Source organism: Chenopodium quinoa, unplaced genomic scaffold (genome assembly GCF_001683475.1).
Source record: "Chenopodium quinoa cultivar QQ74 unplaced genomic scaffold, ASM168347v1, whole genome shotgun sequence".
In the NCBI taxonomy this organism is placed as follows: Eukaryota; Viridiplantae; Streptophyta; class Magnoliopsida; order Caryophyllales; family Amaranthaceae; genus Chenopodium; species Chenopodium quinoa.
In genome coordinates, this window is record NW_018742969.1 from 1339280 (window position 1) to 1409813 (window position 70534).

General features: G+C 35.8%; 7 protein-coding genes and 1 long non-coding RNA gene across 9 annotated transcripts; 5 read left to right on the forward strand and 3 right to left on the reverse strand.

The window, feature by feature from the left end:
• The first annotated feature begins 11182 nt into the window (after positions 1 to 11182).
• LOC110729162 lies at positions 11183 to 17483 on the forward strand. Its single transcript, XM_021908887.1, has 4 exons — positions 11183 to 12219; positions 16412 to 16576; positions 16653 to 16704; positions 16810 to 17483. The coding sequence occupies exons 1-4, from the start codon at positions 11957 to 11959 to the stop codon at positions 16897 to 16899; spliced, it is 570 nt and encodes a 189-aa protein (XP_021764579.1). The 5' UTR covers positions 11183 to 11956; the 3' UTR covers positions 16900 to 17483.
• Positions 17484 to 22870: 5387 nt separating this feature from the next.
• Positions 22871 to 26774, forward strand: LOC110729160 (F-box/kelch-repeat protein At1g55270-like). Of its 2 annotated transcripts, XM_021908885.1 has the most exons (3): positions 22871 to 23695; positions 23859 to 23937; positions 25198 to 26774. In XM_021908885.1, the coding sequence occupies exons 2-3, from the start codon at positions 23908 to 23910 to the stop codon at positions 26458 to 26460; spliced, it is 1293 nt and encodes a 430-aa protein (XP_021764577.1). In that variant the 5' UTR covers positions 22871 to 23695; positions 23859 to 23907; the 3' UTR covers positions 26461 to 26774. The 2 variants fall into 2 exon arrangements, with proteins under 2 accessions (XP_021764577.1, XP_021764575.1); XM_021908883.1 differs by lacking the exons at positions 22871 to 23695; positions 23859 to 23937 and adding an exon at positions 23988 to 24871.
• Positions 26775 to 27446: 672 nt separating this feature from the next.
• LOC110729161 (probable ethanolamine kinase) lies at positions 27447 to 34965 on the reverse strand. The gene is made up of 11 exons (XM_021908886.1): positions 34532 to 34965; positions 34208 to 34299; positions 33674 to 33780; positions 32702 to 32807; positions 32002 to 32124; positions 31286 to 31377; positions 30060 to 30144; positions 29846 to 29951; positions 29671 to 29737; positions 28073 to 28165; positions 27447 to 27988 (listed from the first exon to the last, which is right to left on the reverse strand). The coding sequence occupies exons 1-11, from the start codon at positions 34663 to 34665 to the stop codon at positions 27863 to 27865; spliced, it is 1131 nt and encodes a 376-aa protein (XP_021764578.1). The 5' UTR covers positions 34666 to 34965; the 3' UTR covers positions 27447 to 27862.
• A 1461-nt stretch (positions 34966 to 36426) lies between these two features.
• On the forward strand, positions 36427 to 38876 carry LOC110729182. The gene has a single exon (XM_021908903.1). The coding sequence runs from the start codon at positions 37092 to 37094 to the stop codon at positions 38583 to 38585; it is 1494 nt and encodes a 497-aa protein (XP_021764595.1). The 5' UTR covers positions 36427 to 37091; the 3' UTR covers positions 38586 to 38876.
• A 1147-nt stretch (positions 38877 to 40023) lies between these two features.
• On the reverse strand, positions 40024 to 41145 carry LOC110729183 (F-box protein CPR30-like). Its single transcript, XM_021908904.1, has one exon. It carries the CDS (start codon positions 41143 to 41145, stop codon positions 40024 to 40026), a length of 1122 nt encoding a protein of 373 aa, XP_021764596.1.
• Positions 41146 to 43796: 2651 nt separating this feature from the next.
• Positions 43797 to 45521, forward strand: LOC110729184 (F-box protein At4g22390-like; the record flags this gene model as incomplete). The annotated part of the gene is made up of 1 exon (XM_021908905.1): positions 43797 to 45521. A coding segment is annotated over one exon (1494 nt), but the record flags the coding sequence as incomplete, so codon positions are not given.
• Positions 45522 to 46001: 480 nt separating this feature from the next.
• On the reverse strand, positions 46002 to 47505 carry LOC110729185 (F-box protein CPR30-like). Its single transcript, XM_021908906.1, has 2 exons — positions 46684 to 47505; positions 46002 to 46076 (listed from the first exon to the last, which is right to left on the reverse strand). The coding sequence occupies exons 1-2, from the start codon at positions 47503 to 47505 to the stop codon at positions 46002 to 46004; spliced, it is 897 nt and encodes a 298-aa protein (XP_021764598.1).
• A 5062-nt stretch (positions 47506 to 52567) lies between these two features.
• LOC110729165 lies at positions 52568 to 54832 on the forward strand. The gene is made up of 3 exons (XR_002512828.1): positions 52568 to 52729; positions 53192 to 54435; positions 54535 to 54832. It is a non-coding gene; the product is annotated as an uncharacterized LOC110729165 (long non-coding RNA).
• The last annotated feature ends 15702 nt before the right edge of the window (positions 54833 to 70534 follow it).

Sequence of the window (70534 nt, forward strand, 5' to 3'; positions counted from 1 at the left end):
GTTTGTTATTAATCTTGTTAGTATCATGCCTAGAATCTTGCTGTGCTTTAACATGATTATAATGATTATGATTATGATTAGTAATATTATTCTTATTAATGATGTTGATTATTTATTATGTTGCTTGATATGTATTATATTTTATATTATTGCTTGATCACCTTTATTGCATGCTTAAAGGGAATTTGTATTTGCAATCACGCTTAATAAGATAATTAATAATCTTGTTAGGGCTAATTTGATTATAATTCAAGTGATCACCAATAATAGTTTATTTGTGCATTAAATTCAACCAACATAGATTAAACAGGTTTAGGATTAATCCTATTGATTGTATGTTAGTCAGAAAGCGCACATGAATACGAGCAGAATAAAGTAGAGGCCTATTTTTAGGGCAGGTTCAATCTCTTTTAGGTTGGATTTGTACCTTCATCCCCGAACCCTTATTTGGTTCATGACCTTATGGAGTTGACGATCTCTTGGATCGTTAAGGGGTGTAACCTTCACCTCGTGAACGGTTTACAAGTTCCTTAAAAACTTGTTGGCGACTCTTTTGCTCTATCTTCTTCCCTTTTGGATGCCACCGTACTTTAGTGTATGATCACAGTGGGGTTCAAGCTAGTGGGATTTTAAAGGCTTGAAACTATTCCCTACACATTGTATTCTTGCTTAGCTTCCTGACCTGAGCAATGTTCATTGTTTCGCATAATGTGCTAAGAAACATTTATATATCAATGATTTTTAATCATACAAAGCATATCGTGCTTAGCTCCTTGACCTAAGCAACGTTCATTATGCAATAATCACTATACGTGCTTAGCTTCCAGACCTAAGTGACGTTCAAAATCGCTTCTTTACACCATATATGATGCTTAGCTCCATGACTTAAATTCATTCATCTATCATGTCACATGATGTAATTGTCCTTAGCCTCCTGGCCTAAGAACATGCATCATGCATACATTATTTTCAGGACAAACAATTCAATCCATACGAATCATTTCGTCTTGCTCAAGGAGGAAGTTCAAAACTTCTCTCCCTTTTCATTATTTTATTTTGGGGAAGTTCAAAAAACTTTTTCCAAGTTTTCACCGAAGGAAGTTCGAAAATAAAAGTTCAGTTTTCACATCTTTCTTTTTCGGGAGAAAGTCGGTACCCTCCACTCATGACAAAAATTGACGGAAAATTTTTGCTTTTGCATCTTCGTTTTCTTGTGTCTGCACACACACATATACACACACACTCACAAGTCATACACATGTCATGTCACATCAAGTCAAACTTGGTCAAGTTAGTGGTCAAGTCAATCACAGTATATACGAGTCCATTGGCAAATTTATTTTTGCAGGTTTTATCTACAGCCCACGTCCGGGGACAAGCGGACCATCTACAGCCCAGGTCCGGGGACAAGCGGACCATCTACAACCCACGTCCGGGGACAAGCGGACCACCATCATTTCATGACGCAAGGTTCTCGATACACAGAGACTTGCAATCTCATCATCTTTCAACTTTCCTCAAGCATGGAAAGTATTATCCGGTGGATTTTTCTTCAAGTATAGAAAACCGCCAAATCGGCTTTCCTCAAGCATGGAAGGCATTATCGGTGGAATTCTTCAAGCATAGAATGACACCATATTTATCAGTCGGCTTTCCTCAGGCTTGGAAAGCGTTATCGGTGGATTTTTCTTCAAGTATAGAAAACCGCCAAGTCGGATTTCCTCAGGCTTGGAAAGCGTTATCGGTGATTTTTCTTCAAGTATAGAAAACCGCCAAGTCGGATTTCCTCAGGCTTGGAAAGCGTTATCGGTGATTTTTCTTCAAGTATAGAAAACCGCCAAGTCGGCTTTCCTCAAGCTTGGAAAGCGTTATCGGTGGATTTCTTTAAGCATAGAATGACACCAAATTCGTTCGTCGACTTTCCTCAGGCATGGAAAGTATTATCCGGTAGCTTTCTTCAGGCTTAGAAATGTACCAAACTCTTCAGTCGGCTTTCCTCAAGCATGGAAAGCGTTTCAACAAATGTCACTCGGTGGATTCCTTCAAGCGTAGGAAGCTGCCAAATTCGTTTGTCACCAATACACTAGTGCCAGATACGTATTCTATCCCTTTACTCTTTTATCTGTGGAATTAACATTTTTCTGCAGGTATCGGCGTATACAGAGTGATTTAGGATCGCAGAACGTCTTAAATCATTCTCCGTCCCTATCGGCTACTTTGACTATCGTTTTCGAAATTGACGTTTCTACAAACTCAGTCAAAGTGGGGGCTTCTGTAGACACCTAAAAATGTCTCCCCAAAACCAAACTCGATGATGAACAACCTTTCACCGCCACTATTGGTCGGGTTTAATATTTAATCCCGAGAGTGCTTAAAAAATCGTATTTTATTAAATTCATATTTTTGAACAGTCCATGGATTAGTCTTGATGTTTGGTAAAAACATAGTTTTAATTTCAGCCCAAACTTATTAATTAATTCTAGCCCAAACCTTTTTTATTTTATTGTTTTATTATTTATTTTTGGCCCAAACCCTTTATTTATTTTTATTTAATTATTTTCTTATTTTAGCCCGAATAATAAAAAGTCAGAAAAGGCTCGAAATTGTCAATCGGCACTTAAAATGCCGAAGGAAATTAGGGTTAAAAATGTATTTAGACGGAAAAACAGGCAGGAATTTCCCGCGCCACGGCAGGTACCTACCGTGTCACGGGAATCCTTCCCGTCTGACGGTGGGATTTCCCGTGACACGGGAGGTCTGCCGTGACACGGGACATTCCGTGTCTTTTCCGCGTAAACCCTTGACGCGTTTTCTATCCCGTTTTCTGAAAATTTCCCGCGTCACGCCAAAAGTGTACCGTGTCACGGGAAAGTGTACCGTCTGACGGTGGGGATTCCCGTGTCACGGTACAGTTTGACCGTGTCACGGGATACTTTTTTAGGGTTTTTATCATTTTAGGGTTCTGTGTGCTCCCTCAGCACATTTTCCCTATAAATACCCCCCTCATTTATGATGAACGGGGCACCGAGTAATTTTATTATTTTATTTTCTCTCTTCTATGCTATTAGCCTAAAAACTAGCCTACCCTTTTCACTTCAAAATTCCTTCTTCAAGTACTCAAAGGAGTCCATATTTTACTCGAGGTTCTGTCCTTAAGCCAAGGCGTGAAAGGTAGAATTGTTTGAGGGTTTGGCCCCAAAATCAACTTTATTTTATTTAATTTAATTTAGTTATTGTTTTATTTATTTCCTTGAAGTTACTAACTCCTTTATTATTTTGTAGTTGCAAACAAACAGAATCAAAGTAAGAGTCATGCTCCTTTTATTTTTATTATTTTTCTAACGATTTTATGTTGTTGGAATTGTGATTAAATTGGTTTTAATATTAATGTTATTCTATTATTGATCACCATATTGCATGTTTAAAGGGAATATTTAATTGAAAATCACGCATAATAAGATAATTTGGACAACCGGTTTAGGATCCTTTTAATCTTATTATTAATTGAAGTGATCACCAATATTTTAGAATTATGTGTGCATTAATATTAAACCAATTTAGTTAAATAATAGTTTGGAGAAAATTGAATTATTGTTTGTATGCCTTTGAGATCACAGGAATGCTTTTCACTATAAGAATCGAGTAGAGGCCAATACGGGCGAATGTGACTCCATGACTCACTTCGTACCATCATCCCCGATCCTCCTTTCGTGGTTCCGAACCATATGGAGTTAGTAATCTCATTGATTATGAATGGGGTGTAACCTTCACGGGTCAATCGTTGTTGTCTATCGTTGTCCCTTATCGTGGTTACCTTTTTATGATCTGTGAACGGTTTACAAGTTCCTTAAAAACTTGTTGGCGGCTCCCTACTTTATTTGTCCCTAATCGTATTATGTCAATTCCCACTTCCTATGAGTGCCAAGCATATTCACCACATGCTTTTAACGTAGGCGCACTTCGAGCGACGCCTACAATACTTATTCAGCACCAAATAATATTTTTTTCCTCTTCCCTTCCAATACAATAACTTTGATAAATCAATCAAACGATAAAACCCCAAAGAACTAATAAACAATAAACAAAATCTCAATATTAGTTATTTAATTTCAAAACCAATTACTAGTAGATGCTAACTTTCATTATTATTTCATTTGTTTAATTATACCCACAACTTTGTAAATCAACAATATAATAAGAAAAAATATATATATGTATTAGGAAAAGATAATAGAGTATCTTAGTAATATCTTATTAATTGGCAAAGATAATTATTTGCTATATTGTTAGTATTATCTTAGGCAAGTATGATAAACTTCCTAAGTATGATAGACTTTTGATCCTTGTGCCCTAAGGAAAAAGCTTGTATAAATATCTTATGATGATGAATGAATGAACGAGGCTTTGATTCACAATTATCTTAACATGGTATCGGAGCAAGTTTTGCTTTAATAATTTTTTTTTCTCCCTTCCACCATGGCGGGTGATGATAGAACACCACCACCTTCAGCCACGGCCAACATGGCTGCTCCTTCCCTCACTGCCGAGCAATGGCAGTCCACAATGGCGTTTATGGGCAATACCCCCCCACCTTCTCACCGTGTGAATGGAAAATGGATCATTGATACCAGTTGCTCCCATCATGTAACCGGCGATCTATCTTATTTATTGGATGTGCGTGACATTCCCTCATGCAATGTAGGACTCCCGGATGGGCAAAGTGTTGTTGCCACGAAAGAAGGGGTCGTAAAACTAACGGACAAAATTACTCTTCATAATGTCCTTTTTGTTCCTAAATTAAATTGTAACTTGATTTCGGTTTCACAATTGTGATCTAATAATAATTGTGAAGTCATAACTAACTCTTCAATGTGTATTATACAGGACCAACGCACGAGGGAGGTGATTGGAATGGGTGATCTCAAGTATGGACTATACTATCTTCGGGAAAAGACATCAATTGCGCCTATATCAGTTGAAGACACCTTGAAGCTATGGCATAGGAGGTTGGGTCACCCTTCTAAGAAAGTCGTAAAACTTCTTCCTTTTCTTAGTAATTCTAGTGGTCATTTAAATAAAGCCTGTGAAGTATGTCATCGTTCAAAACACTCTAGAGACAAATTTCCTTTAAGTGAAAATAAAGCTTCCCGTATTTTTGAGATAGTACATTGTGATTTATGGGGGCCATATAACGAACCCTCATCTTGTGGTGCTCATTATTTTCTAACCTTGGTAGATGATTACTCTCGTGCAGTTTGGATTTATTTATTGAATGATAAACCAAAGTTTTTAAGATGTTCATGTCTTTTATTTCTATGATAGATAGGCAATTTTCTCAGAAAATAAAAATTGTGCGGAGTGATAATGGTACCGAGTTCTTTTGCTTGAAAAATTATTTCCTTGCCCAAGGTATATTATTTCAAACATCTTGTGTAGGGACCCCACAACAAAATGGGAGGGTAGAAAGAAAACATCAACACATTCTTAATGTTGCTCGTGCCCTTCGTTTTCAGGGGGGTTACCAATTTATTTTTGGGGGGAGTGTGCTCTAGCTGCGGCTCATATTATTAATCGTACACCTTCTATCCTCTTAGGAAATAAAACACCTTATGAGATGTTGTTTGGCTCCCCTCCTCTTTTTAGTGAACTACGTGTTTTTGGGTCTTTGTGCTTTGCTCATAATCAACGGGCAAAAGGCGATAAATTTGCAAGTCGTAGTCGTAAATGTATATTTGTTGGGTACCCCTTTGGGAAGAAGGGATGGTATTTATTTTATCTTGATAAAAAGGAATTTTTTGTGTCTCGTGATGTGCGTTTTTTTTGAGGATGTATTCCCTCATGTGGATGCCGAATGTACCAACATTGATGGTTTGAATGCCACTATTGATTTGGGAGTATATGGATTATCTTCCCACCTTTGAATATGGTGACGAGGGGTCACCACAACAGCAGCCACCTGTGGCCGAGCCACCTCCACAGGCAGCAGATGCGCAGCCCGAGCTCACTCAGCAGCCGCTCCCTGCCGTTCCCACTCCTCCTATCATGGCAACAAGCAGGGAGGAAACCGAGGATGCCACGACACCCAATTTAATGGGGCGTGGACATCGTACTAAAATCCCTTCGGTCAAATTAAAGGGGTTTGTTACTCATACTAATGTGGCTCGAAATAGTCCATCCAACGATCCACCTAATTCAATTGCTACTCCTCCCTCAAGTATGCCGTATCCTATAGCACATTATGTTAGTTGTGATAAGTTTTCTGCAAAACACCGAAATTTGGTTGCAGCTATTACAGGTGGGAAGGAACCAAGATCCTTCAAAGAAGCAATGCAAGATCATGGTTGGCAGATGGCCATGAAAGAAGAGATGCGTGCCTTAGAAACCAATGGCACGTGGACTTTGGAGAAGCTCCCCCCCTGGAAAAAGGCTCTTGGAAGTCAATGGTTGTACAAAATAAAATACAACTCTAATGGTAGCATTGAAAGATTGAAGGCGAGATTGGTTGTCTTTGGTAATCATCAAACCGAAGGCATAGATTATGATGAGACATTTGCCCCGGTTGTCAAGATGACCACGGTTCGTGCATTTCTTACCATTGCCGCTGCAAAGAACTGAGAATTACATCAAATGGATGTACATAATGCGTTTCTCCATGGTGACTTGAATGAGGAAGTATATATGAAACTTCCCCCGGGCTTTACTACTGATGAACCGGGTCTTGTTTGTCGTCTCCGAAAGTCTTTATATGGTCTCAAGCAAGTTCCTCGTTGTTGGTTTGCTAAGCTTACTACGGCTTTAAAACAGTATGGTTTTGTTCAATCTTACCCGGACTACTCTCTATTCACTTATACACAGGGATCAATTCAACTTAATGTCCTTGTTTATGTGGACGATCTAATTGTTGCAGGGAACAATTCTACAGCCTTGAAATTGTTCAAAAATTATTTGAGTTCGTGTTTTCATATGAAGGACTTGGGTGTTCTCAAGTACTTTCTTGGCATTGAGGTAGCACGGAGTAGTATCGGTTTATTTTTATGTCAACGTAAATATTCTCTTGATATAATTATTGAGACAGGGCTTCTAGGGTCAAAACCGGCTTCAACACCCATGGAGCAAAATCATCGCTTGGGTCGTGACAACAACCCCCTACTCGATGACCCAAAACCGTATAGAAGATTGGTTGGGCGCCTTGTTTACTTGGCTGTAACTCGGCCAGATTTGACATACTCCGTGCATGTGCTCTCTCAATTCATGAAGGCTCCACAACAAGCTCACTGGGAGGCTGCTATACGAGTGGTGCGTTACTTGAAAAGCACCCCGGGTCATGGAATATTGCTTAAAACGGACAGCGATCTTACTCTTAAGGGCTGGTGCGATGCGGATTGGGATGCTTGCCCACTCACGCATAGATCAGTGTCGGGTTGGCTAGTCTTCTTAGGCCACTCCCCGATAGCTTGGAAGTGCAAGAAGCAGCCAACGGTGGCTACTTCCTCTGGCGAGTCTGAGTACCGTTCCATGTGTGCAATCACAATGGAAATGAAGTGGTTAAAGGGCCTACTATTGAGCTTGGGAGTTCAACATCCTCGGGCTATACCAATTTATTGTGACAGTCAAGCGGCCATACATATTGCTCAAAACCCCGTATTTCATGAACGAACAAAACATATTGAAGTTGATTGTCATTTTGTTCGAGATGCAATTCAAGAAGGCCTAATTACTCCAAGGCATGTGCGTACGAATGAACAACTAGCGGATATTTTTTACAAAGGCCTTGGGAAAACAACAATTTGATTATCTTCTTAGCAAGTTGGGCATCTTTGATCCAAGTGCTCCAACTTGAGGGGGGGTATTAGGAAAAGATAATCTTAGTAATATCTTATTAATTGGCAAAGATAATTATTTGCTATATTGTTAGTATCATCTTAGGCAAGTATGATAAACTTCCTAAGTATGATAGATTTTTGATCCTTGTGCCCCAAGGCAATAGCTTGTATAAATATCTTATGATGATGAATGAATGAACGAGGCTTTGATTCACAATTATCTTAACAATATGAATCTACTATACCCTTGTGATGCGTCAATCACCAACGCCCTCAATACATTCAAGCTTATATCCCTTTGCTCAAGCTTTCCTATTCGTTTTCCCCTAGCTTCTTTCTCATCACTTTTGGGCTTTTTTTTTTTTTTTTTTGGATTTTTACTTCATAATTTTTTTAAATTAATATAAAAAGTAGAGAAAAGTACAAAAAAAAAAACAAAATGTCAAATAAAAGTTATTAGCACTAAAATTAAGAGCGTGTATCATACGCATATCCTCCGACGAGAAAATAGGGGTAAATGTCGCAATTTGTTGACTTATATACCAATATGTCGCCACATGTTAATTTTTATACCAATATGTCGCTGGCAATAACTTTTATACCAATCTGTCATAAGGGTGTTAACTTTTATACCAATCTGGTCAATTGGCCATATCTCTTTTGAAAATAAAAAAGGGAGTGTAATTTTAGCTAATAATCACTTAAATAGTTAAATGAAATTATCTTTGTTAAAATGGAATTAAATTTAAACCTTTAAATTATTTCTTTTCTAATTTAAAGTATTTCTAATGAGCTTAAATTATATTTAATGAAGTAATTGCACATTTCATATGGAGATGAACTATAGCAAATTCTTTTGAATAGATATGACAAAAGTTCAATTGTTCAAATACGATCATCAATTATACGAGTATACAGCCAAGGGGGATAATATAATAAAGGAATCATTTCATCTTTTTTCTTTTCCTTTCATTCATTTTTAATTTTTTTTTTCAATCAATAATTTAGAGTCCTACCTTTATAGTTCTCAAAAAGAGGAAAATCAAATGATTAATACTATCTCAATAATCTAAAAATAAAAATTGCTTTTTTCATATTTTATTGCAGTATGTTTATCCAAATGAGAAAAGAAAAAAAGCAACATAAAGAATTTTGTAACGTCATAAAGAAAAGAATAAAGATAACTAGATGAATGCGATGCACGGTTTGTTTCAATTTTTTAAAACATTTTTTTACAAATAAAATTTGTTACATATTTAGATAAAATTTCTAATATCAAAAGATAATATTTTATATTTAATTAATTTAAACTTAAAAATCTCAATCGCCAATTTTGCGTGGCATTTGAATTATATAATTCTAAAAGAAAATAATAATCTCTTATTTGATTGGCTACAATTAAGCTCGTGCGATGCACAATTTATTTGAACTTTTTAAATAACTTTTTTAACATTATATTTATGTGCTAAAATTTGTTATATATTTAGATAAAATTTCTGATACCAAATGATAATATTCAATTAATTTAAACCGGAAAATCTCATTCGCCAATTTTGCTTACGTGTCATTTAAAATATTTAAATCTAAAAGAAATTAATAATCTTGTATTTAATTGGCTACCACTAAAATTCAGCCTATGAGAGTCAAGCTAGGTGGTTTATTAACCGGAGTGATGAAAGTCCATTGTCCTACGTGGCGCGCTGAAAAAATTAAATCCTACGTGGCTCTCTAAAAACTCGGGAAAAAACTCCCCTTTATATATATATATATATATATATATATATATATATATATATATATATTAGATTTCTTTCTAAGCTACCAATCGAATTTGCCTCTACTGCTTCTATAACAGTCAATTAAACAAATTGTTAAAATACTTAACATACAATTAATCGAATTCACGCAAACATTATAGCATAGAGGATCTAATATTCTAATCCATAGTTAATTACTACACAAATTATTTCACACTTATGAGGTTGTAGCATAAAGCCTCGTTGTAGGGATTTTAGGGCGGGGATTTTCTTACCTCTCCCCTCCCTGTGCCTTCCAAAGGACTTAGCTCACTAACTCACACCATATATTGAATTATAAAATGGTTCGGTTCTTTCTTCCGTTATCTAACAAAAAATTTTAAAAAATATATTTTCTAATTCTTGTAAATTTAACGGTATAGGTAATAATTTTCTATGATTAAAAAGTATGATAGGTTGTGATTTTATTGCACAAAATATAACATATTGTCGAATTATTATTCCATTTACATTAATTTGGTGATTGCAAAATCTTTTCTAACCCAAATAAACAAGGTAATTTGTACAGCAGTACAAGTAATATTTTTTTTTGAACGGCAGTACAAGTAATATCATTGTGTAATGTACTAATGTGTTAGATTGATATTAACGTCAATGACTCAACTTCTCTGAAATTTTGTACCAAAAAAATTAGGGGTTGTTAAATATCGCCCTCAAATATCTAACTAACGCCCGCAAATTAAAATAAAATTACGTATTTATCCTTATAATAATTATAAAAAATAATTAATTTTACCTCAATTTCACACTTTTACTGTACACAAATTTTTTTACCGTTCTCTCTAGTGGTCAACGGCCACCAACGCTCATCGAACAACCACCCAAACCACCGTGAGTTTCAAAATCAAACAAATTTTTAAAATTTTGCAAAATCAATTTCGTTAGATCTTATGGACAACGACGAATACAAGAAACACAACCTTAGACGCTTGTAGAAGGCTCGTCAAACCGTATGAAATCGGTACGTCGCGATAAATTTTTTTTAAAAAATTCAAAACCCAGGAAACGCCTAGTTTTTTAGAATACCGTAGGCTGAAACGCCTAGTTTTTTCGAAACATCCTAGGCTATTCGAAAAAACTAGGCGTTTAAGCCTAGGGTATTCTAAAAAACTAGGCGTTTCACCTCAAACGCCCGGATTTTTCATACAACCACACGGTTGTTCACAAGAACTAGGCGTTTGAGCCTAGGACGTGCGAAAAATCTAGGCGTTTGCCGCAAATTAAAAAAACTAAAATAAAAAACATTTTCTCCGTTGGCGATTGACTTTCCTTTGTCCTTACTTGTCATTACCGCGGCTGTGTAGATCGTGAAACCGGAGGTAAGGAGTTGGTGGTTAAAAGAGGAGGAGGTGGTGGTGGTGGTGGTGGTGGTGGGTATAGTAGTATGATGTAGAGGGGGTAAATTGAGGGGGTAATTTTTTGATAAAAAGGGTAAATTTGTAATTTTAGTTTATTTTGCGGGCGTTAGTTAGAGATTCGAGGGCGACGTTTAGTTTTCCATAAAAAGGATATATATATATATATATATATAATAAAAAAAAAAATAAAAAAAAAAAAAAACTTCGAAAAGTTCGAATTTCTCTTACATTCTTTCGAAACTACACGAAACGAATCTCCCAACTTAGCCATCTTCTTTAGGCAAACGGCGCATCAAAGAATTCACCAATTTCGTCACATTCATTTACATTTTACTTTTCTCTCTTTCTCTCTCCTACTCCAAATTTAACAGTTGTCTGAGTGCTGTCAGTTGGCTTCCGTTAATGACTGATTTCGAAGACTCAGAGGAAACCACCAATTGGGTTTTCTTACTATTCAAATCTAAACCTGGGTTTCTGAAATTTTCCCCAATTTAAGCTATTTTCAATTGGTGGGTCATCAATTTAGGGTTCATTCAATTGTAATTTTTCTGGGGTTTTGTCAGTTATTGATTGTTTCTTCACATGGGTTTTGGTTGGAATTCAGTTTACAACATGGGATTTCAATTTTGGAGGTAATGAAGCTGAGTTGGTGTTTGATGATTTTGTTATTTGCTGAAATTTTTATACTGTTATTTCGTTAAAAGAAAGGGGGCAATTAACTTATTTTATGTGATTCCCCCCCTTTTTCTATTTGATTCAATTCATTGTTTTTGTTAGTCTTACCTAAAAACTTATAATTAGGTGGAGAATTGTTCTTGAAAGTAGTAGTTGAGCAGTAAGTAGGATTTATACAAAGTTGGTTCTATTGGAGAAAGATTGATTCTTGTATAATTCTTTAGAGGATTGAATTCTTGTTGGGTGAAGTTGAATTTGAGCTGTTAATTTAGCTGTGTGAATTATGTCTGGTGGGAGTGGTACCCCTGTTGGGGCTAATTTCATGAGGCAGAGGCATAGTTGGGGTTATAACTCCGGTGGGGAAGATCTAGAAGATGATGCATGTTCGAAACCAATGCCTTCGACGCCTTCGATTCCGAGAGCTAAGACATGGATTGAGATCATGGAGAATGTTCTCTGGATTGGTTCAGCAGTATTTATCATATATTTTGGTGATTGGCATTCAAATCTTGTATATCTCCTGTGGCACGATGATCGAATTAGGAGGTAAATTCATCTGCCTTAGATCTCATGCTACAATTCTTTGATTCTTGCTAGTGATTCTCGATTTTCGATGTTTTTGTACTTTGCTTTTGGCTTTTGATGTGCTTATACTCTTAATTGACTTTACTTTAGTTGCTTATATTTTGATTCACTTTACTTTTGAGCTTTTTGGGCTCACAAACATGATTATGGATTTGGCATTTATGCGTGGAACTGTGGATAGAAAAGCTCTAAATTTGATTTGTCTCTAGCTGTCATGTGATCAAGGTTCTTGGAGTTGCTTTAGTCGCTTCTAATACAAAAGATGCCTTGAGTGACTTTTTGAACATTGACTAGGATCTTTTGGTGTGCCAAAAATAAAATTTCATGGACAAATAGTATTTTTCCTGTGTAGATGTAAAAAAGGAGAATTAGAAAATATGACCAGGTTTACAGTTTCAGAGTTTCTTGCCCTGTTATTTCACTTAGTGTATACAATGCTTTGGCATTTTCTCTACACTTTGAACGTAGATTGAACTTGGTAATTTTATTAGATTTCAGTATATCTGTATTCTCTACCTGTATGCGTGGTCGGCAATGCAAACAGTCTTTCAGCGGTTTTACCTACCAGCCAGTTTTTGGGGTGAGCTTAATATAAGTCATTCTAGCAGACTTAATCAGGCCTGATTTCTCCCTACAGTGTTCATAAACTGTATATTATCACATTGTTTTGAAAAATATGGCCATAGTTGCAATATCGGGAGTTGAGCCTACCATCTTGCTAAAAGAGAAAGACCAATGGGGTACATGTGTCATGTGTGTTGTTGATGTAAGTTAGATGTGTGTGAAGGTGAATTATATGATGGTCAGAGATGCATACCTCTGCATGGGAATTGACTTTCTTTTTCTCTTTGCCCTTTTAAAGACTGTAATTGTGCCTGAGTTACTTCATACAGAAATAAAAACACTGTCTATGCTTGGTCTTTTGCTCTGAAACATATAACCTCTGTCTAGACGAACAATTTTTTAGCTTGTATTTCAAGTTTGAGGTGATATGCTGCGTATATCCAACTGAAAAATGGTGAAAAACTAATTTATGTAGAGAATTCAGGGATCATGGCCGTTCTCACTCTTGAATATATACTGTTGACAGTCTCTTTGTTTAGGAAAAAGTGAAAAAATGTTGAGGATGGATTTTTTTAGCAGTTTCAGTTACAGTTGTATTGCTAGAGTTTTGTCTTTTGTTACCCGGCAAAGAGTTGTGAACTTCAGATGCTTCTTCCAACAGAACTAATCTTCTTTCAGTTTGAGATTTGGGATGGACACATGGACTATCCAGCCCCTTTGTGGATGAACAATTAGTACATTTAGATATTCTGTGCAGGCAGTAGCCTTTATGTGGGAACTCAAGTTCGCAGATTGTCATCTTGAAATAACTTTATGCACTTCTATGTATAGTCTCTTTATTAATCACAGTGATCCAAAAGAATTCTTGTTGCCACTCTCAATTTGCATTTCTGTTTTACATTGAGGACACCTATCCAAAAGCCAACTTGCACCCAGTTTTTCCAGGGCATACAAACCTGATGCTGGAAGCAACTGTGCTTATTAGTGCCAAGTCCTAGATCAATTTCTTTCCTGCTTCTTCCTTTTCTTCCTTGATCCTTATTTAATTAATTTGCCTGCTGGTTGCATCCCTGCTCTCGTAACGATCCTCTAAGATTTCTTTTGAAAATTCTTTCATTCAACAAGTATATTACCATAAGCGATGATTTCCTTGTAGCTGTTCATACTGCTGATGAAGGATACCATTGTAATACAATTACTTGTTATCCTGAAGTGATCCATCCTTGGGTAGAGTTCCATGCATGCTGAATTTTAGACCCAAGTTTTCAGTTAAGGCTTCATTTGATTGAGTTGGCAAAGATGATAAAATAAAAGTGAACCTTCAATTATTGATCTTGACTTTGTTTGAAAAGAGGGGGGAGGGTTTCCATGCTCGTTGGAGTTTGGATGAATGTGAATATTCTAAGGAAGCTCATTTGACTGATTCTAAACATGTTTGGGCATATAAAATTTCTTTTCAAAATCTATTGATCTTTTCTTTTCCATACCTCCCAAATTTTTTGATACCTCGACAGGTAAAATTGATTTGTTTCTTATGCAGTGATTTGATTTGAACCAAAGATAGGGAGATGATAAAAAAAGAAATTGTCTGATAGAGGCACGAGTACTCATACTTCCTTAACCCTGGGGTGCTCCCTCACTGAAGTTTTTTTTAAAAAAAAAAATAAATAAATAAAATAAAATTAAAAAAAAAAAAAAATCATTGGGCAATCCTTAGATGATAGGGCCTTTTTCTTTCAAGAATGTCAGTAGTGGGTAATCTTCCTTGACTATCAAAACAAAGATGTGAAGATTTTGATTATAGGAAGGCAGTTCATCTCTTAGATACTATCGTGACTATCAAAGAACAAGGCATGTAGGCTTTCCCAGAATGGTTATTGGAATTACAGAGTCAAGAGATTAGGGGAAAGGAAATGGATTGATTATCAAAGAGCCATTTTCCTTGTTGAATGCAATGTCTCAATTTGAGACTCATTTGTGTCCTTTTCTGTTTACCTTTTCTTAAAAGCTTAGTAGAGTTTCATTCTTATTTATTTTAGTTACTCTTGGAGTTTCCCATATCCATGACCTCCATATCTAAGATAATCTTATCCCTGAATTAAGTAATTTTTTTCCATCTGTGATCATTTTCTTGCGTGTAAGAGTTAGTCGTTATTAGATACACCCTCCCTTCCTCTGCATTTTTCCCTGATTCAAGTGGAAATTATGTTGAGGAAGAATGTAGTGTTATCCAACTTTGTGCCTGCAGCCTACCACCGTAGCTTTGTTAATTACTTTTCTAATCAGATACTTATGTTCCCTTCTCTAACATTCTCCAGTGATGTCAAAAAGAAAAATCCACCTAAACACTTTAGATATGGAATTTTTGGCATGTTTGATTTTTTATATTTTGTATGGATGTCATTATTGAACAAATAGGAACTTGGAGTAGAAATTTCACCTCCTTTCAAAGCGTTAGTCATTTTTATTCTTTTTTTCTATGTTAATATTCACTTCGTCCTATTATTAACTCTTGAATATAACACAGATATTAGAAGTGGGATGAAGAGTTAGTGAGAGAAAGTGTTGGGCTCACTTGGGAGGGAGAGAGAGAGAGAGAAGGGGATATTGTTATTCAATTAAGGCTTAACTTGAAGAAAAAGTGTGAATTCTATTTTGGGATAACCTAATCTAATAAGTGTGAAGTTTGTTTGAATTGTGAGTTGTGACAAGTACATGAGTAATTGACTAATGATCATTGATGTAACTCTTCAACATTCCCATTATGGGGTACCATGGGGTACTTCATTAAATTGTGGCTTCTAGATTATATTAACCTTTTAGAGAGATGCAAAATTCTAGAAAGTACTTAGCTGAAGCAAATCTAATGACAATGTCATGACTAGAAAAATCGCATTTATCTTCCCCTTGCATCATGACTGGGACATACTTGGTGCATCTGCCCTTGCCATTGGTTATTATCTATGTTATTTCTCTCTCTGCGTTTATTTAATATCACCATGTCTATGCTCTAACTGTCTAACATGAGCACCTTCATGTTTTCTAATGCCAGCTTCACATGCATGTAGGGTTAAGTTGAGTCCTGCAAAGAGCTTTACCTTTGTGTTTAGTTACCTTATTTGCTCTAGGTTGATCCAGAGTTTCCAGTCTGTTGTTATGATTACTTCATCCAATGTCATGTCCTGTATTGACAACAATTTATAGCCAGTATTGATGTTCTGTAGAAGGTAGATATGTTTCAGCGATTCCTGTATTGCATTAGTTTCTCTAAGCAGTTAAATACTTCGTATAATATTTTGACAGTTTCTGAGACCTCTTTTATTATGTATTAAGTTGATTATATGAAACATTCTTTTTCAACTGTTTTGGCATATTAATTTTTGTTATGCATATGATTTTTTGTTTGATTGAGTCATCTTTTTCTGTATTCCAATGGCCTTAAATTATTCTGGATCTGAATACCAGTTTATTATTCTTATGTTGACTTTCAAAGGCAATACTGGCATGGTACTGTGGTAGTGCAATGCCTGTTGCACACAATGTCTATATCTTGTCCAACTTGACAATCTTTTTGCTTCGTAACCTGCAGGATACCATTATACCTAGGATTTGGAGGTGTTCTTTTGAGTGCTGCTTATTTCGTTTATACAAGCATGTCAATATCAGGTGTTAGAAAATCGAATGAGAACTGGGAGATACTTGGTGGTTCTGCCTTGCCATTGGTTACCCTTCTGGGCCTAACTTCCTTTTGCCTGTGAGTGCCAACCCTAATTCTGATACATTTGTGAAATCACTCTTGACTAAGTGTGCTTAAACTTGAAATTTTGCAGATTCACCTGGGCTTTGTGGCCGATTTGGAGCTTCTTGACCCTACCTCTTGTGGTATGTCTCCATTCCTTTTCTCATCTTAATGAATACCTCTTATTTGAACACCCCTCAGCCCCATGCCAACACATGAAAAACTCACTTCTCATGGTCATTCTGCAGTTCACGCTCTTCATGGCCTGTATGGTTATATCACCTTATTTGATTAGCGGGACAGTAAAATCACAACCCGAAGTGCTCCGTCTTGATTGATGGTCGATCTGAGTATTTCAAGGGATATGCACATGGTGAAATCGACTTTAAAAAACCATTCTAATCTCGGGGAAAAAGGATAGTAGCAAAATTGTGATTCATGTAAGTTTCTTTTTCTATGATGCAATCCTTCCCATGTTGGTGCTAACCACTACATGGAATCAGCTCTGATCTTCACACATGTTCGCGTTGTATTCTTTTTACTTGCCCAACCAATTGAATGAAGTAATTAGTTTAAAGTAGGCCTACATTGTGTCTTTGCCAGATCTCACAGTGAAGTATGTTTTTTTGTGTATGGTCTAGCACCATCTGTAAAGAATTATTAAATATAGTGTGGTTTTTGAGTTTCTCCATGTTTTGGGGAGGTTATAATTTGCAACATATTAAACTTGGGCCAAGCGTTGATGCGCCAATTACAGCAATTTGCGCTATGGATCCAACTGCTGCAGCATATTTTAATTCTCAATTTTTGTCCAAATGTACCTTGTCCAAGTTTACATACACTGCATTTCTTTCACAGATTTCCTTGTGCTTTTACTTGAAACATTGTTCTCTTTATACCAGCAATTCGGTTTTCTTTGTAACCCTGTTACTGCTACTCCGTACTGTCTTAGAATTTTCGTATATGGTTGCTTGTTTAGTAGATCAAAATGTCACAATGGTAATATGGTATTGAGTTTATATGTAAGTTTGCAAAAATTGCCGAAATACTTGTGATCTTGAGACTATCACGGAGTAAACCATGAGGATCTAGGAGATCTCTCCCCCCCCCCCCCCCGCCTAAGTGAATAAGTGATAGGGGTTTGATTCCTCATCCCCCCATTCCTGTGATGGATGGGGGGCCTTTCTCATATCTTACGGTCTTACCGTGTATTTTTTATTAAAAAAAATGGAGTACAGCATTCTTGAGATCATAAATGCAACTTCATTATGTTTACGTGAATTGTATTAAGAATACTTTCAAAAAATTTCATTATGATTACGTGGAATGAAAATGCATACTTTTCTTTACTTTTTTTTTTTTTTTTTTTTTGACAAAGAGGTGCCATAAACGAACTGCCAACTATATCTGAGTTTTTACTATTTTCATTCACAAAAGAAAATAGGTGTGGGGTGGTTTGCCCATCTCGTGTCACATCTACCCTAAAGTTGACCTCATATCTTGGAGACTTCTTCTAGTTTGTTTGTTTGTTTTTTTTTTTTTTTTTTTTTTAAACATGTTTGTTTGTTTTTTTTTTTCAAAATCATGTTTTATAATTTAGAAATATCTAAAATAATAGCTACACCTTACATTAAAAATTAATTAATTAATTAATTAAATTAAATATAAATTTTTTAGTGTGTTTTTTACCATCAATATATGTTTAGTTGATACGGAGTTCTTAAATTGATATATATGGAAAACTTAAGAATTTAAGATGCATAAATGAATTATAAATATCACATGATGACTTCAGGGAAAGTTATCTCAATCAATTAATACGAGATTAATAGAGAGTAAATTATACTCCGAAAGATAAACTTACTTTACCCTAATTTCCTCTTACTCCGTATACAATTATCATTTGTTTCCTTCTAAGGGATTTACTTGGTTAGGGCCTATTCAAAGGCACACCATAACATGCACACTCTTTCTTCTTTATTTATTTATTCATGCTAAATGTTACTCCATATTCTAAGCTTGTTTTTTCAATACGACAATAATCAACAAAATTACAGAGTAAAATTGCTCAACAGAAAATTCAAAATTACATTTAGTTAAACTAGCTCCTATAAAAACACAAATACAAACATAGGCCTTAAAAATTTTCAGCCTCGACAGAACTCGACTACTTGAAACACGCTCCTTTTGCCTTGAACCCTAATACCCTATCATGTTATATACTCTTTCACGTAATGAAATTTAATAAGAAATGGAGTATCAAATGCCTTAAACCCTAATATCCTATCGTGTTATATACACTTTTTACGTAACGAAATTTTATAAGAAATGGAGTAGCAAATAAATCTCATACGATACATACTCGTAGCTAGTATTCTAATCAGATAACGAAGGAGAATCTTGCACGTAAGGAGCGTTACGTAAGTACACTAGGATTACAATTTAAATTTGTTGTATTATTAATCCAGCAGACCACGCAACCTAGTAGTTATAATACATAATATATTTTTTAAAAAAATTATCTATTAATTTAATGTTGCTCAAGACAAAACGTCATAGAGTATTAAACTACTAATTACTACTCTTTTACAAATAATATCAACTTTATTAATATTTCTTTGTAGATCGGAATCCAATTGAACTCACATGTTTTGGATTATTCTACACTGTTTGTCTCGTTTGATTGGAAAAGAATTTAACAAAATAATGGACATGTAGGTAAATCAAAATTTTACTATTGGAGAAATAAAGGGCGAAAAATTAAAATATATAAATAAATAAATATAAATACAATTATCTAAATGTTGTATGGAAAATAAAAATTAATTTTGGGATTAGAGATGACTAACTTATGTAAATTGAGAGAATATAAAGTAACTTGTAATATCAAGCTTTTTACATAGTTTTTTGGCATTGAATGACGTGTTGTTTAAAAAGGTGTGATTTATTAACTTAATTAAGCAAAGTAGTGTTATCAAGAAATTTGCTAAGCTTTTTATAAAGTATTTTGCTACGTGTGCATAAGAATGTTTGCTGCTTTGTACTATTATTGATTAAATCAATTAAATTAGATGTTCAATCGTCTTAGTTACTTTATGATTAAGTTTGGGGTATTAGATAGGACATATGATTGAATTTTATTTACATTACATAATCAGAGTGTCCAACTTGATATGATGCGTTCAAAATTTTATAATTAATTTTTGGAGTGATAGATATAGGATATATAATTAAAATTACATTTACATTACATATTCAGAGTGCCGAACTTAATATGATGCTTTCAAAATTTTTGTTCAAAAACTAATATATATATATATATATATATTATGATCTATCAGTCTAATTATTATGAATAACACAACAATATTTCTAGCTAATATTTTTATCATCATAGGCCAAGGATTGCTTCCTTGGATTATTTTTCCTTTAATTTGTTTATAACCCTAAATTAGAAAGCCTCGTTGAGCTTCTATCAAGACTATTTAACCTCGGAAAAAATCTAGTAAAGTTGTAACGTAAACAATAAGAATTGACAATACATATATTAGGTTTACTTGGGGTGATTTTGAATTCAATAAAGTGGCTTATTAAGTTTATATTTCAAGTCGAGTTTTGACCAAATCGAGCTCCAATAATATCCGGGTTGTATCATATCTAAGCTAATCTTTGCCTCCTTGTTCCTCCCTTTGCCTCTGTATCAACAGGTTTTTTTCCCCCTTATCAACAAGTTTATCAAAAGTAAATTATTACAACAACAACAAAAGATCAAACTCCCTGAAATGTTGGCTTTTATTTTAAATTTGATTGTCAATTTTGTGTACTTCAAATATAATTTCTATCTTAAAAATAAAAAGTGAAAAATGTTGATGTGAAGCTTGTGAGCCCCACTAAAGATGAGCAGTCTATATCAAACTATAATCTCAACCATCTTTGGTTCCCCCCAACTTGCAAGTTGCTAGGAAACAATTAACCTCATCCAAATAAAGCAACATACTTTTTCTTGAAAATGTTAGCAATCACAAAACAAAACTAAGGGTTTGTTCTCATACGTTGAAATTCAGTTCAGTTCAGTTCAGCTCAGCTCTTAATTTCCTTCTCTTATAAAATATTCAGTTCAGCTGAATTCATTCAATGAAAACAGACCCTAAGTTTGATTTTTTAATGGAGAGTAACTCTAATGGTTGCTCTAAGAGATTTGATTGCAATTTTTATAAATAATTTATTAGCTTTGATTCTGATGAATTTGTGTTGGTCAAAGTAGTTGACTACAATCGATATATTGAAAAGGTAGGGTTTAGGATTGGACTCACATATTAATGATATTTGTAAAGTAGATCAGTAAAAATGTGAAGGAAGAAAGTTAGTAGAGAAGTCTACGTTATATGAGTTAGGTGTTTATAAAGATCCGTTTAAAGCTAAGTAATAATAATATGAAGATTTTTTTGTGAAAATTGTAAAAACATATAAGTACATGATCGAAGATTATATGTGATTAGATGGAATTTGTAAAGAAGCTAATTGTTGGAGCTAAAATTAGCTAGCAAATGTTTGTAGCTTGAGCATATGATGTGACAATACAGGCTACTATAAAGTTTTATCAATTACAAATACCCCAAACAAAATATCATATGAAACTAGGGGTAAGTTTTATCATAAGGTCGTAGCTTCAATCGTGAAACATCAAGCATGTAGGAAACAAGAACGAAAAAAAAATGGAGAATATTAAAGTGGTTTCTATATGTAATAAGAAAATAAGAATAATTAAGCACCAATTATAACAACATACAAGTATGAAAGTAAAATGAAACTTTAAAATTATTGGCCCCATTTAATTACATTTGATCATCATTAATTAGGGGACCCATTTGATCATTACAAGTTACAACCCATGATTATAGATTTATAGTGAAATTGGAGTTATTGGACTAGCTTTTTCAATGCAAATAGTGAAATAGAAATTACTTCATTCCTTTCAAATTAATTTCAAATTTTATCTATTTTAACCCGTCTCAACTAAATTATTAATTATCTTTTGTCGTAATGTAGAATAGTTCTCACTTGTTTTTACACTCTACTTTTTTTTTTCATGAATTTTTTGATAAATAATTTGTATCTTAAAATAAAATAGAGCATTTTTTTAGGACTAATGCACTAAGAATGATGAATGGTGGGCTCTTTCTTTCTCATGTGTTACTACTTACTATGTACTAAAACCTTAAATAGGAAAGATTCTTACCTCTTTTTAAAACAGGGGAAAAAAGGAAGAATAAAAGGCAAACAAATCCCACTTTCTAATTTACTGTAGTTCTATAGTGGATAAGTGTTAAAAATCTGTATAGAATTGAATTAAGTAGATTGGAATGAAAACTTGTTTGCATTTTTTATTGCTTCGTACTTTTTTTTACTGCGTATATTGTAAGGATTTCTTCACAAATTATAAATGGAGTTGTATATAAAGTAATTGATGCAATTTTCATTGTACACCTAAATGTAATATTACACTCAAACTTGTATAAGAGTGTAGGAGATTGTAAGATTACACTAGAGAGAATTATAAATAATAGAATAATGGGAGGATTACAATTTCAATCATCTACATTTCATGATTAAGTGAATCTAAAACTTAACTCTAACAATTCAACATATGTTTATTCATATGGTATTAATTCACATATACATGACAAAATTATGTACTTCCTACGTTTTCTTTGTAGTTGCAACATACACTTCATTACGGTTTAGAAATAGTGGACCTCATGTTATATAATACACTTAGAATAGGGTAAGAGATTGTTAGGAGTATGATAAAATGGGCCATTAGCTTTTAATAAAAGTAATATTATAAATTTTCCATAAAAACCTTCAATTTATAGGGCGTTGGCATGTTGCAACTATTATGATATTTTCATTTTAATTGCACCTAAAAAAAAAGTAGTAACTAGTGTCATGTAATTACATATTATTTTCCTTTCGGCTACACAATTGAGAATTTTTAAATTGAAATCATATTATTTACTACCTCCGTTATATATTATTTGTAACGATTAGATATTTTTCCTCTCTACTTTATGTTAAATCGTTGCAAATAATATGTAACAGAAGTAGTATAAGATTATGCAAAAAGTAATTTTGACAACTAATTTAGGATTATACTTGTAGATTATTACTCATACACACTCCTCAAATTTAAAATTTGGAACCACAAGTTGCCAAGATCTAAATTGCTCATATGCCAACATACCATTTGTAAAATAGGCAAGTCAAACATAATGGGATGGCCCACACTAACAATCAAAAGCATCTTGTTGGATTTGAAGTTATGTGAATCTCAACTTTTTCACCTTTTTCTTGAAATCTTCATCCATTCTTGGTGCATGTAATTTGTAAGCAAGTAATTTGGTGTAATTACATATATTAAGTATTTTTATCAAAAAAAACAAATTAAACATAAGAATATAAATTTATACTCTCTCCCATTTGACCTTTTTTTTTTTACTCTCCCAATTTTTTTTCCTTTTGTTTTTTTGGGAGCAGAGTTCATTTTCTCTCTCCTCAATTTCAAACAAACAGCAAACTTCCAAAGCTTACACAAATTATTCCACCGAGTAGTTCTTGGGGTTTTGCTCTGATAAACTTACCCACCCAAAAAATTTGGCATCATACCCATTAAAAACACCCTTTAATAGTTCATAGTGGTTTAGGTTTAGCCGATTTGGGGCCTCATTTCATCATCTTTTTTATCAGTTTCTAATTCCCAGACATTGTTTTTCTTGTTTAATTGCATCTTTTTTCTGGGTTTCTTCTCACTCACTGGTTAAATTTCACAAAAAAAACCTTTTTTTTTTCACCTTTGTTGCTTGCATTTTAAAGATTTTTTTACAAAAATAAAACTTTTTTTGGGGGGGAAATTTAGAATTTCTTTATAATCGAAGCTATTAAAGTGGAAATTTGATGTTTTTGTGATGTGGGTTATTTATTTTGGAAATGGGTTTTATAGATTATGAGCTGATTATGCTTAGTTTGTTACCAATTTTGGTAAAAACTTAGGGGGAATTTTTTTTTTAATGGGTTTTTTCGCCTTGCCATTGAATTTCAAGAAGTGAAGAATTATCAGCTTCAATGACCTAATTGGTGGGTAATTTAAACCTATTACTTTTGAATTTAATGCTGTTTTTAGTAGTTAGATTACTTTTTTAAGTTTATCTGTTGAAACTTTGAATTTTGATATTACTGTAAAAAGCTATCAACATTGTTATATCACTTATATGTAATTTGGTGTAATTGTTTTTTGCAGGGGTTGGAAAAATTTGAACAATTGAGGAGGGTTTGGTGATGAATGAGAAATGGATAATAAATTTATTCAACCTCCTTTGGTAAGTTGTTTTGTCCTGCATATTTCAGTCAATTTTATGATTGGTAATGTTTTGGTAAATTTCTTGTTTGTATGAATTTTGTTGGTTAGTTTTAAGTTGCAGTGCTTGTTCAAATGCTAAAGAATGTCCATCATTCAAAGTTTAGATCTGCATTATGGATGATCTTATTTATTTATATATTTATTTTAATTTATTTACTTATATGGTGAAGGAGTGGCGAGGTGGGAAATGAGAGTTAGCAGTTTAATTGTTCATGTGTGTGAAACTATACTTTATCGGAAATTAATGTATACTTTACGCGAGGTGGTGAGGAAAGGAGTGTTAGCAATTTACGCGGGTTGGTAGGGAAAGGAGAGTTGCAGTTTTGTTGTTCATGTGTGTGAGACTAATCAATATCGAATGTTACCGTGTACTTTACGCGGGGTAGGGGTGGGGGGAGGGGGTGCTGAACATTCTTAGTTAACTCTTAGCAAGTCAACAAGTCAAAAACTGATCATTATGGAAAGATATTCAAGCTGGGGATTCATACCAAGTCGAGTAGTCAATACTGGATGCCGGTTGAGTGAGGGAAAGGAAATTTTGGAATTAATTGTTGAGTAAGATTGTCAATCATATTGTCAGTCAATAGTAGTACTGATTCGGACATAGGCATTTCAGTTTGAATCTTGGTTTAGAAGATTCAACCATAGAGTAATTGAAATGGTCATGCTGTGTTTATCATTCAAATTTTTTTTTTTTTGACACTGTTTATCATTCAATGATTAGATAAAGGGAAGTGTTTTTTGGTTGGTTTTTTTGAGGGTGTAAACACATCAAGGGTGGGTCTGAATAAGTGATATACAAGCGAGCGCTTTATTTTACGCCATATGCTCAGTTCTTTTGCTGAACTCTAATGATGGCACACGAACCAAAATCAGGAACACTTCTTGCTCAGGTTGGCATGACGGAGTACTTAATTACTTTCATCTTGAGTCTCTGATCTTTGACTTGTATATTATATTTGCTTTCAGTTAGATGATTAGCATTAAGCAGAACAAGTATTGCTGAAATTTCTCCTTTATATAAATCTGTAGTTGATTATTGTGATGATAAGTAAAGTCTTGAAGTTTATCCTGATAGGTATATCATTTTCTCTTTCTTGCCGGATATTGTGAAGAATTTCTTAAGAAATGCTAGGGAATTTATGTATGTTGAATGGTAAGAATGAGTAAGGAAAAATGATCTTAATTTATAACTATCAGAATAATTCTCTTCTTGCAGGTTGATACAACAGCATGCTTGTGTAGAGTTGATGCTGGTTTAAAATCTGTAGCTGGAGCAAAGAAATATGTCCCTGGGACAAGGTTGTGTCTTCAACCTGACATCAAGCCTTCCATTCATCCTACACGGCAGAAGCCTTCACGTGGTGACAGAAGTCGCAGTCAGTCTCCTCTCCTTCCAGGTCTCCCTGATGATCTGGCCATTGCTTGCTTAATTAGGGTTCCAAGAGTAGAGCACCGAAACCTCCGATTAGTCAGCAAAAGATGGTACCGTCTTCTTGCTGGCAACTTCTTTTATTCATTAAGGAAGAGTCTAGGAATTGCAGAAGAATGGGTATATGTCATTAAGAGAGATCGAGATGGTAAAATATCATGGCATGCATTTGACCCTGCCTACCAACTCTGGCAACCCCTTCCACCTGTTCCCAAAGAGTTCTCTGAAGCTTTAGGATTTGGATGCGCAGTTCTTAGTGGCTGTCATTTATACCTCTTTGGAGGCAGGCACCCCCTTAAGGGCTCAATGAGACGTGTTGTATTTTATAGTGCCAGAACAAATAAATGGCATCGGGCTCCAGATATGTTACGCCGTAGACATTTCTTTGGTGCATGTGTCATTAACAACTGTCTGTATGTAGCAGGTGGGGAGAATGAGGGTATACACCGTTCCTTGAGATCAGCTGAAGTTTATGACCCTAACAAGAATAGGTGGTCCATAATCTCTGATATGAGTACAGCAATGGTGCCTTTCATCGGAGTTGTTTATGAAGGAAAGTGGTTCTTAAAAGGGCTTGGGTCACATCGTCAGGTTTTAAGTGAAGTATATCACCCAGAATCTAACAGCTGGTATCCAATTTATGATGGAATGGTTGCAGGTTGGAGGAATCCCAGTGCCTCTTTGAACGGGAAGCTCTATGCCTTGGACTGCAAAGATGGATGTAAACTTAAGGTATATGATGAGGCGAGTGATTCCTGGAGTAAACATATCGATAGCAGAGTTCATCTGGGAAACTCCAAGGGTTTGGAGGCAGCAGCCCTTGTTCCTCTTAATGGGAAGTTAAGTATTGTACGCAATAACATGAGCATTTCTTTGGTAGATGTCTCAAGATCTGAGCATGCAGGAAGTGCAGCAACTACTGATGATCTGTGGGAAACAATCACAGGGAAAGGTCAGTTCAAGACTATGATGTCGAATATTTGGTCAAGTATTGCAGGTAGGAAACGCCTAAAAAGCCATATTGTCCATTGTCAGGTTCTTCAAGCTTGAAACTAGGGTATACAACAAAGAATCGGAAATAGGAATTTTGTGCTGTGTTTATGGCGTCTCTTGATGTAGCAACCTTTAGGCACATGATGTGCCTAAATTTTGCTATATTAGAGCGAGTAATGTACAAGCCTATTAGCGTTGTGTTTTTATATTATATTGTAGCTCATGCACCAAATAGATCTTCTATCTATTGCACATAGTTTATATAGTGAATCATGCTCTTCATGGTTTATGCCTTGTAGAAGTTATTATGAAAGTTATTGATCACAAGTTCACAAACTTAACATTTTCATGCAAATGAATTGGTGCATTTACAATTGAATGATCTTGATTAGCATTAAAATTTTGAAATAAGGTGAAATAAACATAGCTTAAATAATCCAATATGAAAATAGTTTAATCAAATGCTGGAGAGATGACTTTCAACTATTAGTCTATTATACTTGAACTTGACTAATTTGTAAGATCATGTCATATCGTGTATAAGGTAACTTTCTAATATTCAATATTGGATGGACCATTATCTTCAAAACAAACTTCCAATTAGTAATTGCAACTATTGAATTGACGTATATAGATGAATAATTACGATAATCACCGTACTGCATCAGGCTAGAAAGGAACAACAGCATCCCAGGATTACAACTTTATGAAAGATTTCGTAAACAAAATAGCTGCTGTAGTTTGTTACTGAAACACCCTCAAATTTCTGCTTGCAAGTAGTCTGTCAGAAGATTCAACCTTGAATGCTTAAAATATAAGGATGTTTGAACCACATCTTCAACTCGTTAATGCTGACATTTTATGTAAATAGTTAAATACTAGCAGTGGTTAGCCACAAAAATCAATCTAGTAAACTGATTTGCTGCAACATACTCTAAAGTATAGATTTTCGGGAATCAATTCCAGAAAGATCCTCAGTTTCTGGGCATCTTACCGAAAGTGGTGCTAAGATTATAGAAACTAGACTCCAGGCACCAGGAGCATTTCAAGGGGGAGAAATGAATCAGCCTTATTTATTTATTATGACAAACCAATGTTACAACAAAACCAAAGACACATACATTTATTCATCTCTGTATATATTGTGCTACAACATAGTACAAGACCGAAGCATATAACCCCATATACCCTCTAGGTGCTTGAAAAGTACCTTCAGCACTTCGTTACCTGGCTAGAAAGAACATCTTCAAACAGGGTGAGAGATGCAGGAGGGGGGAAATAGAGAAAAGACGACTTTGGAAAAGAATAGCCAAAAAACACATTAACAGCTGAGATCTGTTGCTGCACTACATTAATATTGAGTGACCTGCAAACGGAACTCTTAGGAACTTCTCCCTGAAGCACACATTGAGCTGACCATACCAACTCAGAACATAAAAAAAAATACAGCACCTGCATTCTAGGACTGAGACTTGCTGAGGTAAGATTTTGCTGAAGAGAAGACATCTTCTTTCTGCTTTTTGTATTCGTTGTACCGCAGGAAGAAGTAACTGAGATAGTCAAAGTCGATAGGAGACATCTTTGCCTGTTCATTAATTAACAAGAAGAATTAATAGAAGATATAAAGTTCCAATGATTTCTTCTATTAGGTGCCTATACATTAAAATACCTGAATTAGAGCCCATAATGCCCAACACAAATGCGAAGCTAACATGAAAGCATTTGCCTCAACATAAAGTGCTTCTAGATCACAGTCAGGTACCTATTGCAATAAAAGAACCATATAAAAATGTTAATCATGTTCGAATTGTAGTTCTTTCCGTAGAAAGATCAGGATTGAATAACATTTAACTAGGAAATTCTCCTTCAAAAAAACAAAGAAACGGAAATGGTTTCAAAAAAAAAAAAAGAACACACACAAAGAAACAGGAATGGTGGGTGATACTGGATCAATGAAATGCTCTCTGTTTCCTTTAGTTCTTCCCTGTTACTATAGCAACTAAAGCCAACGAAATGAGGAAGTACATGGAAAATGAGTCACTTTTTCTTTTTTTTTTTTTTTGGTAGGACCATGAAAGTTGTTTAGAGATGTGGGTATTATTCAAAAATATAATAAGTGGAACCATGTAATGGAGTAAAAGAGGGTAAAAGAAATATTGTTTCATGCCATAAAAAGACAAAGTGAAATATGAAAGAATTCAAAGGGGGGATTTATATGGGTACAGGCAATAACTCAAAGGAACGAAAAGAGTAGATAAATTTATGTCCGAAACAAAGGACGTTATTTATTTGTGGGTTTGTTCTGAAAATTGTGGCGCAGCATGTTCAGCATATCTTTCAATAAATAGGTTTCACAAAAGCCATCTGATAATTTCAATACCATTTCAGTAGTTTAATACTTTAATCAGAGAACCTATACTCCTAACAAAGAGAACATGGGAGCACTACTGTTCAAGATCCTCAAGAATTTTCCTTTCCTGACATTAAAGCCCTAAGCACTTCCCACAACCACAATGAAAAAGCCTGTTTTTAAAACAAATGTCTGTTTCCTGTGCTGCAACGAGACAGGACAGATAAAATTTCAGACCTACTAAGCAGACCACATAGAACATTGGACTGAAAAAATGACTCCTAGTGAAGCAACATGGGATGCCTAAAATAATGATTATCTCCATTATTAGTTTCTAGTCTGGTCCTTCATACTACACGCAGCAGAAAATCTTCTTTTGAGGTCTTTTGGAAGATGGAGGCTGAATTTCACTAATATCACTAAAGTTGAAAAAAAAGCATCATTATTTACCTTGTCTACATGATGTACTCCATATGATAGATATCTTCATCTTCTAAATTTCAAGTCAAGTGGTACAGTATGCATACAAAATATTTCACATAACTCCCAAAAGGTCAAAATCCTTGCAATCATGAAGGCTACCCCTATGCGTGCTCAAAAAGAGCAATATATAAGTAAAGATGTAAAAATGAGGGTAATACTGTTATTGCATTAGGACATGGACAAAGATGAGGAGAAGTGCACACAGGACATCATATAGCGCACATATGATTTTATGACAACCTATAAACCCTTTTTTTTTGGAGGGGAGGAGATTAGGCTAAAGTGACATAATCATCCATGGGCAGTGCAAATGCCAAAAATTCCACCAAAAACAGGACAAACAGCAAAAATACCAATTATCATGGAGGAGATGATCAAGATGTGTGGAAGCACAAAACATCTTAGGATAATGGCACCTTGCCATCTGTACTTACCTCTTCTGGTGCATTAGGACACAAGTAGTGCCTGAAGAAATGGTACTGCTCATCCTTGCTAGGGTATCTACAAGAACACAAAATTCCAATATTAGCTGTACACACAGAAAGGCATCAAAATGATAGTCTACTACATAACTTAATGCTAGTTTACAAAAATAGATATGTTACGTACAGGGTATAATCGCAGTCATAGCCTGCATATTCATTGAAATGATTTCCAATATCAAAACCTCTGTAGTTATATGAGCCATACTCAAAGTCTATTATGTACAGCTTCCCTGTCAATCAGTAATAAAAATATTACAACAAAAACAAGTAAATAGGGAGCAATTAATATAATATAATTTGGGCAATTTTATTCGATACAGAGCATATTACTAAAGTACCTTCCTCTTCGTTCAACATTAAGTTCCCAGAAAGCAGGTCATTATGAGAAAATACCACCGGAGCATCAAGACAGTCTGTTAGTGCCTGACATAAAGTTAGAAAGTATTACTAGCAAAATTTTGCACATTCAAAGAAGACGAATAAATAACGAAATAGGTTATATCCTAAGATTCGTAAAGAATCCTCAAAAAAGGCAGAATACATTGTAAACTAGCCCATAATTTTAAAACCCAACTGGAAAATGTATGTGAAAACAAATTTAGTCACATCTTTAAAGGAAGCTAGCCAGCAACACGCAATCCCAAAGTCAGTCAATTGAAAGAGGGACCCCCTTGGCATGTTTAGCTTTCTATAACTACACCTTTTCAAGCAGCCAAGAATGTAATTAAGCCGAATGATATATAGGAGATAAAAAAGGAAGAAGAAGTGAATAGGGTTTAAATTTTGTTCTAATTTAGCTTCATTTGTATCTACTAAATCAGATACTTAAGGCTATGTTTTGACAGCACAGAACTTTAAGTTTCATAGAACTGCATAAATGCTTTTGTTTAAAACAGGAAGGCCTATAAACCTCAGTGAGAACAAGATTAAACACCTAGAGCTAGTAAAGATTGTCAGAGAAAAGTGGGGAGCCACTGACCAATTCCATGAATAATATAGAGAAACAAGCATATCTGCTACTGGGCTGCCAAAATTTTTATGAAGGTACTTATTTTATGGGCTTCACCCATTCAACCAGGAGAGAAAATTAGAGGATGTTGAAAAAAAAAAGGTTTTGGTAAATTTGGCAATATCTGTAAGATCATATGTGCACAAAGTTGTTCAAAAAAAGTAGTGTACCATTAGTGATTAATCCAAATTATCGGATGCACAAAATAAAAGCAAAAACTCCATAAAGGCCTTGAGCTGAGGGAAGGAACATATCCCATTTCCTAATTATGATACAGTGTTGAGACTGTCAACCTTCACAATGATGAACAGCATTTTGATAGGCATGTTGCACTTCAAGAACATCTTATTACATCTAAATCTTTTTCACTTCAGCAACTCAAAAGTAGGTTAATAGACACCTATATCCTAAGAATGAAGCAGATAATCTGCAAAATAATATACATGGATGACCATATACTGTGCAAAATTTTAGGAGCATATATTGTTCTGTATGAAATTCAGTGTTGTAAAAAAGTTTCAAGTTAATGAATGGTACACAGAGAGATTAGGTTACCTTAAGCTCATTAATCTCATTCTGAACTTCTTCAAATGAGATGGTTTGATATTTCTCCTGCTTCTCATTGTCATCAAATTTGAGTTTAGATGCTGCAACAAACGGCTGAAGATTAGACATGGGGCTTAAAAGCTAACTTCACCAAAAAAAAAAAAAAAAAAAAAGGTCCATTATGAAATCTATACACTAGTAATTCAGCTTCAAACAAGGGACTTTAAAACCTCTCTTTCACTTTCTAATGTGTGTTGAGAGAGAGATGTGGGGGGGGGGGATTCAGGGAATAAACAGAGCAGTTCAAACTTCAGGTGCAGAGAAAGTTACTTATACAAAATGAAAGGAAAAGAGGAGCAAGAAAAGCATATGTCCAAATGATTCTCTGCAAATCATCCAAGAACTTTTGGGGAATATGACATGAACCCTTCAAACCCCACATATAGTCAGTTTAACATAGTCATATTCAAAAGTGGAGTAAATGAAAGCAATTTAGATGTGGATTAGCACAAAGATTAAGTGCCAACGAATTATATAGAGAACCAAGACGTCTAATGAAATAAGTGGCCGGGTTATCTAAATGAGTAATTGGGAAATTAAAACGACATAGGAAAAAACTGCTCCGTTCGTAATCTTTTTGCAAATTGGAGTACCAGCAGACAAGCCGGGATACCAGCTAATCAAGTATAAAACAAGTTTTAGTAGTGAACCAGTCAAGAACAAACCTTTCTCAAAGAACTTCGACAAGTCAATCCACAGCTGGGAGTCTTTAGAACCAGGGATTTCCACTTCATGAAATTTCCTAAGCTCTCTAGCTATCATAGCTGCCAGCTTTGGATCCCTCATGTCTGCCCAATATTTGAACAAGAAAAAAAAAAAGGAAGAGAGAAAAATTAGAAAAAAGTTAGGAACTACACAAGCATAAAGATTATGCATTTCCAGTCTCCCCATCCATACCCAAGGGAAGGAGCAATAGCCAATACAGATACACCACTGCCTGTTTTCAGAAAGACCCACCAAAACCCAGAATCTCTACAATAAACTTGGTATGGTACCCAGATAGAGACAAGACCTAACATTCAGAACCACAATCTACCATTTGTTTCCTACAAAAGTACAAAGAACTCTTAAGGAAAAATACACCCAGCAACATGTTAGGATTTGAAGCAGAAGAGCATATATTCAACAAAGTACAAACCTATGTCACCATCACATTTCTTTCCCTGTTCTTCAACAAGCTAGTAATCTTTGTAGACAGGATGTCAGAAAAATCAGTAAGCTATGTTTGAGGGCCTTTCTAAGCTTTCAAGCCACTTATGTTCTAAGATGTTGGGGTGCAAAAAACTATAATTGTAGAGAGCCCCAAAAACTGGATCATACAGATGAAGCAATAGCATTAAAGAGAATTAGGGAGTCTATACATACCTGGTGGAGTAAGTGTCCTTGCATTGATGAAAGATTGAACCATGCCATTCTCAAAAAGCGCAAGCAATTTGGCCCCAAATCCTGCAGCTGAGAGGTATCTAATAGACTATAACCAATATGCATTAATGAATCAATTATCGAACATGCAATGCGACACAGCAAAAAGAACTTAAGATAAAGTAACCATATCAGCACAAAATAGCTATTCTAGAGAAGAAGAGATGTAAGATAATGCATGAAAGAAAATTGTATCAGCTCAAAAATAACTCAAAATTCCCACCGAAAAATAAATAAATCAATAACTCAAAATAGATGTTGCACTCAAGTCAAACTGTCCCTAAAATTCTTTTCAAAACTGGACGAAAACTATGCATTTTACAACCCATAAAATTCCATGTTTTTTGCCATGAAAACCAAGATAATACTTCCCAAAAAGAATACATGACCTGCAGAAAATGTTGATCCTTCAGTGCACAGAAAAGACATGAAGGACACAGTTCTAAAGAGAGGGTTATAATACACCTATGATACCCATAATCCAAGTAGTGAAACCTGCCTTTAAAAGCACCTTATAACACTGAAAAGTGTGAAATTCTTCCCAAAAATCACTTAGAAAATATTTATCTGCCAACTGTTAACCCATGTTTATTTACGGCTACCTTCACCCAACTGTGAACCCATGTTTATTTAAAGCTACCTTCACCCAACTGTGAACCCATGTTTATTTAAAGCTACCGTCACCCAAGTAATAGATTCATCTAACATCATGCTTCACAATACACAAATAATCCATCAGGAAAGACATTTATGTAAAAAAAAAATGTGAATTCAGATAAGACAGCTTATTCTCTCTGCACTCTGCGGTTCATATTTTCATGTTTTGCATCACTATAAGTGATCTGCTCAACAATCAAAGCTTTACTAAAATTAAATTTCACTAAAAGCAATAAGGGAAAATAGTACAAGACCTACCAGTAGTTCCCTCTCCCGATTGACAACATAGTCGGTGTTTGGCCCATACAACCTAACCGTAATGGACACCTCATTGCCGTCCTCCTCCTTGACCGTAACCTTCAGCACTAAAACAAATGTCAGACAAAAGGATATTTTTCACTACATCAACCCAAAATTTACTCCAACAAATGAGCCAATCTAGTGTGATACCCCCCTTTTATAACCTTGTTCCAAACTCCTTATAATTAAAGATATGCCACAATATGACTAAATTAAACCCTCTATAATAGTTGTGTCATTTTCAAATCGTCATATTCTCCCATCCATAATATAATTATCGATATCTTTAGAGATTCAATCAAAAGTCATTTCTATTTCACACCTTTTTCTTGTTTTCCAAATTAATAAGCTTCTTTCCACATAACATGTAGCCTATGTCATTACCAAAGGTGAAACTCCAAGTGTTGCAATAATAAAGTCCAATATTAGCAGTATATTCTAATTCAGCAGCTAAAAAGTAAGTACTAAAATAAGATAAGTTCTGTCACTTACAAAGATTGGTGATGCCTCCAGCAACAGTATCTACTGCAAAGCATGAATCATCCAAATTCGACCATTTCTCAAATATATCCTTACACAATTCTCTGAATCAAATCAAATTAATTCAAATCAAACCACAATTTATCAGTCAAATCAAATCAAACTCATACTTAATCAGTCATACATCAAATTAAATTTCATCTTCCAGATTCCAGAAATCACATCACATTATTCAGAAGTATGCAGCAACTAAAGAAATTTAAAGATTTCTGAATCGTTAAAACCCTAATTTTACAAGTAAAAAAACGAAATTAAAAGAAGAGGAAGAAGAGTTACATGACGCGAGGTTTCATGGCGGGAAGAGGAAGAGAAGTATCAACGGAGAGAGAAGAAGAGAGAACATCAGAGGTTCCATTAACTGGAGCTTGAGAAGCTACTTCCATGCCGTCGGAGATAGTCGCAGCTCCCATGTGAAGGGATTCCAAAGGTTTAGGAGAGAGAAAATAGAGAAGATTTAACAATGGCGGAAAATTTGTTAAGGGCGTGTTTGGATTACCGGGAAATAATTGTATATAAAGTATGAAGATTTTTAATGTGGGCCTTGTTTTTATTTGGAATGCCAAACGTGTCCTCTGAATGGAAATTGATATTGACTTATTTTGTTTTCTTGTATTATGAAGTACATGAAATTAAGATTTATAGGTTTTTGTTGTGTAATTGAGAGGAAAAATATGTGATTTTGGTTGGTTGGTTTAGGATTTATGGCTTGTAATGAAAAAGAGCCCTTTTAAAAAGAAATATAAATGGTGACAATTTGTAATGTAAAAGACGTATGGAAAGTTTTTGTTGCTATTTTAGCACTATTGTGAATTGTGATTTATAATTGGTTGGGTTGTTGATTTGTTATTTGAGTTTTGAGATTGTTCATAATTAATTAGAGTCAAAATATATTGCTTTAAAGATATGAGATGATTAATATTTTTTTTTTTTGGGTGCAAAGACTATCAATATTATTGGAATATATGTGTATTATATTTTCCCATTCTCACCTCAGATGCTTTAGGATCGCCCCTTGTGAGGATGGGTCCTAATTCTTTCCTTTTTCTTACCTTACAAAATAAATAAATAAATAAGTAACTTATAACATAGTAGTACTACTCCCTTCGTCTCAAAAAGATTATTGAATATACTCGAAAAAAGTTGCACCATGCCTTGACTGATAATTCCCGTTTACATTTTCACTTCACTTGCTCTTCTCTCTCTTCTCCAGTTCTTAAATGCTCACTCATATGCACAAAATTGTACCGTACTTGCTTAGTTGCTTGAGTGCTTCTTAAATAAGTGAAGCGAAAATGTTAGATAATTTTTTAAAAATGGATGGAGTAGTACTTTAATTTATTCACAGCAAGACGAAATACTCCGGTAGTATTTGGCCAATGTAAAGGCTGAAAGTGATATATATGTCAACATTTGTTCATTATTCATATTTTCTTCTTGTTAATTTATTATCCATTGAATAATGAACCTGCTTATTTATCTTGCCCACTTAGAATCAACTTACTCCATATTAATTAGTTGCTTGTACAAGTATGAAATAATAGACCACCTTGTCTCTGACGTAATTAAGCTTCTGGGTCACCCTATATCTTGTGTAATACTACAAACTTCATCATATTCAAAGGTTATTTAATAAAATTAATGTAAACATCAATTTTTCTATGGAGTATTTAAAATACGTGGATGACACAAGACTTTTTCTTTTTTTTTTTAAAAAAAAAAAATACGTGGATAACACATGACTTTGGATTACTTCAAAGCTTTCTAAAACGAGCTACATTATTCCTCATGCACAAAAATGCACGAGAAATTCAAATAGAACATAGAAGAACATTGAGAATTAAGATTAGTAATAAGGACATGCATCTTCCTTTACAAACCCACTTATACAAATGCAAAAATATAAGATTACAATAATTCATTGTAATTACCCCATACACTACCGTTAATCATTTTATTTTACAAGAATGAATAAAGTAAGACACAATTTCTGAGGGATAGCTCAAGTGGTTAGAGTTTTCCTCCCGCTTTTATGAGCTCTTAGGATCAACTCAAAAAAAAAAAAAAAAAGACATATTTTCTTTATTTTAAGATAAAAATGTCTACAAAATTTTGACTAATAATATCATTAATTATCAATAAGTATAAATTATAAAAATTTGATGTTTGGAAACTTTATATTGAGACATACAGTTCTAATAAATATTTACAATGACTTCTTTTAATCTCATATATTAAATATATATGGAGGTCAATGTATCGATAGAGCATAAGTCAAGGTAAGACATTTTATCGAAAAAAAAAGAGTAGATAAATGAGCCGATATCCATTGATCCACATACGACATACCATAATCACATTTATGCCCTTAAATTCTTGACGTGTAAACATGTGTAGTGAGCTAGTAATCCATAGTCCAAGTTAATTAAGTTTAATCAAACAAAGCCCTAAATTCAAGAATGTACAAATAGATACGGATTGTACAACAAATTCAAGTCGTAACTAAATTAGCCAACATCCACTCGATCTGGGCACCATTACCATCTAATCATCTATAAGTTCTAATGTTCTATACCTCTATAAAATGTCCAAAAGAATAATAATAATAAAAAAAAAATTAAAATAAAATAAATAAATAAATAAATAAGTGTAATTGTGAAATTTGTGACTTGTGTAGTAGAGTTGTAGACTATTAGTCCAAGTTAAATTCCAAGACCACCAACAAAGCCCAAAATTCAGGTGTGTGTACAAATACAGCCAATTCACAAAACTAATTCTCAGACAATTATTTTTGGCATTTTCGTATTTTTGTGCTCTGCTTCTCACTAAACCCACAACAATGGCGTCTCTTCCAATGGAGTTAATCACCTCCATTCTTACCCGATTACCTGCAAAATCACTAGCTCGCTTCAAATGCGTTTCTAAAGATTGGAATTCCCTACTCAAAACCTCCCATTTCCTCAAACTTTACCTCGCTCAATCTCTCTCCTCCAACAATCGTCTCCTTATTCTCAACTATGGCAGTCACTTGGAAACGACGCCATTAAAGCTGAACTCCGAGTTCGACCCTTCAGCTAATGCTACTACTTACTCCAGGTTTGATCTACCCACTTCATTTTCTGGTTACGAGTTTTCGATTTCTGGGTCTTGTAATGGATTAGTAGCTTTGAGTTGTAGAAATGTTGATAATCCTCAATTGTTTGAGATTATGTTATGGAACCCATCTACTAATACCCATATCATACTTCCTCATCCCCCTCATAATGAAGAACTGGCTCCGGATTTTATCAATATCAATTTTGGTTTTGGGTATGCTTTTGATAGAGATGATTATAGGATTGTGACTATTGCTGATTATTTCCATCCTGATGATTCTGTTTGTGAGGATGGTTGCGATTGTGGTGGTGATGTTGGTGGTGGTAGTGGTGATGATGGTGGTATAGATAACGGTGGTGGTGATAATGGTGGTGGTAGTGGTGGTGATGATGGTGGTATCGATAGCGGTGGTGGTGGTAATGGTGGTGGTAGTGGTAGTGGTGGTGATGATGGTAGTATCAATAGCGGTGGTGGTGATATTGGTGGTGGTGGTGGTGGTGGCGGCGGTAATGATGGTGATGGGAGTGGTCATAGGTGCAAGTTTGGTTATATATTCAGGGAAGTTAGGATTTATAGCTTGAGAGCGAATCAATGGTATATACATCATATTTTAGGTTGTATATATGATAAGATGATGTGGGATAGCCCTGGTGCAGTGATTAACAACAATGTAGTTCATTGGATGTTCTGGAACTGTCTTGAGAGAAAGCCTCAGGTCAGAGGGTTTAATCTCTCGTCCTTAGAATGGACTGATTATTTGGCATTGCCTGATCTCACAGGATCAGGGAAAAAGGGTTATAGCTCTGATGATGATTCGCGGTCTAGTTATGGCTATATACCTGATGACTTCGTTGTAATAGGGGTTGTAGACGAATGCTTATGCTTAGTGACTCGAATTTGCCCTGAGTTCGATAATGTCTATGTTTGGCTCATGAAAGAGTATGGTGTTGAAGAGTCTTGGACTAAATTGTTTAATATCACCGAGGCCAGCATTGTCGGACCTTTGTTGAGTGCTCCACTTGCTTGTTCTGAAGGAGGAGATGCAGTTCTGCTGAGAAGAGAAAATGAGGGTGACCTTTGCTGCTATAATCTGAGGGAAAAAACTATCAAAGCTGCTCCTACTATTCCCAGCAGCCTTAAGCTTCATGATTTCAGCCTTTGTGTTGAAAGCTTCGTTCCTATTGCAATGAGGATAGCAATGAACATTCTTCAGCAAATGAGGCAAAAGAGTGAGTGATATCTTCTCGTTTCATAGGGTGCTTATCTAGTGGAGTAGTAGTTTGTTAATTTGGAGGATATCATGTTTCTGTCATAGCTAGCTGAGTTGCTTCTGAGATTAGATGGATCCTGATGCATAAGATCTTGTTTGGTTGCCTCTTTTTTTTATCTTTTATGCTTTCTTTTGTTCTGAATCTTCATTATATAGTTTTCTGTAGTTTGGTTGTGAACTTGTGATGTGTAGTAGACGAGTAATACTCCTAAATCTTCACTAAAGATTGAGGAGCTTCTCTCTTGGAATGAAAAAAAAAAAGTTTTGATCGTTTTACATACCTCAGTGTGAATAATGATTCTTACATATGTTTGCTGTCAACTTATGCATCTTACCTTTGTTCCTTATGGTACGAGTCCAGCTACAGATCTACTCTCGTGTTCACCATGAAACAGGGCAAGTTTTTCTTGGTACGAGCTATATACTCTCAATATGAATATATGATATAGATACAACACTGTCACATTCATAGTTAGTATTTCATGTTAAGTTTGGCTCCATATCGCACAAATTGTGTTCTGTGAAAATTTAGAAGAAGCAGGACATATAAGGAGCTATTAGATACCTCTCTCCTTAGTTAATCCTGTGTCTTACTTATATTTATATATGTTGAGGCTGCCTTCCAAAGTTTTCATACTGTCCTAACTGAAACTGTAACGTAGCTTCATATTATATAGTCTGACTTATAGCTGAATCTGCAATTTCAAGTCATATCATTAACTATTTTATGGCTATCTTGCTTTTTATAGACCTGTGGCCTGTGGGTAGATTCAGAAGAGTTTCCATATGCATAAGGAAGCCTTATACGTAGTATATGTTTGCGGTATAGATCTTTCTTTTCAGTATAATGTGGCTCTGTATGTGCTTAGAGAGTTAGAGCCTTGTATTAAATCCTGTATTAGGTGCATGACGGTTATAAGGTAGGTTCCCTGGTGCCTGCTAGTGGTTACCATGGCCGTCTTGCTGGGTTGAAAACCACTTTAGGTGTTCCTTTATTCCTATATCTTGTGAACATAATACAAATAAGCTGAAAGAAGAGGGGGAAGAAAATGTGTTACTCCGTACTAGATAATCATAAAATTAGATTGAATTGAATGCCTACAGATTCCCCTGTATCGTTTCCTCTGAAATTTAATCATAAATTTTTTTTTTCCCCCTCAAAATCAATCTTATGTTTATCATTATTTATCCATTATTAAAGTAGCCAAGCTCAGTTATGCTCCAACTACATCTGTTTTCAATTTTATCTTTGTGATTAAGGTAAGCTAATCGCAAACCTCGAGTGGCTTAATCAAAGCTTGACAATAGTATAGACAAACATGAACCAGCAAAAAATAAATGAATCAAGTTTACAAGCTTAAGCAAATAAATAAATAAATAGAAAGCAATATTAAGAATTTCTTACTTATATTTCCCTACATCTGCCATTATAGCTAGCTTGCTTACCACCGGGAACGCTAACAAGGGTTTTGTTAGCGAAGTATGCAAATGATTTACTCACAAGCGGATTGTCAGAATAACCAGTGACTCCATTGATGTCAGTTATCTTTGTTGTTTTATATCTAATGTTATATGAGACGAGGTTACTATTGTACAAGTCCCACAGTAACATCTCCTCTCTCGATCCTTTGGAATAACCAAGTGGTGTAAAGTCTTCGAATTTGAAATCACTAAGCAACTTCATCCATGACTCTTTCACTCCATACTCTTTCATGACCCATAGTTCAGTCTCTCTTATATCAAATTCGGAGAGTAAATACAAGCAACCATCGAAAACTCCAACCTTGGGCAGGCATCGATAGATATCAGGCTTGATGGAGTCAGGTACCTGTAGTACGCTCCATTGTTCAGTACGAATATCAAAACAACCAATCCTGGTGATGTTTTCAGAAGAGAAAATCAGGTGTAATAGATGGTTGTCAATAACAACAGCCTGTTCAAAAGACATAGTTATACCTCTTAGTATAATTCCGGTGTATCTCCAAGAATTGGCATTCAAGCTGTAAACATATATTTCCCAGTACCAGTAACCTGTATCGAAAACAGGTTTGAACGTGACAAGCTTGTAATCATCTTTTACATCGTCGTACCCAAATCCAGATATCATTATCGATTCCCGGCCTCGGCCAGTTGGACCGGATATTTCATTGTAACTTCCAGTAAATGGATTGAACACTACATAAACTGATGTCTTGATGTTTGCAAAACAATGTAAGCCGTTACAGCATCCTACCCAACTGTCGTTATCGCCGATGATTATACCGTTAGATATTTCGACATAACAAGGGAGTTTGACGGTAGAATAGTTAGAAGATGCCAAGTCCAATGCGTAGAGACCTTGTTTGCCATAGACTTGAATGAAGATATGGTTCGATTTGAGTGAATGACGGAGATGAAGGGTTATGAATTTGTGACTTGAGATTCGGGTTTTGAAAGATTTTGAAACACTCTTAAATCGACAAAGGGATTTAATTGGTAATCTAATCAGTATTTCTGATTCTAATATGTCTATGGGAATGTTTGCCATTGATCAATTGGATTTCTGCTAAGGAATTGATGATGTGATTAGGGTTAATATTTTTTTTTTTTTTTTTATTAATCACAGCCCGAAGGCAAGGGTTTATATCTTTTAGTTAAAGTAAAAGGGTTTCTTCTTATTATTATTTTTTTGTTGCTGGAAGAAAGGAAAGTTTCCATTTTTTTTAAAAAATATCCCATTTATATTGTTTCAAAAAATTTATCAATGCTTGCTTCAAAAAATAAAAAAATAAAAAAAATTATCAATGCTAAGGTTCCTATGTGATATAAAATTGTTACTTGTATTATTATTATTATTATTATTATTATTATTATTATTATTATTATTATTATTATTATTATTATTTACTTATATAAAAAATATCGATTAAAAGAGTATTTTATATAAAAAAAAAATTATCAAAACTTGATGAAAAGAATAATTTAAAATTTTATCAAAGTTCCTTCAAAAAAATTAAAAAAAAAAATTATCAAAGTGAATATAAATTGAAAACAAAGTGTGTTAAAAGTAATTAAACTAAAATAACTAGTGTTGATACGAATATAATGATCAATCATGCTTCCGAAGTATCAAGTGCGAACTATGAAATCTATTAACTATTACTAAAACAGAAGATTGCTAATATCATCCTTTCCTCAAACTGAATACGTGTCGCTCTCTTATAAAAAAAATTTACCGCCTAATGCACTTATGATGTCATATATATTTTTAGTTTTTTTTAAGATTTTTTTTTTTTTTTGAAATAAGGAATTCGTTATTTCTAACATTTTTATTTCAATCTTTGATTGTATCATAAATATTTTTTTTTATTGGAAAAACAAATTGATATTGAGTTAAAACATTTTAGGTAAATACGACCTTTTTAAAAAAAAAAAAAAAAAAAAAGGTTTTATTGTTATTTATGTGTGTGTAAACTAAGGAATGTGCATTTGTGCAAGCTACCTAGCTATGAAATCATGTAATAATATGGATGTTTGTTATAAAAAATAAACTAATGTTGTCCTTAAATGTTACCATTATATTGTTTCGTAGTATTTCCAATGAGCTTCAATTTATTTAATTTTTTTTATATTACATCGCTTCAATTTATTTAAGTTACATGTTTTTAATGTGTATTTCGAACTCTTAGATATATAATTCCTATGCATATGGTTTGATTAGATCAGATTGACTTTCATTTTTATATTTTATTACTAAATAATTTGTTATGAAAGATATGTTTTTATGATCTAATTTATTAGTATGTACGGGAAAATAATTGAAACAATTTATCGCATCCTAATAATTTTTTCAATATGTGCATCGCACGGGTCTAATCTAGTATATTAGCTATATGCCTATATCCATATAATAATGCGTATACCATTAAAATAAAATGCGTAGTAATGTATTTCATGTTGGTACGGGTACCGGATACGATGATCAAACAATCAACCATACTTTCTGAGCGAGGTAGCATTACGGGACTACCAATTGGATATTGGTGTAGTGGTAATTGAGACTAAACTTGGTAGGAAGGACCCACATTCGATCTCCCACAGCAACAATTGGAAGGGGACTGGCCTGGAACTTAATCACCCAGAACATATCCTAAATCCAAATTAGCCCAAAGGGAGGGGAAAAAAAAACCATTACGGAACTACAGAATCTAGTCTGTTCTGATTGACTGAACTTATTAGATTTGAATTGAACTAAGGGGCCGTTTGGTTCGCACGGGGTAATCGGAATGAAATGAACAAAGGGAAAGAGAAGGAATGGAACGAAAATACCTAAAATTTGGGGTGTTGTTTGTTTTAAAAACAAAGGGAATAAGACCCACCTATCCCACCACCACACAACCACCACTAACATTCATTCTCTAACGTTCCAACCACCGAACCACCACCAAACCAGTCGCCGCACCTCCCTTACCCTTCGCCTCCCTTCTCCGGCCATCCCCGCCCCTCGCAAAACCTTCCACGGCCCCGAAAAAACCCTAATCGAAAAAACCCTAGATTGACGAGGGGTTTAGGAAGTGGCGGAGGAATGCTTTTGCGGGGAAGGGGACAGGCGGCGAGGCTCAGGGAAGGGTCGGCGATGGTGGTGGGAGGGCTGGGCGGCGGTTTTACGGGGATAGGGAGGGGTTTTGTGGGGGCTGTGGGATATTTTGCGGGGTAGGGGAGGGCGGCGAGGGTCGGGGGAGGGGCAGCGGTGGTCGGGGTAGTGTCGGCGGTGGTAAGGTGGGCTGGTTTCCGGTGGTGTTGGTAGGTGTGAAGGTGGTGATGTGGTGGTGTGAAGGTGGGTAGGGAATAGAATGGAAATACCTAGGGGGGTGGGGAATGGAGTTAGAGGGATTTGGGGGAATGAAGGGGGTAAAGGGAATGAAATAAAGTGCTTAACAAACAACAACAAAGGGAATCGGGGTGATTGATTCCCATTCCCTTTCCTGAATACCCCCAACCAAACGGCCCCTAAACTTATTAGAAGTCGTATGAGAATAGGCCCTATATTTAATCATTTATGATCCATCCGACCATATCCCACCACTCTATTTTGCAAAAAGGCCCAAATTACCCAATTTCCCTACATTTTAGGGGTTTTGCAATTTTGAGGGGTAGTTAAGCCGTGATACTCAAGGCAAACAAAACTAACCCATTTCAATCTCTCTTTATAAAAACACCTCCTTTTTCTCTCCATTTTCCACCATTTTTATTGATTTTTGCTCTGTTTTCTCGAAATCCACAACAGTGGCGTCCCTTCCAATGGAGTTAATCACCTCCATTCTTACCCGATTACCCACTAAATCACTACTTCGCTTCAAATGTGTTTCCAAAGCTTGGAATTCCATAATCAGCAGCACCCATTTTATCGGACTTCACCTCGCTCATTCTCTCTCCTCTGACCGTCGTCTTCTTATCCTCAACTATGGAACTCACCTGGAATCGACGCCATTGAAGTGGGGTTCTGAGCTTGATGCTAAAATCGATTTGACAAGGTTTGATTTACCCAGTTCTTTTTCTGGTTTTGAGGTTTCGATTTGTGGGTGTTGTAATGGATTAATTGCTTTGGTTTGTAGAAATGTTGATGATCCTCAATTGTTTAAGTTTATTTTATGGAACCCTTCTATGAATTCCCATTTTATACTGCCTTGTATTCCTGTTGTTGGTGATTTGTCTTCTGAGTTTATGGGTGTTAGTTTTGGTTTTGGGTATGATTGTGGAAATGATGATTATAAGATTGTTAGAATTGTTGATTATTTTCATCATAGGGATGATAGTAGAAGTGGTGGTGGCAGTGACAATGATGTCGATTTCGATGTCAATGGTGGTGGCAATGACCTTGTCGAAGATGAGGATGGTAGTGATGGTGATAATGAGGATGGCGGTGTCGATGTCGATGGTGAGAATGATGGTGATGGAAGTGATGGTGATAGCAGTGATGAATGTAGTGTTGGTTTCATATACAGGGAAGTTATGGTGTATAGTTTGAAAGAGAATTGTTGGAAAATGATTCATGTTGCATATTTTGGTGATGAGATGAAATGGTTTTGCTCTGGTGCAGTGATTAATAACTGTATTGTTCATTGGATTTTCTGGAAGTATAGGAAAAGAGAGCCTCGGCTTCGCGGGTTTGATCTGTCTTCCTTTAAGTGGACTAAATTGGCCTTGCCGGATTTCAGAGGAACTGAGAAAATAGACTGTCCTGAGGATGATGATGGTAATGATACATTGTCTAAGGCTGAGTTCGAGAGTAATGATATCGTTGCCTTAGGTGTTTTGGATGAATGTTTGTGTATAGTGACTAGAATTTGCCCTGAGTTTGACAATGCTTATGTTTGGGTTATGAAAGAGTATGGTGCGGAAGATTCTTGGACTAAATTGTTTAATGTCACTGAGGCTAGCTTAGTTGGTCCGTTGTTGAGTTCTCCACTAGCTTCTTCCAAAGGAGGAGATGAAGTTTTGTTGAGAAAAGCTGATGAGGATGGCCTTTGCTGGTACGATTTGAGGAGGAAAAGTGTAAAGGCTGAACAAAAGATTCCGAGAAGCCTTAAGCTTCGCGATGTTAAGCTTTGTATTGAAAGCCTTGTTCCTGTTCCGGGGGTGATTGATGGAATCATGGAAGTGATGAAGGATCTTAGGTGGGATAGTGGATGAGCAAATGGTTCAGTGTTAATCTTACAGTCTGGTGAATTTGGCAGGATAATTATGTTTTTGGTGTAATTACTTGAGTAGCTTCTTAGGTTAGATCTAATGCATTAGCCCTTGTTTGGTTATCACTGATTTTAATCAACTATGCTATCTCATGCTAATGAATCTTATACATTCAGTCATCTGTAGTTCGGTTCGGTACTCCTGGTTGTAAATTTTGTGATGCTATCATGCACAATTGCATATATGAAGCTTTACTTGAGAATACATTATCTTTGATTATGTTATCATGCATAATTGCATATATACATGAAGCTTTACTTTGGAATATAGTATCTTTGTATGTGTTATCATGCATAATTGCATATTTGAAACTTTACTTTGGATCTAAAAATCTATAACGATATTCAAGCCAACCACATATGAGCAAAATAGTAATGATGCAGATTGTCACAAACCTCAAAAAATAAGAAACTTTTTGATGGTGAAGCTACAAATAACAAATCAAAAACAAAACTAAAAACTTTCTTGTTGCTTGTTTTGATAAAGAATTAGCACACATTTGTTCATCAATATCATTTGTGAATGTACATTAGCATCCCTGCCCTTCTTCCTTGTTTTGCAAAGGCATCAGCGCGTCCACTTGCTTTATCGTCAAATCTTTTCCCTTGTCATCCATGAAGATTAGTTTCCCTTTGTTGCTGTTTGGGTAAAGCATTAGGGCAACCAACAACCCTTAGTGAACTTTCGACTAGCTATTCTAAATACCTCTTTCAAAGAAAAACGGAATCCCTGAATGAAAAATATACATCCGTGTTAGCTAAAAATTTTACATCTGGAGTTCAATAGATCAATACAACTTCATAAAATATGAAGAAAAAATCTTATAAATTATTATAGCAACAAGCCAACAAACATATGTTACATGAAAATAAATTTATATAATTGCACAGTCCTGATTAATTTAAATAAAAAAAAAAAAGCACCATTAATATAAAATACATATAATCTCAAGGTTTAGTTAAAGTAACAATCTCGTGTATCGCCTGAGTTACACACTAGTTTTATAATTGTAATCTTATAGAACATGTATATAATGTATCAAGTATTTTACTTAAGTACATCATGTACTCATGATAAGATACATTCCTTGCATAAATTTATTCCTAGCTAAATGTACCAAATTATTTAATCTGCTCTGTTTATGAAGACTTAATTAATCACTTTGTTAAAATTTTTGCAATGTACTAAAACATATCCTATGATTTTTCAAAAAATTACACAGATGATTGCTTATTTAATAACAACCAAAATATAATGATATATACAAGAGTAAAAATAAATTGTAGCAAATCGATCTCACTCTCTTTGCATATATCAATTAGGCTTAGAAGCATACCTTGTTGATTTGCAGTGGTCGACCACCAGGAATGTTAACAAGGCTTCCATTGCATAAATAAACTGAGGTTATAAGTCTAGGTAATTTAAACCCACGTATCATCTTTATCGATTTTACATTGTTATTTTTTAGATCAAACCAGATCAGACTAGATAAGCCATCATCCCAAATTGAAATCTCGTCCTTTGATTTATTGGTGTAACAAAGAAGCTTTAAACGCCAAGGACTATCATAGATGATATTTACTGGTAGTTCCAAACATTGATTTGATATTTCGAACAATTTCATCCATGATTCATTCACTCCGTACTCTTTCATCACCCATATATCCAATTTATTTTCACTTGGAATCTTAAAAATCACATACAAACACCCGTCTAAAACTCCTAATTGTGGTTTTAAACGCGATCCAATTACTAAAGAGTAAGGCCACACGATGTCTTCCGTCCATATCTCATTACAAATATCAAAACAAGCAATCTCCAATTGACTCGGGGTTGTCTCTATAATCCAGTGAAGTAAATGGTTGTCTATTACGCTAACCTCCTTACCTTGGTGATAAGGAAATGATACAATCGTACGACTATTCTTAGCTTGTCTCCAAGAATTCATCTTTAAACTATAAACCATAACATCCATTTTGTTTATATGATTTAAACTATCGTGTATAATTCTTACTACCTTATAATCATCATTAGCAGCATCAAACCCCAACCCAAAAGTATTTGAAGTCATCGGTGAGGCCAAATCCGCGACTTCAACATGCTTGTAAATCCCTGTCGATGGATTATATACTACGATATCTAAACAATTCGACGGCATCCTTACACTACAATGCAAGCCATTGCATGAGCCAACAAAAGAGAAGAAAGAATAATCCTTAAATGCTCTTATGGGAAGAGCTACTTTCTTCAGTTTAGTGTATGGACATGTTAAGCAGTCGTGTAAGTTCGAGGTGTAGAGACATAATTTACTCTCGAGGTTGAGGTTAATGGAAAAAATGAAGAGGTGATCAACGTCGTCTAAGGCATGACAGGGGTGATTCAGGTGAAAATAGATGAATTGGGGACTCGAAATTAAGGAGTTTAAATGTTTGGAAACACACTTAAATCGGCAAAGTGTTTTTACGGGTAATCTGTGGAGTATTTCGTTGATCAGTATATGATATCGATTGGTTCGACGTGTAGTAGTCATCCAAAACATCTGTTCTGCTTACCTAGAAGAAAATAAAAATTTAGAGTTTTGATGGAGAATATAGAAATATGGAAGAGTTTAGGTTAGAGGCGATGCATATTTGTTTTACAGTTTTGCTATCCACAATATTCTCTGCTTGTATAGTCACAAATTCAAGATTTAATTACTCTTGGGTTTGTATTATCAGTTTTTATCTTAAGTTGTAAAATAATCCAAACCCAAATAAGACTAATGAAGTAAAACTGTAATGGAGTACTTCATTAGTCTTATTTGGGTTTGGATTATTTTACAACTTAAGATAAAAACTGGTATAACAATCAAGTGTTTTTTTAATAGGAAATCAAGAATTTTAGTTAAGATTGGATTATTATTTGGAAAAATTGCCCAAAATAATCCCACCTTTGGAGCGTCCGCTAAAAATAATCCCACCTTTGGATTATTTTTAAATAATCCCACCTTTACCCCCTAATCTTTTTTAATGGTCTCATTTTACTTGGAACCGTTTGAGTAGGTAATTTTTTTAAAAAAGAATTAATTTACATGTGTCGCTATTTGATTGGTCAAAAATTTAAAAAAAAAATAAATAATAGTAAAAAAAGTTTAAAAAAAAAATAAAAAAACCACCACCACCACCTAAGCCACACCAATTCAGCCACCACCACCCAAACCCTTGAAACCATCATCCCACCCAGAAACTGACCGCCGCTGACCGGAATCCCACCCAGCCACCCAATCCCACACCGCTTGAAACATGTGTGTATACTTGATCGGAAAAAATTCACACCGCCCTAGCCCACTGATTATATACTTGATGGGAATTGATTGTAAAGTTCACACCTAGCCCACTAATTATATATAATTGAAACATTAGTGAATTCACATCAAAGATGCGGCTGGAATCGGGGGACGGGGTGATCGGTTACGAAGGAGAAGCAGCACAACAGCAGGAGTAGGTGTTGTGGGTGGCTAGTGGCGCGTTTGCGAAGAAGCAGCAACGCGCAGTAGATGTTCGGGCGGGTGCTGGGGTCGGGTTGGCCGGAAACTGGGAGGGGGAGGTAGGGGCAGTTGGAATCGGGAAGGGGAAATAAGTTGGTGGTCGGAATTGAGGAGGGGAAGGGATATGGTGGCCGGAATCTGGGTTTGGGGCCGGTGGCAAGGCTGCCAGAATCTGGGTTTGGGTTTTTATTTTATTTTTATTATTTTTAATTGAAAAAAAATAATTTTATTTTATTTTTTTGACCAATCATAAGCTGACACGTGTCTAGTAACTTGTAATAACAAGTTATATGACCGGTTGAGACCATTTAAAGCGGAAGAGGTGTAAAGGTGGAATTATTTAAAAATAACCAAAAAGTGGGATTATTTTTAACGGACGCCCCAAAGGTCGGATTATTAAGGACAATTTTTCCTTATTATTTTGAGTTTTAGTTAGATTGGGATTATTTAAAGTTTTAGATATAACTTACTGTACAAAGTATGTACATTGTACATGTTAAGATATTTTATATCTTATTATTGTGAATTTGTGATATATATGTCATGAATAAGATTAGAAATAATTAGTTTATTATCCATTTTTTAATATATATCGTTTTAGGAATATTCTAATAAATTCGTCATATACGTTAGGTTGTACCTAATATGTTATCAAGTGTTTGGTTATAAGGCTTGGGTAACAATTACCATTATGTAAGGCAGTAAGGGTACTGGTTTCCAACGGAATATTTGTTTGATCTCTAGAAGTAAGTTGTTTGCATTAAATTGAAACAGACCCTTAGTCAATTACTCTTACCCTCCTCAAACAAAACTAAATAGAGTTAGGTTTAAATGGTTCATTTGCATGTTTCAACCAAATAAATGAAAAGATAAAGTTTAAATAAAGATAAAGTATGATCACATTAATAGAGTAACAAGAGTACAAGACTCGAGACTCATTTAGCAATAATCGTAAAAAAGTTGCATTAATATACTTTAACGAAAGCAAAAATAAAGATGACCAATTAAATACTCCATAATTTGCAAAACTAATAAAGACCAGATTCTTCAGGTTACAATGAAGATACTAATGTACTTCGTATGATTTTTATAAAAATACTCGTAAGAAACTTAGCAAAACTAATAAATAATCATAATCATCTTCTTTTTATGTTTTTTTTTGAGGGGGATAATCATAATCAATTGAAAAACCTTTCTTTCTTGTTTTGATAAAGAATTATTAGCACACATTTGTTCATCAATATCACCTCCCTTCTTACTTCCTTGCATTGTTTCGAAACAACATCATCGCGTCCATTTGTTCATCAATCTTTTCTTTTGTCGTCCACAAAGATTAAAATCCATTTGTTGTTGTTGTTTGGCCAAAGCATTATTAGAGCGACCCTTAGTACCCCTTCGGCGACTACCGAATCCAAATACATCTTTTAATTTGAATCCCTGGATAAAAAAAGAAATAATAATCGATGTTAATAAGCTAGACTTATATATTACAACTGTATTATTGAGATCATCAATCAAATAATTTCCTTTTCATCTTCTCTATTTGTTATTGGAATCAACAGGTATTTTTATACAAAATTACAAAAGAAATGAGGCATACATACCTTGTTGATGGGTAGCGGTCGACCACCAGGAATGTTAACAAGGGTTCCGTTGCATACATAACCCATGATCGAACTTGTAGGAAACCCGTCTATCTTTAGATTCATCACCCTTTTCACATTGTTATTTTTTAAGTCAAGCCAAACAAGACGAAATTGGTCGTCACGATCCCAAACCAAAATCTGGTCTTTTGATTTATTGGTGTAACCAAGAACCCTCAAATGATAAGTGTAAATTGCCATAGCATGAAAGTCAATTTCAAACAACTTCACACATGATTCTTTCACTCCGTACTCTTTCATCACCCATATATTGAATTTATTTGTACATAAAATCTCAAAAAACAAGTACAAATTCCCGTCTAAAACACCTAATTGTGGATCTGAACGAGATCCAGTACAAGTTACTAAAGAGTTAGGCCACACGATGTCTTCCCTCCATGTCTCATTACATATATCGAAACAAGCAGTCTCCACTGGACCTAGGGGTGAACTTATAAGCCAATGAAGTAAATGGTTGTCGATTACGGCTGCCTCATCAGTTCTATCGTACACGTCCCGATTCAATGATCTAGGACAATTCTGAGCTCGTCTCCAAGAATTTGTCTTTAAACTATAAACCATAACTTTCGAACCTACTAGATCATTTAAATAATTGCGTGTAACTTTTACAATTTTGTAATCATCATTAACATGATCAAATCCAAACCCAAATTTTGTAAAATGTCTATCTTCTGTTATTGGTATGCTACTTGCTCCATGGAAGGCCAAATCCGTGACTTCAACACGCTTATAAATCCCTGTCGATGGATTAAATATAATGATATCTACATATATCGACGACATTCTTACCGTGCAATGCAGGCCATTGCACGAGCCAGCAAAAAAGAATAGATGATCAAAATTAGTATATTTTAATCCTAAGGGAATAGGTAGTTTTTTGCTCGAAATTTTAGAAGAGTCGTCGTCGTCTAAATTGAAAGTGTAGAGACTTCTTTTATAAATACATTCCTCCTCGTCAAAGTCATAGCAAAAGACGAAGACGTGATTGACGTCTAAGGCGAGGTTGAGGTGAAAATTGATGATCAGGACTCGAAATTAGTGTGTTCAAATGTTTACAAACACACTTAAATCGGCATAGTGATTTTGCGGGTAATCTGTGGAGTATTTCGTTGATTAATATATGGTATCGATCGTTTGAACGCATAGTAGTCATCGAAGCCTCTTTTGAGTTTTCTCTAATGTTTGCCATGGAGGAAAAAAGTGAGGAAAAAAAAAACTAGGGTTTTAATGGAGAATTTTAAACTATGGAGGAGATTAGAGGCAATGCACATATGGTTATATGGTATATACTGTCTCCTTATAAGTCACAAGCTCACAACTCAAAAGGTATTTTTTTTCCTTATAGAAATATACTTCCTTGCACATATCTAAATCCACTAGTAGAAAAATGCTCATTTGCGTCACCTTATTTGCGTCACTCGTAGAAACAAATGACGCAAATAATATATTTTAGCTTCACTATAAGTGATTTGCGTCGCACATTAACTACAAAGCAAAAGTCTGATATATTTCAGCTTACTCATATTTGCGTCGCTTTCATAAATAAAAACGACGCAAAAGATAATGTTATTTGCGTCGCTCATTTATTGACAGGTGACGCAAATAGCTTTGTGAGTAAATTGCGTCACTTCTTTCTTTATTGAGTGACGCAAATGACTATTACAATTACAATCCACTCAACTCTTCCTCACATTCAATATAAAACACTCTTGCTGCCATGTCGCCGTTCGAACTTCAAAACCCTATCAGCTTCAACTGAAAAATCCCCTAAAATTCAACATCAAAACCTCAATAAATTCGTCTAACTAGCCGAATCTCCAGCGCTGCCTTGTTGTCGTTCGTACTGCAAAACCCTAGCGAATTCAACAGCAAAACCCTGATAAATTCGACCCCAAACCAACAAATTTGACCCCAAAATCAATAAATTCAACCAGTAATTGAAAACCCCAGAATATCCAAGCCAAAACCCCCCATTTTCAAGCAAATCCGAGGCAAAACACCCTATTTTTGAGCAAAAATCGACCAAAACCCCCCACAAAATTCGAACTATTAAAACCGCTGATAGTCGAGATGAAATACTCTACATCGAGGCTAGCAAGGGATTGTTGCTTGTTGGTGTTGTTGTTGATGGTTAGCAGGGGAAGCAGTGGAGATGGTTGACAGTAATAAGAGGTGCGAAATTATCGTTTTAGGTAATAAGAAGTGCGAAATGATTTAATTTCGATTGATTTAAACTATTTTATTAAATTATCGTTTTATTCTATTGATTTATATGATGTTTTCAATTTTACTGTAATTAGCGTTGCGAAATGATTTTAATTTTACAAGGAATTTAACTTAGTAGATGATGTAGGGTCAAAATTTAATTTCATGAGTGTGTATTGATTTTGGCGTGAAATTAAAAAATTAATTTGGTGTTATAGTTGAATTTCTGTTTAGTTTGTTATATGTTGATTGGAATTTTGTCAGATTATTGATTTAGTGTAATAATAGATTCTTATTACAAAATTAGTAGATTTTCTATTATAAAAATAAAGTATTTGTTTCTATATCAGATTACTTCTAGAGTATTGCTTAATTATATTGACTTTTTCTTGTTTGATCGAGTGTTCGTATCTAGATATAAAGTTAGATTAGTGAATTACTTGGTGCAGATATGCAGCAGGTGCTTGTGGTTGATGGTGAGTGCGGTGGTCTGGCCTAGTGTAGTGGGCAATTTGTTGCAGATAGCTATTTTGTTGTTGAGTTGTTTGTGAATTGCAGGGGATAATGTCAAGGTTTCTCTCTCTTATATTTAGATTAACTCTAATCTTATTGTTATTCAGTGAATTTTCTGGTTTAGTTGTTCTATAATTTGAGGTAATAATTAATTTCTTACTTGATTTCTCTCATATTAAAGGTAATTTAACATTACAATTGAAGGTTTAAAAAAAAATTACAATTGAAGCGGCATAATCTAGTTCTTCATTACCGAATAAGAATTTTAAGAGAAGTAGTCAAAATAATGACACAATGTTATTCCTTTGTTTTGTGTATGATATTGTTTACCTCAAATTGAAATGATGATGTTAATTACTACTTACTGATAAAGTGATTATGAGTTGATGGCATTCTGTTTTTGCATTTCGTATTTTAAGAGAATAATAGCACTGCAATTTTCATTTTGTTTTGTGTACGAGAAGACAGGTACAATGAACATGTTTAAGCTAGACATATAAACTTTGGTAAAACAGGACTAAACTTATTAGGGCCGTGATTAATAGCAATTGTAGCTTAAATTGGTCCATAGTTTTTGTGTATGTTATTAATCAAATAATGAAATAATCACCCAACCTTCCAGCAGTATATTAACTCTGTAGAGTTCTAGCTGAAATCTAATCTTTAGTAGTCCTCATCACCAAGTGTTCGAATCGAAGGTATCATGATCTTACTCTGGAGTCAATGAATGATGCTAACATTGTATAGAATGCAAAATTCGAATAATATGTTACTAGAATTCCCATTAGTTACTGTAATAGTTGCAATTGCAGAATTTACAGGAAGAATTATTGAAGAAGATTGATTTTGATTTAATATATGTATGATCCTTAAATCATGGATATAAATTTATCAAAACTGAATATAATGGCCTGTTTTTCTCTTTAAAATTGTGAATTAAGTTCTAATCCGAGATGTTTTTCTCTTTAAAATGTGGTGAGAATGATATGATTAGTATTCTTATTTTTCATGCTTAGGTTTTATCTTGTTTGAAATGAGTTGAATGAGTCTATTGACTTTGTGGCTATGATGCGAGCGTGTAGTGTCATCAAAAATTGGGAGGAAGTGAGATGTGGCTACTATGTCGTGTACTATACGTTTGAAACAGTTCAACATCACCGTAGTAATGAGGATCTTGTTAGTATGTGTTGTCAGATCTTTCACTACTAATTCATCAATTTATTTTAAATTGGCTACACTCTTGAATTGATTAGTTTTTGTTTTTATGTTGTGTTAACAGGATTTTTCAAGAACAATACCTTATAATGGGGAGGGGATAAATGAGGTTCGAGATATTTAGTCAAAATATTTCATGATCAACGTTGAAATTTAGATTTAAACTTAGCTAAATCCATTTGTTTGTTAAACTTTTTTTGTTTTAGTTCTTAGGCTTGAAATGAATGTATTTGGGGTACCAACATTTTGGGTTGGTCTTTGTTCTTGTGTTGGTTGATGATATCAATAATTTTGAGTTGTAAAATTTTGAGACTTTGCCGAAATTTACATTTGCATTCAATAATATTGCATTTTAATTTCAATTATTAGCGTTAGCATATTACTTTATACCACTAGCAAGGAAAACAGGTACTACAAACATATACAAGCAATTATTATAATTAAAAAAAAATTCACCTCATTTGCGTCACTCATTAAACAAACAAGTGACGCAAATAAAGCAATTTTGTATTGTCTTGTTTGTCATTTGCGTCACTCCTATATAAACAAGTGACGCAAATAACAAATAAGAAGTTGATCAGACCAGGTATTTGCGTCACTCCTTTATAAAAGAGCGACGCAAATAAGAAAGGAGTGACGCAAATGACTCTTATTTGCGTCGCGCTTAGGAGCGACGCAAATGACTTTTAAATCATTTGCGTCACGAGCAGTTGCGTCACTCATAGAAGCGACGCAAATACACTATAAATAAGCGACGCAAATGAGCCTTTTTCTACTAGGATCACTCATATTAGTCGTGTATATATATATATACATACAAACATATATATATATATATATATATATATATATATATATATATACATATATATATATATACATATATATATATATATATATACTAGTTTTGTACCCGGCGATGCCCGGGTTGTTTATTGAATTTTAAGATAAATTTATAGTTCGAGTTAACTCATGACCAGACCTAACAGGTCTATATAGTAATAAAATTCTATTAGATTGTGAAGTATATATGTTATTTTAACCGATTAGTACATATTATAAATGAATGATTTGCGCTTTGAACTACTTTATTCGTTCCAAAAAATATTATGATACAAAAAAATAAATTTATATGATAAATTTTTAGAATTATAATCTAATAATTTTTTTGAATAAAATTATAATTTAATTTGTACGTTTGAAATATTGGTATTTTATCGAAAAAAATACTCTAAACCAACAATTTTATCCTAAAATTCTATCTTATGAAATCTATTTAAATCTATCCAACGTGGGATGACACTTGGCGAAAAATTGGAACGCCAAGTGTCGCTGCATCGTGACTTGGCTAAAAGTTTAGCTTTATATATTAGTTATATATATATATATATATATATATATATATATATATATATATATATATATATATATATTGCCGAATTAACTTAGGAAATATTTAATTTGCTATAATATTTTCCTTCCTACTTTAATGTATTGATATCTTTTCCTCCAAAAAAATCAATATAATTTACATATAGAAAACTAAGTAGATATTATCATTAATAAAATATAAATAATTTTTATTTTTTTTGGTATTTAGAGAGAGGACGGGGTGAGAATCGAGAGAGAAGCTCTAACCACCTGAGCTATTCCTCACTCTCAATATAAATAATTTCTATTATTTCCTCCGTTTAATTAATTAATATTGCATCACTTGCCAAATGCCAAGGTTGTTTTCTTTTTATTTATTTATTTTTTTTTTTTTTTTGAACATTGATTTCACAAATCCTCAAAAAAAGGTTATTATTCTTTAAGTACGAAGGAAAGTGTTGTTGTATAAGAATGCATATACAGAGTATTGCGAGTAATATGAGACAAAAAGATGGAAATTTTTAATCAATGGTCCACATGTGTTAATTACGAAGCTCTAAACCTTGTCTTACCGGCCTACTATACAAATACTCGAGTCGAACACTTGAACCACTTGGGTAGTCCACAAGACCACAATCCTAATTACCTTTATAAACTACACTTGAGTAACATTATATTACAAATTTTTAACTAGACTCTAGTGTATGTAGCTTTCCCTACACCCCCTTTCTATACTACGTCGTTTTATCAAGCAGCTACTTTTGCATAATTTTTTTTCCTTCCCTTCTTTACCTTCCATTCAAATAAGTACTGTATATAAACATTTTTATAGACTTCATTTTCTCTCTCATTTCTTTCACCAATTTCATTTTCTCTCTCCTCTTTTTCACCAATTTCATTTTCTCTCTCCTGGTTTTTTTTTTATTTATTGTTTTTCAATTTTCTCTCTCTTCTTTCATGGAGATCAATATAAGTAATTCTTACTTTTAATGATAATTAGTCAATTGTTTTGATAATGCTTTGTTTTACAATTGTAATTGGATGATTATAATGATCTGATTTCATAGTTTTTGTTGTATTGACTTTAATTTTGATAATGCTTTGGTTTTGTTATTGTTGTTATTAGTTGATTAATAATTTAGTTTGTATTGTTCATCTAATTCGGGGGTTTTTTTTTTTGTATTTTTGATTGTTGTTTATTCCAGTTTTGTGCGTTTCGTATGAGTATATATTGTTGTTTTAATTTTGCTATTCGATTATTTTTACCAGTTTTGTGCGTCATAAAAAAATAATCTTAGTTAAAATAATTATCACTTCTGTAACAGTAAATGTTCATTTATATTTAATGTATTTTTTATGTATTAAAATACTTGTATATGTTTATTGTAGTTGTATTTGAATACTTACGTTGTACATGTGAATTTCAATTATTTTCATTGTTTTATAAATGCTCATATACATTTTAACTAGTGAATATATTTTATATTTGTTCTGTTGTAATAATGTTCATTTATGTAATTATAAATGTTCATTTATATATATACTTGTGTTTATGGAATTATATGTTGTACATGTGACTTTTTTTAATGATTATCACTATTTTGTAGTTTCAGAAATAATGTTCATTTATATGACGATAGATGATCATTTATGTTTTACATTTGGTAATTCAACTGTAATTCCTATTATCTTCCAAAAATGTAAAAATTCCTATAAATGCTCAAATGGCTCTAATATTTATAAGAATATCTTTAACCTTTTGTTATTAGGATCTTGCTAACGAGCGCCCCGGGGCGTTAGATAAGGTTAAATTATATTGGTTGAAATAGTATTAAGTTAGGAATTCATGACAAAATCATGCGTCGTTCGGTGCAATTAATGTTAATTTTACTCTAATATTTGCACTTTAATTCTCTTATCTAACGCCCCGGGGGCGCTCATTAGCTTTTGCCTTGTTATTAAGTACTATTCTTCTTATTGAATATTAATTTTTTTTAAAATCTTCTATAAGTGAATATTTTAGTATTTGTAATTGAGCATTTAGTTTTTAAAAATGATCATTAAGTTTTTGTAAAGAATCATTTAGCTTTTGTGAATGATCAAAATTGATTAACATAATACTTTACATAAAATCCGCAATTTTCATATAAAATTGTAAGAATTATTCTATAAACAAATAATATCTACTCCGTATCAAACTTTAAACGTATAAAATTAAATAGTTAATCACATAGAGTAATTCTGTTAACAAATAATATCTACGAAGTATAAGTTTTATCAACCAGCTATGGACATATATCTATCCATAAGTGAACATATTATATTATGCCTTTGCAAATCTTCTTGATGCTATTCTATTATTCTTAGACTCATGGTTTTTCTTCAGTAGCATTAGTTGAGCAGTGTATTGCAATTTGCATCCCCAACCTTGTGATTTAGCCTACATGTTAATGAAAATGAATTGTTATTAAAATAAACAGTACATAAAGTGTTATATAATTGAACATTATGTGCTACAAAATTGAACACTAAATACTATAACTTGTTTATTAAATTTTACTTAAAATGTTAGCTTTAAAGGCACAAACCTAGATTTTCGACTTATTGTTCTCTTTTTGCCCAGCTTTTTAAGAAATTTCAAAGTTGAATTGATGGTTTATATATACTTCATTTATTTTATGATAAAAATGTATAAGTATAACTAAGCGTTATATTTATGAACATTTAGTTATCTATATTTGAACATACTTTTTTAATTATGTATGAATGTGTGTCTTGAGTTTGTTAAAAAAAAAAGTGTATCTTGAGTTGTACGTAGGTATACTATCTTCTTTTCACTTAAAATGGTACTTCCTCCGTTTTTCTTTTATTGCACCATAAGGACTTTTACACTATTCACTTTATCTTCTTTGACCATCTTTTGTGATTTATCCTTTAGGAAAAACATAGTCATGTGGGATCTAGTTACATTCGTCTTGAAATCTACTTTTCAAATATCAATTTTTTATAATTTTCACAAAAGTATAATTAAAGATATTAATAGCCAAAGTAATGCATTGACAAGCGTGAAACACTTTATACTAATAAATGTTCATATATTACAATCCAGCTTATGGTGCAATAAAAAAAAGAATGGAGGAAGTATAAAATTTACAATCCAGCTTTGTTTGTTATGCATTTTATAAATGTTCATATATGTGTGTAGAAATGTTCATTATATTTTAAAATCATGAACACATTAATAAATGTAAAAGCAGATATATAAACTATTAATTAACATTTAAATGAATGGTATTTCAAGTTTTGTATGCATTCATAATATTTTATACTAATCATTAGCACATATTTTAAAAAAAAAATCAAATTAGAATATGTTAATGAATACATATTAACATGTAATTATAGGTAAACACGTGAATAATTTCATTATATGGAAATGAACGTATAGTGCTTTGTAATTGTTCAATTTACCTATGCATTCGAGATATTATTTTTTCAACTGCAACACTCGATGCTTGTATATCTTTTAAAAGTGTTGGATCTACAAGAGGACATTTTTTCTCACTTTTTTTTTTCTTTTTCTAATTTTATGTAGAGGTGTTTCATCATCACTGTTTTTACATTATATATTTATTTATAAATAATTTTTTTGAAGAAATATTTGTAAATTTTAAAAGTTCGAGTAAATATATATTTACATTTCTGAAGAATCATTGTTTTTCTTCTCTGAAATAGATTTTTCCGAACCGCAAATTAAATTGAAACAAGTATATGTTAATATTACTAATTATTTGCCTCAAAAAAAAAATTACTAATTATTCGAAATTAAATAGTCGCTTTGAAATTGATCAATAATTAACATAAACACTTACATTGATACATTTTCAGCGATTGAATTATCAATTTGTTTCTCGGAACACAATCACAAACAAATTCTCAAAAAATTAGGGTTTGTATTTATATCTATTTATTTTTTTTGCTATAAACATGAACATTAATACTTACTCTTTTGATTTCCGCTTGTTTTTTTTTTGGTGAAATTTGCTTCAATTGTTTGATTTCGTCTATGAAATCTGCCATTGTTGAAGTTTTAGAGCTTTAGATGCGAGAGAAAATGGAGAGAGAAAATGAAAAGAGATTGAGATGAAATGAAAGTTTTTGTTTTTTTTTTTTTTTTTTTTTTGTGTGTGTGGGGTAAGGGAGTTTACTGACAGTTTTTTTTACTTAGGATAGTATGGTGTATTGTGGCCTTTGTGGGGAGTAATGGTACGCTGTGTTTTGTGGGGGTGTAAGGATAGTTCCCTACCATAGGGTCTAGCCATAAATAATTAACATTATATCTCGATATAATTTGTTGAGCCCATGAACAACCCACATGTGAGCATTCATTCTTGTCCCCCTTCTTTTACAAGACCAAGAAGGTTCCACCTCAAAACCATATGGCATTTTTAGTTAAAATCCGAACTGGGCCCGAAAAAAGCCCGGAAACCCGCTACTTTTTCACGGGTTTGGGCACGAGAAATTATGGTATGGTGTTAGGAATATATTTTTGGTTTAATTTTTTTTTTTATGGAATAACCATGTGATACGTGGGTTATATTCTTAACATATGGCCCGACCCTACTCGATTTTTTATCACCTCTAAATTTTTTCCGTTAATGTATCATTTTTAAGAAATTTTTTATTAAGTTTTTATCTGGTTCTTTTTATTATATATTTATGTTCTTTGGTAATGCATGTTTTTGTTAAATACAAACATGTTTTTGTCAAATACATGTATTTTCTTTATGAAACACAAGATGTTCTTTCCGTCTTTTATTTATTTATTCGGGTGTACGATGAGCAATGTACACCCACGTGTATAAACCTTAGATTACAGAAAATATATCACATAAGATAGGAATACTGTTATTCAGGGACTCCTTTTTACGATATATCACAATAGATTCCGAGAAGCCTTAAGCTTCACGATGCTAAGCTTTGTGTTGAAAGCCTTGTTCCTGTTCCAGGGGTGATTGATGGAATCATGGAAGTGATGAAGGATCTTAGGTGGGATAGTGGGTGAGCAAATGGTTCAGTGTTAATCTTACAGTCTGATGAATTTGGCAGTATAACCATGTTTTTGGTGTAATTCCTTGAGTAGCTTCTTAGATTAGATGGTTTCTAATGCATTGTCCCTTGTTTGGTTACCTCTGATTATGCTATCTCATGTTAATGAATCTTATACATTCAGTCATTTGTAGTTTGGTTAAGAACCTTGGTGCATAGTTTATATATAAAGCTTTAATAGAAAGTGTTTCGGTTGAAAACAATGGGACCTTGCCGAAGGTCCGCTGAAATGGAGAAGACTGGATTCGGTCCAAGTTGTGTTGGGCCGAAGGTTTCCTGCACAGTGAACACACGTAAACTAGCCTCGGGGGTGTTTCCGAGGAAGGCCCCTCCGATGCTAAAGTCAGTACAATGTGTAAAAGGAAGACACTATGCAAGAGAGTTTGTAGCTTGAGGCTTTTGTGGAATATTTCTGAATGCAAGAATGAGCATATGAATTGGAATATCAATGATCATATGTGATGTCCTTTTGAATGTGTTAATATGATGGCTTTTATACCTCATCATACTTGGAGAGGTTGGGCTTTAGCCCAATTGGCTTACTTTGTGGGCTGACTTTTGACTTTTGAGCAATTGGAGAGTTGAACCTTGACCTTGGGCTTTTAATTGGATCATTTAGTGCTCAGGCCCAATTTTGACTAAATTGGACCCAAACAACTTGCCCCCCAGACCCGATTTGGAAGAATGACGGGTCGGGTTTGATTTAACTCAGAAAAGGAGGGAAGTAAATGATTTAATTGATCCAAAAATTTGAATTTAAACCGTAATTAATGAGATAACAACGGTTAATGATTTGCGGAAGTTGGACGGATAATGGGCAGTTTAATCACAAGACATGTGTTTAATGGTTACTTAGTGGGTACTTAAGAGAAATTAAAGCACAGACTCTTCGTATCCCGTACCTGGAGATATAAACAGAGGCGCGTCATTCTCCTCACTTATTCACCAACACAAACCCAGAATTCTTCGAGAGAGAAACCAAGAACCCGCATCAAAACTTCGCAAATTCCCCCGAGCATTGAGCTTAGAAACTGAGACTTGCCACTACGAACTCGTAAATCGGCAACTTTCGCTTCAGATTAAGGTAAATTCCTTTGATTTCAGTTTATTTTTCTTCGAATTCGAACTCCTTCCCCTTTTCTTTCGACTTTTCTCTTCGAAATAATCCATGGCAAGAGGAGTTAGAGGTAGAGCCCGTGCTCCAAGAAGAGCAAGGCCGATTCCCGATCCTAGGAACAGGATTGGGACCTGGAATGGTCAAAGGCCGGAGTCTGACCCTGCTGAAGGGATTAGGGCGACTCCCCTTTCCTCGGCTCCTCCTCAAAGAACGGATGAGCCGAGTGCTTCTGGACGGGATGATGAAGTTCCCGCTGTCCTTTGGGATATCCTCCCTGGGTTTTCAGAGTGGGAGAATGCCGAAGTCGTTTCGGCCATGATAAAGAACCGCCCCTACTCATGGTGGGTAGAGAACGCCGATCAATATCGATTTGCCGAGCAAATTGAGTTGCATTACGGCATTTTTGAAGCTGATGGATATTGGTGCCGAATGCCCTCAGCATCCGATAGAATCCATCGTCCACCCCCGGGGTATGTGGGGGTGTACACGAGACAGCTTCAGTATTCCCTTTGGACGTTTTCGTCCGAGACTTGCTGATCCATTACAACATTTCCCTATGTCAGCTAACCCCCACCAGCATCCGAAGGGTGATGACATACTTATGGGTCTGCAAGTTCTTCAAATACGTGCCGAACCTGCACTGCTTCAGAAAGCTCCATCGGCTAGTGCCAAATATTCAAAGTGGGCACGGAAGCCATGGTTCTGGGTGGTATCGGATTGAGTCCCGGCCCCAATACTTGACCATGTGGCCAAATGACTCTTCAGACAAGGACTGGAGAGGTCAATGGGTTTGGGTTAGGGCACCCACAAATCCGGGCCACCCTTGCGTCTTCAGCGCTCCCCGGTACTTAGCTGAGCCTGATCCCGAAATGGGAAGTCTAGGTCCCCCCGCAGATAACGGGGCGGATCCGAACCTGGATCAGCAACATATCTTCGGCAAGCTGCCGAACCCGGGGGGGAGTGGTCGAATGCAGCATATCCCGGAGACTTGGCTCCCCGATACGCATTACGTTTTCCAAGAGAATATGCTAGCAGCTGTTGGCCTCAGCCGAAAGTTTAAGGATGGTAAGCTTCTTCGGCTGGGGCCGAGGCTTTTAACTACCTCTTTTTCTTTTCTCGCTTTGCTTTTTTATGCTGTGCCAACATATCTGAGCTAAACTTTTTCCCTTTCCTTTTTTCAGAGCGGGACGAGACCAACGTTGGTATTAACTACGCTCGTCTTGGTGTTAACCGAGAGCGAGTTGTAACTGAGCGGGCCCCGTCTATCACTGAGCCGAGGCATAGGGAAGTTCATCTGGACTCTTCCCACTTCCAAATTGAGGCTGTTGCTCTGTATCAGAGGCAGAAGCCTTGGTGGAAGAAGAGAGACCCTTGGTTTCAGCTGCTGAACGAAGAAGCTGAAGCTGCCCGCACAGCCGAAGAGGTTGCACGGGTACTTGAGGCTTGCGAAGGAGGAGAAGGGTCCTCCAGAGCTGCTGAGGCCGAAGCTGCAGCTAGAGCAGCTGAAGAAGACGAGGCTTTGCTGAAAACCTCGGTGAGCTTTCAGACAACTTTTATTTTTATTTTTTTTTTTTTTTTTTTTTTTTTTTACTCACTCTTCTTCCCCCCTGTCTGTTACAGTCTGAAGAGAGTAACAGACACAGAGAAGGCAAAGCTCCTGTTCGTCCCGAAGATCAAATACAAGAGTCTTCAGACTCAGATATGGACGAGCAGCCCCTTCTGAAAAGGCGCCGAAGGATGGCCATCATCGGCCCTCATGATTTTCAGCAGAGGCCGATGACCATCGGCGTCGCAATAAGGGAACCTGAGGAAGGCAATGGATCGCCGAGGGTTCCCCAGCCAACACCCCAATCTCCTCAAAAGACCCCTCCGCCACCTCCTGAGATGGAGGTGGATCAGAGAACTCCCGAACCTAAGGGAGGGGTCCAAGAAGAAATCAAGAAGAGTGCTGCTGAGCACGAAAATAAAGATGCCGTGATGTCCAGTGCTGAGGGCTTCACGGCAGATATCGCAAGAGAGGTTGAGGCTTTCGTCCTCACCCCTGAAGAAGAGGAGGTCATAGTACTTGACTCCTCTGAGAAGGACGATGCTGAGACAACCAAAGCTAATCAAGCTCCATCGTCGTCCTTCCCTTCTTTCCAGACTCTGCATTCTGGAGAAATGGGTTTCTCGGCCCCCGAATTCCAATCCCAGATCACATCTGGGACCTCATATGGGGTCAAAACCGAGAAGGAGCTGCAGCCTACTTCGGCAATTTTGCTGGCATGTCCGAAGTAGACAGGGCAAGGATCTGGTCGCTGAAGGCCACTGCTGGGATGGGCGAATCCAGTAGATCAGTTCCTGACCCAGCCAGGTCTAACCAACTGCTGATGATGCAGGTAATTTTCCTTCATTTCCTCCGAAATTCAGCTCTTTATATATATATTATTTTTTTTTTTTTTTTTTTTTTTTTTGGTCTTCCTGTTTTCAGTTCGTGCACAATCAGACTCTCACTGTAGAGCTGATAGATACCCTACAAGATAGGGTAGACGCTGCTGTGCACGAAAAGAAGGTGGCTGAAGAGGAAGTTAAGCTTGCTAAGCTGAAGCAAGCAGCAGCTGAAGAGAAGCAGCAGGAGGTTGAGGAGTACGGTAAAAAAGCTGCCGAAGCCCTGAAAACCTTCTGCGATGCTATGGAGAAGGAAGTTTTTCCCCCACTGATGGAAGGGGAAAAATTCCTCCAGGAGCATATGGGAGTGGACGTCTCCAAATTCAAGGCTGCCATTGAGAGCCGAATTCAAGAAGGAACTGCTGCACAAGCTGAAGTGCAGCAGCGTCTAGAGGCTCTTGAAGCCAGCCGAATGGCTGCTGAAGAGTTGCTCCTGGCCAAAGACGTCCAACTCTCAAAGGCTGCTGCTGCTGCTGAAGCTCAAAGAGCTAAATTCCAAAAGGCTGAGGATCAATTGCTGATCCAGAAAGTTGAAGTGGCCCAAGCTCAGACAAAGGCTTCCCAAATTCAGCAAGAGCTGAATGAGCTGAAAGGCTCCTCCTCCCAAGTCGCTGATGAGCTGAAGAAATCCAAGGGAGACTTGGAGGAGACCCAGAAGAAGCTGGCTGATGCTGAGGCTTTACTCAAAGTCCGTGTTTATACCCAAGAGGAATATGAGATGGGTTTTAGAAACGGATTCCGAGTATGCCGAAGAGTCTGCCTTCATGCTAAGCCGAAACTGGACTGGTCTAAATGTGCTGAGTGGGTCCAGAATCCCGAAGACCCTCACATGAAGTATGCAACTCCAGCTGAAGCTGAAATTCTTAAGGCTGAGGAAGCCGAAGAGGAAGCTGAAAGACTGGAGTTGGAAGCTGAGCAGAGGGAAAGGGAGGCTCGGCAAAGTGTAAAGCCCGCTTCTTCTGCTGCTGGGGCTGAGGCCACCATGGGGCTCAACGCTGATCAGTCTGATCCTCCGGCTGAAGCATAGGAACTCGGGCAGTCGTCTTCAGAATCTTGCGGTTCATCATGTGCTTAACTTTAGACTTGCCGCTTTCTGAGTTTTTTGCCTTGTTTTTTGCTTCAGCTTGCCTTGTCGTACAGCAGTTTTATTTTTTTGCTTATGTACGTATTTCGGCAGCTGTTATTTTCCGCTTGTGGGCGGCTGCCGATACTGAATTATTGAACTTGTAGCTCAATTTTTGAGCATGAAATATTAATCTAATGCTCTTTTCTTCAGTTGCTTTACTTTTGAATGCTTTACTGTTTCTTTTCTTCAACTCTGCCGAACATAGTTGCACTGAGTGCTTCTTGCCCCCACAGAAATTGAAGTATGACTTCAGTTAAATAAGCAATTTCTGAACTTCTTCAAAATGGGAATCCGAAACACAGGGCCAACTGAAAGCAATGCTTCTGGGATACAAGTCTTACTGAAGATTGACTGTCTGAAAGTTGGTTATCCGAAACACAGGGCCAACTGAAGGCAATGCTTGGGATATTAGCTTTCTGGGACTAACCTCTTTAGAACAAGTCTTACTGAAGTATGACTTCAGCTGAAAGACCAGCGTTCTTAAAGAAGACGCATATCCGAAACACAGGGCCAACTGAAGGCAATGTTTCGGATAATGGCTCTCTGGGATACAAGGCTCAGTTAAGGCAATATCCCAGAATTGTCCATGGACTCATGTCTTTGGAGAACAGGTCTTACTGATGTTTGATTTCAGCTGAAAGACCAGTGTTCTTTAAAAAGACTGAGTTTTGTAAGCCATCTGAAACCCAGTTACCCGAAGGCGAAGGTTTCAGACGAGGCTGATTTAAAAATTTTCAACTGTTGCTGTTATCCTTGATTTTCTGTCTATCTTTGAAAAATGGATACCCGAAACACAGGGCCAACTTAAGGCAATGTTTCGGATAATGGCTCTCTGTGATACAAGGCTCAGTTAAGGCAATATCCCAGAATTGTCCATGGACTCATGTCTTTGGAGAACAGGTCTTACTGATGTTTGATTTCAGCTGAAAGACCAGTGTTCTTTAAAAAGACAGGTTTTTTCAGCAATCTGAAACCCAGTTACCCGAAGGCGAAGGCTTCAGACGAGGCTGAATAAAAAACCCTCAAAGAGTAGATAGAACAAAGAAAATTTTGAAAGGATAAAAAGTTGTAAATATTTATATAAATGGTGGCTCCAAGGCCTTTCATTAGTTCAAAATGTACTTACAAAGATTGTTCTGCCCCGAAGGGTTTACACATGGTATTTTTTCAGTACATCAGCGTTCCAGTGATTCTTCAACTCAGTTCCATCCAACTGCCGAAGTCGGTATGTCCCTGGCTGAAGCTCATCATAAATTTCATAAGGTCCCTCCCATGCAGCTGAGAGCTTCCCATGGATTCGGCCTTTCTGAACTGCAGCAGCATTCCGAAGGACAAGATCTCCAATTTTGAGAGGCCTTGCATGGACCCTTCGGTTATAAAATTTGCTGATTCTCTGCTTATAGGCGGCCATTTTATCTCGAGCTGAGTCTCTTACTTCGTCGAGGAAATCGAGAGATTCCCTCATCAGTCGCTCATTCTCAGCCGAGAAATGGTGCACTCGAAGGCTCTCAGAGCCAATTTCTACTGGAAGGACGGCTTCGGCACCATACACCAGTTCAAAAGGTGAGTGGCCCGTTGCCTCTTTTTCAGTTGTCCGAAGGGACCAAAGGGTTCCAGGGAGCTCCTCCAGCCACTTGGACTTTTGATCTTCCACCCTCTTCTTGAGGGCATTTAGGATCTGTTTATTTGCAGCTTCGGCTTGCCCGTTACTCTGCGGGTGGCATACTGCTGAAAATGCCAGTTTTATGCCGAACTGATCTGTATATCGCTTCAGCGGTAAGTTGTCAAATTGTCTCCCATGATCGAAGACAAATACTCTCGGGATGCCAAAGCGAGTGATGATGTTCTGCCAGATAAATTTTCTGACAGTTTGCTCTGTAATGTTCGAGGCTGCTTCGGCCTCGATCCATTTACTGAAGTAGTCGACACCAACTATCAGCCATTTTTTCTGGTACACAGCCTCTGGAAATGGTCCCAGTATATCCAGTCCCCATTGGGCAAACGGGAGTGGATTAAGGATCGGCTGAAGATCCCTTGCTGGCTGATGGATAACTGGAGCATATTTTTGACATTTTTCACATTTTCGAACCAGCTCCTTAGCATCTGCGATCATGGTGGGCCAGTAATATCCGGCCCTCAATGCCTTGTGGGCTAAGGTTCTTCCCCCAATGTGGTTCCCACAGATGCCGAGGTGAATCTCCCGCAGGATATAATCTGCATCTGTTGGTCCCACGCATTTCAGCAATGGGGCTGAGAAGGACTTTTTCAGAAGTTCCCCCCTGAAGACAATGAACCTAGAGCTGGTTCTCTTCATTTTGGAGGCCAAAGCTTTGTCCTCAGGAGTTTCTCCCCGAAGCTTAAAAGCTAAAATGGGTTCCATCCAACTAGGCTCTGGGTCAGCGCAGCACACTTCAGGTGCTTCGTCGACACTTCTTACTCGACGCACTTCTACATATACAGACCTGTTCAGCTCGGTAAAAGATGAACTAGCAAGTTTGGAGAGTGCATCGGCCTGAGTATTCTGACCCCTTGGGATCAGCTGAACCTCAAAAGTTTTCAGCTCTGCAATGACTGATTTGATCTTGGCAAGATAAGCTATCATGGAGGGCTCTTTGGCCTCATAGCTGCCACTGATCTGATATGCAACTAGCTGAGAGTCTGTTTTTAAGCAGACATGATCGGCTTCCAAGGAGATGCATAATTGTAGGCCGGCGATTGCTGCCTCATATTCGGCTTCATTGTTCGAGGCCTTAAAAGAAAATTTTAGTGCATACTCAAAGGATTTGCCTTCGGGAGAAGTTATCACTACTCCTGCCCCCGAACTGTTTTCGGTGGAAGACCCATCCGTAAACACGGTCCAGACTTTCTTGTCACTGTCCAGCACTTCTTGGTATGAGCATTCGGCCAAGAAATCCGCCAGGGCTTGAGCCTTAATGGCAGCCCTCGGACGGTAGCTGATGCTGAATTCGGTGAGCTCAAAAGCCCACTTGGCTAGCCTACCGGATTTTTCAACCTTGCCAAGAACTTTTTCCAACGGCTGATCAGTTAAGACCACTATCTGATGGCAATCAAAATAGGGCCTCAGCTTCCGAGCAGCTACTACTACCGCAAAAGCAACTTTCTCGAGTAGAGGATAGCGGGTCTCGGCATCCGTCAGTGTATGGCTGACGAAATAAATCGGTTGCTGACTCTTACTCTCTTCCCTCAGCAATACTGCGCTGATGGTGGCCGGGCTAACGGCCACATATAGGTATAGAGTTTCTCCTTCAACTGGGCTAGCCAGCGTTGGGAGTTGAGCCAGATGCTCCCGAAGCTGTTGAAAGGCGTCTTTTTGCTCTTCCTCCCAAACAAGCTCTTTTGTTTTCGGGAGTTTCAGGGCTTTGAAGAAGGGTAACCCCTTATCCGAAGCTCTGGAAATGAACCTCGAGAGGGCTGCCATTCTTCCGGTGAGCCGCTGAACATCCCGCTTCGTTTTCGGCTCAGGAAGGTCAAGCGCCGCTTTGACTTTAGAGGGATTGGCATCAATCCCCCTTTTGCTGACCATGAAACCCAGGAATTTCCCTGATTTCACGCCGAAGACACACTTCTTCGGATTCAGCTTCATTTGATGCTTTCTCAAGGTGGCGAAAGTTTCAGCCAGGTCCTTTACATGGTCCTCTAGTTTTCTGCTTTTGACGATCGAATCGTCAACATAGACTTCCATGTTTCAGCCCTTTTGATCGGCGAAAACTTGATCCACCAGCCTTTGATAGGTTGCCCCCGCATTTTTCAATCCGAAGGGCATCATTTTGTAATTATACACCCCAGCGTTCGTGACGAATGCTGTCTTGGCTCGATCGTCGGGGTGCATAAAGATCTGATGATACCCCGAGAATGCGTCCATGAAACTAAGCAAGGCATGGCCACTTGTCGAATCGACTAGCTGATCGATTCTTGGCAAGGGATAGAAATCCTTTGGACAAGCCTTATTTAGGTCCGTGAAGTCAACGCACATCCTCCAGGTACCATTGGGCTTCTGAACCATCACCACATTTGCCAGCCATTCCGGATATTGACAAGGTTCAATGAACCCTGCCTCCAATAATTTTTTGACTTCGGCTGCGATGTCTCGGTTCTTATTGGCGGAGTAATTCCGCTTCTTTTGCTTAACTGGTCGACACGCTGGGTCAACATTAAGCTTATGGGAGATGAGGTCTTAACTTATCCCGGGCATATCAGCTGCCGAGAAAGCAAACACATCTCTGTTATCCCGAAGGAGCTGAATAAGTTCACAACGGGTGTTAGGATCAAGGTCCATCCCGATTGTTACACATTTCTCAGCATCTCCTTCGGCCAACTCAACTGTTTCAGTCTGTTGGTCCATGTCCATTGCCGATGGACTGGACTCTTCAGAATCTGGTCTGCTGCCAATGTCAGCAGGTGTCCCAGTCTTTGTGTTCTTCGGCTGGCTCTCTGAGTCTTGCGGCTCAGCTGAAGAGTCAACCTTTTCCCTTTCGGGACCTTTTTCTCTGGGCACGGATCCTTGGGCCGAAGCACTTAGGCCTTTTGGCTTTTTTGCGCTTGGCTCTCTTTCTTTTTCCTCCTCATCCTTGTAGTCATCTGGGCGACTACTGGATGGCTTGAGGTAGTTGCACCTTCGGGCGTCTTTTTGGTTGCCCTGTATCCTTTCGGGGAAGCGGCGTCTGAGACGTAAATCATCAGCTGATGATAAGTTGAGACGACCCCTTGGATCTCGTGAATTATGGGTCTCCCCAAAATCGCGTTGTACCACTGAAGGAGCGTCGATGACCAGAAACTCGATCATGACGTTCCGGGCTGCCTCATCGCAACCGATGGTGACAGGAAGTGTCACTTTCCCATCTGGATAAGTTGAAGCCCCATTGAACCCGGATACCGGATAGGGTACCGGCGTAA

Excerpts from the sequence above, each read along its gene's own strand:
- LOC110729161 (XM_021908886.1), bottom strand. The coding sequence starts at position 34,665 with ATGGGAGCTGCGACTATCTCCGACGGCATGGAAGTAGCTTCTCAAGCT. Across the intron at positions 32,808-33,673 it reads ATCGGGAGAGGGAACTACTG|TCTATTAGATACCTCTCAGC; the intron begins GTAGGTCTTGTA and ends TATTGGTTATAG. Across the intron at positions 29,738-29,845 it reads TATGACTGCGATTATACCCT|ATACCCTAGCAAGGATGAGC; the intron begins GTACGTAACATA and ends GTGTTCTTGTAG.
- LOC110729160 (XM_021908883.1), top strand. The coding sequence starts at position 24,830 with ATGATGGCACACGAACCAAAATCAGGAACACTTCTTGCTCAG. Across the intron at positions 24,872-25,197 it reads CAGGAACACTTCTTGCTCAG|GTTGATACAACAGCATGCTT; the intron begins GTTGGCATGACG and ends CTCTTCTTGCAG.
- LOC110729185 (XM_021908906.1), bottom strand. The coding sequence starts at position 47,505 with ATGCCGTCGAATTGTTTAGATATCGTAGTATATAATCCATCGACAGGG. Across the intron at positions 46,077-46,683 it reads GACCACTGCAAATCAACAAG|GGATTCCGTTTTTCTTTGAA; the intron begins GTATGCTTCTAA and ends TTTTTCATTCAG.
- LOC110729182 (XM_021908903.1), top strand. The coding sequence starts at position 37,092 with ATGGCGTCTCTTCCAATGGAGTTAATCACCTCCATTCTTACCCGATTA.
- LOC110729162 (XM_021908887.1), top strand. The coding sequence starts at position 11,957 with ATGTCTGGTGGGAGTGGTACCCCTGTTGGGGCTAATTTCATGAGGCAG. Across the intron at positions 16,577-16,652 it reads GGCCTAACTTCCTTTTGCCT|ATTCACCTGGGCTTTGTGGC; the intron begins GTGAGTGCCAAC and ends GAAATTTTGCAG. Across the intron at positions 16,705-16,809 it reads TCTTGACCCTACCTCTTGTG|TTCACGCTCTTCATGGCCTG; the intron begins GTATGTCTCCAT and ends GTCATTCTGCAG.
- LOC110729183 (XM_021908904.1), bottom strand. The coding sequence starts at position 41,145 with ATGGCAAACATTCCCATAGACATATTAGAATCAGAAATACTGATTAGA.